General features: G+C 32.7%; 1 protein-coding gene across 1 annotated transcript; it reads right to left on the bottom strand.

Moving 5' to 3' along the window:
- Nucleotides 1–25,698: 25,698 nt before the first annotated feature.
- On the bottom strand, nt 25,699–67,646 carry LOC118181123 (neprilysin-2-like). Its single transcript, XM_035350198.2, has 17 exons — nt 67,569–67,646; nt 62,863–63,074; nt 59,127–59,303; nt 56,907–56,993; nt 55,302–55,426; nt 54,654–54,861; nt 47,059–47,157; nt 42,415–42,552; nt 42,210–42,313; nt 40,846–40,910; nt 36,698–36,749; nt 36,497–36,564; nt 34,192–34,319; nt 32,649–32,714; nt 29,686–29,781; nt 29,054–29,130; nt 25,699–26,238 (listed from the first exon to the last, which is right to left on the bottom strand). The coding sequence occupies exons 1-17, from the start codon at nt 67,576–67,578 to the stop codon at nt 26,139–26,141; spliced, it is 1,812 nt and encodes a 603-aa protein (XP_035206089.2). The 5' UTR covers nt 67,579–67,646; the 3' UTR covers nt 25,699–26,138.
- Between the last annotated feature and the right edge of the window lie 511 nt (nt 67,647–68,157).

The following is a 68,157-nucleotide window of genomic DNA, read 5'->3' as shown; positions in this document are numbered from 1 at the left end:
ATTTAGTTTTAAGTTCGAAACCTAACAGGAAGTTTTATTTCTCTACCACAACGAGTGTTTGTTGGGAAATTACTATGATGTATTTCCTTTGAGGATCCACCATTGACATCGTCGTCAAGAAGCTGATTCGGTAGTTCTGGCATGCTATCTGCATTCATAAGGTAAGCAGGTTTCAGCCTATCAATAGAGATGTTAACATCTTTTCCTTTAATATGCACAGAATAATACTTATCATGTCTTTCTGCTACAGGAAATGGGCCATCATATGCAGGCTCTAGTGGTTTTTTCACCCGATCAACTCGAACGAACACATGAGTACAGGTCCTTAAATCTCTATGTACAAAAACTTTTTGATAAGATTGACATGTATCTGCAGATTTCATTGGCTTTACTAGGGCCATCTGCTGCTGAAGATTGTACACAAATGTGTCAGGTTCAACGTGGACACTGGGTTTTTCAAAAAATTCACCAGGAAGCCTGATATTGGTACCATATACCATTTGAGCAACAGAATAGTTTGTACCATCTCTGATAGCAGCTCTTAAACCCAACAAAATAGTGGGTAGCATATCACTCCATTTTACATTATTGTGAGCTTTTATTGCAGCCTTTAGTGTCCTGTGAAAGCGCTCTATTTTCCCATTACATTGGAGATGATAGGGCGTTGTATGCAGAAGTTTAGCACCACAAATAGCAGCAAGATTTTTAAACATTTGGGAGGTAAACTGGCGACCTTGGTCAGTAACAATACACTGTGGCATTCCAAATCTGCTCACCCAATGGTCATAAAAAGCTTTACTCACCAGTTCTGCAGTGATCTCTTCTAATGGAACTACCTCCATCCAACAGGAAAATCTATCAATTCATGTTAGACAGTAAATTTTACCATTAGATGGTGGCAAAGTCCCAATCAAATCAATATGGATGATGCTAAATCTGGCATCAGGTTCTTGATATGTACCAAAGGTCGATTTGGTGTGTCTTGTTACTTTAACTTTCTGGCACTGCAGACAAGCTCTAGCCCAATCACTTGCTTGTTTCTTCATATTGGGCCATACAATTCTGGCAGTTATCTGTTTTACAGTGGATCTGACACCAGGATGTGCAAAACTATGGATATGATCAAAAATTTTCTTGCGAAAACTTTGAGGTACATATGGGCGAATATTGCTAGCTGAAGTATCACACCATAGGACATTTTTAGATTGTAGTACATATTCCTTGAAAATTAACGAGGTGTTACTTGCAATTAATTCTTTCAACTCAGGGTCATTCTGTTGTGCCTTTTCAATTTCTTCATAATCAATTATAGATATCTCTTCAATTCTGGAGAGAGTATCTGCTACAATATTGTTCTTTCCACTAATGTGCTGTATATTTGTAGTAAACTGGGAGATGTACTGTAACTGACGCAGTTGCCTAGGTGAAGCTTTATCATTCTTCTGCTTGAATGCAAAAATCAGTGGTTTATGATCAGTGAAAATTTGAAAATCTCGTCCTTCCAGCATGTATTTAAATTGCTTCACAGAGAGATATATTCCAAGCAATTCACGATCATATGTACTGTATTTTCTTCGAGCCCCATTCAGCTTCTTTGAATAAAATGCAACTGGTTTCCAGTTACCATCTTCATACTGTTGCAAAACTGAACCAATTGCCCAATCTGAGGCATCAGTGCACAGAGATAATGGACATTCAGACTTTGGATAACTTAAGAGGGCAGTATTAGCCAAGTCAGTCTTGCACTTCTCAAATTGCTTTATGCTTTCTTCAGTGCAAGGTACTTTACTTTTATCTTTTTTCTTTGCTCCCTTAAGCATTTCATGCAGCATGGCCTGGGTCTGCGCTGCATCTTTCAAGTACCTCCTATAAAAATTTACCATGCCTAAAAACGTTCTTAAGCCATGAAGAGTGGATGGCAGTTCATAATCAAGAATAGCTTTAACTTTGTTTGGCAGAGGTTCCGAACCAGAAGGCGTAATGAGATACCCCAAAAATTCAATTTCTTTAACTCCAAATACAGACTTTGACACATTTAAGCATAGGCCATATTTATCAAGCCTTTCGAAAATTAAGCTCAGATGTGTTTTATGCTCATCCTCAGATGACGAGGCGATTAAAACATCATCAAGATAAGGAAAACAGAAATCAAGCCCTCGAAATACCTCGTGTACAAATCTTTGAAAGGTTGAGGGAGCATTTCGGAGACCAAAACTCATAACGTTAAACTCGTACAGTCCAAATGGTGTAATAATGGCTGTTTTTGGTTTATCCTCCTCAGCTATGGGTATTTGATAGTATGCTTTGAATAGGTCTAATTTTGAGAAAATTGTTTTCCCACTCAAGATTAAATGAAAATCCTCAATCCTAGGAATCGGGTATCTGTCCGGAATAGTCTGCTCATTCAGACGTCTATAATCACCACAGGGTCTTAAAGTTCCATCTTTCTTTGTAACCAGATGCAGAGGACTAGCCCACTGTGATTTAGATGGCCTGATTATACCATTGTCTAACATGAACTGAAACTCTTGCTTTGCCAAATTCAGTGTCTTAGCATCAAGCTGCCGAGCACGAGAGTAAACTAGCTGTCCTTTTGTAGCAATATAGTGCTGGACCTTATGTTTCACTTTGGTGTTCAATAAATTGGGCTTCGTAATACCAGGGTACTTTCGCAACAGCTCAGAGAATTTTACAGAATTGCTCACTGTGCTAATCGCAGTATTTTCAGTTACTGACATTACATCACTATGTACAAACATATTTGTCACACCATCAATTAATTTTCTCTGGCGAATGTCAAGCAGTAAGTGAAACTGATTCAGAAAATCGGCACCTAAAATGCCTCTGTTTACTTTTGCTACAACAAATGGCCATTGGAATGGGCGACGTAGTCCGAGGTCCACGGTCAACACCTTACTTCCAAACGTTGGGATTTCAGTTCCGTTAGCTGCGTATAGCTTGTATGAAATGCAGGTACTTTTAGATTTCGTATCAGCTGGAATCAAGCTGATATCTGCTCCACTGTCAATAAGAAATTTGATTCCTGTTTTTCTGTCTTTGATAAAAAGGCGAAATTTGCGGCAATTAATGTTTCCAGTAGCAGCAGGGCTTGCCGCTGATTCTACTGCTAGTTGCAGTTTTCCGGCTGCTTCCAACTGCAGGGAGGTTTGCATTTATCAGGGTAGCATTTTTTTCCAAATTTGAAATGGAAAAAACAGTATTTTCCATCTGGGTCAAAACGCTTGCGGGATCTGCTGCGACTCCTATTTCTTTGATGGCTTCGACTTCGTCGTCTGTCTTTCGTGTCTTGAACGCTCAGAGTCGCAATTTGTTGCTCAAGTGAAGAAATTTTTTTAGCAACATATCATATGGGCCAGCTTCTTGGACCACACTCGCGAGCTCTATCCTTGGATTCATCTCAAGAATTTTGTCGGCCATTGTGGCCAACTTATCAGTACCTTCATCACTAACAATTAAAATGTCTTTTACTTGGTCTGGCAGTTTCTCCATCCATAAGGTTCTCAGAATTTTTTCAGACACATCATCAGCATCTCCAAGGGCACGCATTTTTCGGAGTAGTTGGCTGGGCTTTAGGTCTCCCAATTCTAGTCCAGTTAGCAATCGCTTGATGCGTTTGTTTTCACTTTCTTTAAAAGTGCTCAGAAGTCTTTCTTTAGCGGCTGAATATTTGTTTGGCGTGTCGTCTCGAATGATGTCCCATATGTTTTCTATAAATTTGGGTTCAAGTTGTGCAACCAGGTAATTAAATCTTGTGTCTTCGGAAGTAATTCCACTGATTTTAAACTGTGCCTCTACGGTGAAAAACCACATTTCAGGTTTCTCTACCCAAAATGGCGGTATCTTAACACTCACTTTACTAGCTTCAAGTTTTGAAGTTGATGCAGATTCACTGTCCAATGGCATGTTTGCAATTTTAAGTCAAACTAAAACATTAGCATTCCTAATAAAACACGGGTCACCAGATATTAGTTCAACTCATTGCAAACTTTTATTCATAATCATGAACAGCACTAAAAACTGATACAGAAAAAAATTACAGACGTCCACCTTCAGCACACCCAACACCAACACATGTCGTGAACGAAAAGACACATGGTCAACAAAACTCTTTAGTCAATGTTACAGTTACATATGAAAATTTAAAAACAATAACACAGCAAAACAAAAATGTTCTGAAAAATTCACACACTTAATTTTAAAAAATTAAATGCACATTATCACAGTTATTAGCAATGACAAATAATTATTACACTTTTCTTTCATAATTTAAATTGATTTTTTTTACCAATGTCTGGGCTATCACCAGGCCACTGAAATGCTAAGTTCAAATCCAATGTATTGGACTGGTGCAGCCATCTACTGACAAGATAGTGAAATGCAAAGTGTTCTAACAGGTTTTCAAATCTCACCGAAAATGTCTCGGGTCCCGTGTAGACACAACCAATCAGACGAAAGTTCTGCTTCTGAAGGATCACGTGATCCCAATTTGAGCGATAATCGATCACTGCTTGGCGTTCAAGTCTTTGTAGTAAGTGAGAACGGTAACCTAGCTACGTGCGTTTCCTGGAATTGTGCGGGTTCTGAGAATTGTCCCGCGTAGCCAAAACATAATGGAATTGGGACCTAACAGAAGAGTCGAGCAGCTTTCTCCACGGAGTCTTCAAACGCTAATCCGCCCATCGTGGTGCTGCAGGCAGAAGCCTAAGCCATCCGAAAAACGATGTCATAGAGTTTGGATGTCTATCTTTTCCGTTCAGTGCACCGTTGCAAACGCAACCGTCTACAGTGTAAAGTTAGAGTAAGCGAAGCAATGGATGCCTAGCGGACAAACAACATTCATTGTGATATAATTGTGAATGTGGCAGCGCTTTCCATCAGTGCCATGCGCACAATATGCCTGTTTTCTCGAGAAGTTGTGTGACGAGACGGTTGCAATTGCTCTCGTCAGTCATTTACTCCTGCATCTGCCGATTTACATGTTCATAACTGCTGCTTGACTACGTTTGACAGGATGACCGATAATACGCGATGCCTGTAGGCAAAAATTCTGTCTCGTCCGAACTCATAAACACGCTCGAATGATGCTCGTGTTTTTTACGAGGCATACTGAAGTTGCATACACAAAACAATCTGACGAGAGAAAGATTCATGTTATTCAAAGCAGCAGTCATTTTCGCCTTTTATGTATTTATTTTAAGAAGCTCTGCAATCGCCCATGTTTGCGCTCATTTAAATCTTAATCATATTCCATCGTGTTACACACATCATGCAAGTTTCCTATTTAAATTACTGGCGATCCAAATTACTGGCGATCCTTTAACATTTTGCCGGAATGCTTGGCGTACTTGTAAGGACAGGAGTCTTCGCAAACGTTCAGGGTTGATGGAAAAATACATAATTATCAAGCATTTAGCTATTGAAAATTCATAATATAGGGAAATGAGAAATTCATTGTATCATTACAAGCTCTTAAGAAGTTGACTGTGGGAAAATACTGTTCATGTAAATTTATTAGAAAAATTAAGACTCTGTCGTCCTATATATTCTACCTAGTTTTCTTTTCCTCATCAGCCTAGAGTGAGAAACGAAGGGAAATTATTTGAATTTTCCCAATTAATAGTTCAAAATGCTTTCAGTTTTATAAAACGTGTGTCTTACATTTTTTAAGAACCCATTAATAGTAGTTGGATCCTGATTTGAATATTAGCGAACTGGTTAATGTAATACCTATTCATTCCTCATGTGCAGTAATCACAGCTTATTAATATTTCTCTATTCCAAACTTATTTGAGTTTATTAAGAGCATATGATATGTATTTTTAAGGTAAATTTTAAAAATAGCAATGTAACTTGTTTACTGCAATACTGTGCTTCTCTGAAGCATGTTCATACAGATGATGTTGATAACGAACGCTTATACTTCACAACCTACATTGCTTATACAACTCTCTTTTAAGAGAACAAATATTCCCATCTAGAAGAAATCAAGGAATATTAGGGTATCGCTTTAAGAAATCGGATGATAAAAAAACAAAATCTGATAGTTACCTATTTGGAAGCATTCATTTGTTAGACAGAATTCGTTATTTGAGTACTTGTTGAGGAGAGAGACAAAGAGATCTAAATCCACAGACTTGTCTGTAGAATTTCTTGAACCTTAAAGAAAACATTTTGATATATTATAAATGTCTGGGAACGTAAAGGCCCGCCCATATGTCCCTCCTTCTGTGAAAGTGCACTCACGCATGTACATATAATTGTAACTATATCTTTGTTTTTTTAAGCTTCATATATTAATATATAAAGGTTTTATTATTTTGTTCCAATTGTTCAAGAAATGCGTTAACTGAGATTTTAAGTTTTGCTTACACTTATTTTTGGCCTTTTCATTATTTATTAGAACATATGATATTTATTTCACATTTCCTTTTCCTTGAAATTCATTGTACACTCAAAAGACTAACTAATGTAATCACATATAAAGTTTCCTGACGAATCATATGTATAATTTCAGTATAAACGTATGTATAGTGTGCACTGTTTGTAGATGTTATATGTAAAATATATATATATATATATATATATATGTAATATATAGTATATATATATATATATATATATATGTGTATGTAATATATAGTATATATATGTAATATATGCGCCCTCCATCGGCAAAATACCGAAACTTTCCGGTTCTGAGTGTCCTCCATCAAAACTGCCTGTCACAAGCAGAACAAATATTCCAGACTACATTATTCGGTATTAAACACGCCAGGAGGGGAAATAGGGGGGATAAATTAAAAAAAGGAATAGAATGAGTAGAAAATGACAGCGATTGTACACAAAATTACGTCGAGGAAGGCTCATATATATATATGTATGTAATGTATAATATATATGTATGTAATGTATAATATATATATGTAATATATATATATATATATATATATATATATATATATATATATATATAATATATAGTATATATATGTAATATATATATATATATATATATATAATATATAGTATATATATGTAATATATATATATATATATATATATGTATGTAATATATAGTATATATATGTAATATATATATATATATATATGTAATAATAAAATTCCAAAATAGTCAAGAATACACTTAAAATTCTAACTGTATGTTCTTTTCATTTTTAATGGCGACGTTCTCTTATTTGAAAGCAAGTGGAATTAAATCCACAGCCCCGTAGTCAAGTTGTTTTTCCCGCCTTTTTCTACACGTACAGTTATAGAATGTTCTGGAAATATTTAAAGAGAACTGGATTGGCTGACGAGGCTGATGTCATTTCTTGGAAGCTCCGCCTTTCCAGAGGCTATAAAAAGACTCGCAAAAGAATATCGGGGATTTTTCTTAAATGTTACGATGCAGTAAACTTCATACAAATCGTTATTAGTAATTCTTTTTATTTACTCCGGATATCTGATTTATGATCTCCTCTTCCATCTAATTTATGAGATCTGAAAAGCTTCGTAGTCGATCTATGGTATTCTCTGGACGTAAATTCACTCCAGAAGCATGTAGACTCGATGCCCAAACGAATCAGAGCAGTTATAAAAGCTGGTTCAATAAAATATTGATCCTGGGTTTCTAGTTCATTGGTCAGTGTGGTATATATATATATATATATTTCCAGATTTTCTATCTATTTAGTTACCCATTTATCTCTTTTAATTAGCTTTTAATTTCTATTAGATGTGATGAAAACACGAGGAATGCGGGACTCGTGTGAACATAAAATTGATATAAGCTTCAAAATTACTTCAGAGTTTTTAATTGTCTTGAACTACATAAATTTATAACTTTTACACGTAACTGTTGCGTTTTTGTTTGTGGCTATTATATGAGTTGTTGTTATCATTATCTAAGTAAGTGAGCATACACTGCTTGTGATTTATCATCACATTTTACCTACGTTATGTAGATTAAATCAAAACTTTTTTGAGGTATCTCATGTGTTATTTAGTTAATCTCTACTATCAAATTTTTAATAAAAATTAAAATAAACATATATTCATAACTCTGTGAAATTTTTAATTTAAATTTTACTAATATCTAGCTTTGTGCTAGTTTTTATATGTTCTTTGTCTCGACACGATCAAAAGGTTATGCAAATTGCAAGATAAGCGACATAGTTTTTACCTACTAGATAAATCTTATTAATCGTTGAACTTATTGGATTTTTCCGTAATATTGCTACCTTCTCCTGGATACTCAGAAGTCAAACAACAAAAATCAGCGTTTTACCTACAAATTTTTCTTTTCTTTTTTTTTTTTTTTTTTTTTTGTTGTTGTTTGACTTCTGAGTATTTATTCGGCGTGTTATTGTGTCTTAATTATTTCTCCTGGATACTTTTCGCAGCGCATGGGTAAAATTACTCAAGATTCCACAGAACCCGGTTATGTTGAGTAAAGCTTAATAAGTTGCTAGTTTTCTGTCCAACTGAAAGTGTGTTGTAGATCTGGGTAAGGGTTTACCACATTTCAGACTTAGAGTACGTGCATGTAGTTGTTACTATAAGTTAATGAGAAGTCGCAAAGTCTAGTTGTTTTTATTTTAATAGTAATACTCGCAGATCATAGATAATAACGTTTGTGTGCCGAGCGATAGGTCACTAATAATTGTACATAACTTCTGTAGTTAGATGTTAGATGCTGAGAACAAGCAAAATAGAATTTATTTACTGCGCAGAAGATATAGTACTCATTTCGATTTCGTTGCTGTAGACGTTATTGATGTGTTGAAAACTTCAGTATTTTCTGTTACATTTATTTTTAATATTATTAGAATTATGAGAGAAGTACTTCGTGTTGGATAAGTAATTTTCCTGTTTTAAGTTCCCTACAAATTCACAAGTATGATTTTATTTTTCTTCCATGCATGCAATTAGAGCATAATGGTTATAAGTTTTTATTTTTTATTTTCATTTTTTGAATTTATTTTATTTTAATTTTTGGAGGGAGTGCGGATATCCTGTTAAGATAAAGCAGTGTGCTAAATTCTGTTTGCTTTCAAGGTACCCTTTTTGATCAAGTTTCGAAGATTTATAAATTCCTTACTGTAGAATAATTGCTATGATAGAATATTTATTTCTTCAGTGTGATAACCCTACAAACATTTCAGAGGCTTGTATAGAAACTGATTGAAGTTTACGATGGGTGCTGGCATAAATAACAGAGAGTTTATTGATAATAAGTTTTTATGTATTTTAAGAAATAATTGAGAAAAGAATTAAATATCACCTGCTCCGAAGCATCCGGATGTCATACAGAATTCAGCCACAGAGGAGGGAATTCGTAACGGATACTGGCCAGTATCATCTGGCATGCATGAATCTGATTTGCAATAAGAAAAATAAACGATCAAAAACATTTTAATACATTTAATTAATTTAATTTAATTAAGATAATTAATTGCATCAAGAGATTAAATTATAGATCTTTTTAATTATTATATATAAAATAAATGATCAAAACAAGTAAATACATTAAAATAATTAAATTAAACTAATATAATTAATTTAATTAAATTAAGGGAGTTAATTAAATTAGAAATAATTTTAATTAACTTAAGGGAAAGTTATGCACACTCTACATAAGGAAGTAGGACAATTCTATATCTTCTATTCTACTACGCCAATTGACGAAATTGAATTTTCATGTGTTAAGAGCGCCACTTAGAACATGTTAGATTTAAGCTTAGCATTGTTCAAAAAGAGGTATTTTGGCACAAAAGCGAACTGTTTCTGGAACGGTACTCCAGATTTGTTTCTACATATCTATAGTACAACTCAAATTATGCCAAAATGGCAGGTTTTGTAAAATTAGCTCTGAAAATTTTAGAGAAGTTCCTTTATAGAAGGCAACGGTGGCTACCTTTTAGGTGCTTCCATAATGAAATTACTACCACTTCTGTTGCTTGTAGTAGCGCAGGGCAAATGGTTATTAAATAAAGCGACCGGCCATTAAAAAAAAAAGTTAAGTGAATTCGGCATATATTCAGCAATATCTATTTTTCTATTACACTTACATGATACCTTCCTTCACAATTCGAAATTTAGGTTTAATCTAAATAAAATTCACGTATTTTCTGAGTTATTTTTAAAATTTCCATGTGTTAGTAATTTTTATAATTTTTTTTAAAATATTCTTGAGTTATAGCATAAAGAATTTTTACCATCAGCTTAAATAAATGTATTTTTAGGCAAAAGGTTAGTGCTTTTTATTCAAAATTTGACAATATATACGTGAATTTATATATTTCGCGCTTTTGAAATTTAGCATACATGTGATCAGCGATAATAGCACTAAATGTGGTTACGCACTTTGTTGAAATTATTTGAACTATGCACTTTTATTTCAATCTTCTACAATGAAAGAGAAAGGAAAACAGGTTATCAAATTAAGAATTTCGCCAGGAGAATTATTCTTGAAGCAAACTCAAAAAGAAGTAAGTCAAGGCAAATTTTTAAATTTCTTATTAATTTTCTCACCAAAGTTTGCAAAATTTAATATTTAAGCATAATTTGAGTCGTAGACTCAAACATTTCAAAAGCATCGATATGTCTTAGAAGAAAACGTTTAAACATGTTTCAAAATAACCTTTGTTAGAAAAATCTTTTTATACATAAACGCAAATTAAATTTCCCAGGAACGAAAGATATACAACTACTCCACATTTTTACTTCAAAAGGGTTTTGTCCCAGAGGGACTATTGTTTACGTTTTGCGACACTATAAATATCTGTATCACTTTTCAAACGGTTGCAACCCAATTTTATCGCTCTGTATTACATTTGAAGAAATTAAATAATGAAGAATCTGCATAAATGTACGTATATTCCTCACATTGTGATAAAACAACGGTACTTAGAGCCATCCATTTTTACTTCCTTGTAAGAAGTAAAAAGGAAGTATTGTAATCGCGAAAAGTTTCAGGCAGCATATTTCAACGAAAATATCCATTTTGACCGCTATCGAATGCAATTTAACGATGTTTTTGCGTGATATCTGTACGTAAGGACAGAATAAAAGACTCGTTTTCTCAAAAAAAAAAAAAAAAAAAAAAAAATTACAAAACTGCTTTAAAATCAATTCTGAAAATAATTTTTCGTGGCGTCTGTACGAACGTATGTACGTACGTGTCTCGCATAACTGAAAAACGAGTAGCCTCAGAACTTTGTAATTTTGTATATAGGACTACTATAACATGTGGATGTGCACCTCATAACATGTAGATGTGCACCTCGTTGGTTGCAATCGGCCGCACCCAACGTATATAAATATATTTATATATATATCCACTCTGTTACCCGGCTCAGTGATCTCAGTTTCTTTACTCTTATATGTTTGTAAATTGTACATTTTTTGCTTTAAAAATGATTGAATTATGTTGTTTTTATCTTCCGGTTTAAGGTTTTTATGCCTTTAGTAAATCTGTATGCAATATTTTTAGAATTATCAGCAATTTTAAAGTTGTTTAAGTGCCGCTAAGACTTTTTTGATGGCGGCCATTGATTGTTTACATTTGAAACAGCAGACTAGTGGATTTGTTGCCAATCTAGAGAAACCTAGCTTCGCAACAACAAAGATAACGCCTTCATTTATTATTGCCAATTAAATCATGCTTAATCTTTCTGGAATTTTTTCGAGGAAATAAGTGTTTAAGATTTACTTCGTAATTTTTAATATAGATATTTTGAGTTTTTATGTATTTTTGCTTTCTCGCGAAGTGAGAACTGAATTAATTGAATGAGAAATACTCAATCGTCTGTGAAAAACTGTTTCTTTTTTGTTTTATTTGCTTAATTTCTTTTATACATCATTCTAGCTTTATTATAGTATTTGAATAGAACATGGCAACGATCATATAATTCTATTCTTTAGATGATATAAATTTTGTGCGTTATGAGTTAAAATATGAACGAAATACAATACTGTTAAGTGAATCTAGCGCCAGAGTGTCGCTATGGTAAGCAATTACTAGAGTGAATTTTAAAGAATGTATTCTATTGTGGTTTATGTGCTGTCGGCGAAGTAGATTTAATTCAATCTGTATAACGAACTTTTGATTAACAAACTCAAGGATTTCAAAGAGAGAAATGGCAACGTTCTACAGAAAAAATTATTTTTATCTCCAGTGCGTGAGACTGCGTATCGGAAATTTTAAAGATGTGCTCAATTTAAAATTATTTTGCGATATTGCTCTTGAACTGAATTTTATCGTTAAATTGCGAAGAGCATGATATTTAATAAATAAAGATAACACACAAAATGTTAAAAAAATGCCCCTTTAGACATTTAAAATCTGAAACCTTTTATATTTTTGGGGGGAGGGAAAAATTGTAATTGAGTGAGTGTCAACAGTAACATACATATTCATGAAAATTAAACTGTTTTAACTTATTCTTTGTCATAAGCAGATTTAACTATTCAGTGATGTTTATGCTTTTAATTATTTATATTAGATGTCATACCATGCATTTTTATTGATAGGTGTTTGTTTCAATAAATATTGTGTTTGAAGCGGGTTGATTTGGATTATTTAATTAGATGGAGGTCGGTAGAATATCCACTTAAGCTCCATTCTGATTGTGATCGCGGGTAAATTTACCTAAGTAAATTTGAGACTTAAATCAACTAAACGAACAGGACTTAAAAGTCGTCTCGTGAGGGATATTTACTCCCCTTTCAAATGATAGAAGCTCCGCTGCAAAGGTCATATAAATATAGGTACCATGTTGAGAACTCCAGATATTACCATATGAAATGTATGAAGCCTTCCTTAGCATATTGAGCCGTATCAAAATTATGAGAGAAAGGCAGAACCAATTGTCAGTGTCGGATACCAAATTGTGTAAATGCTGATAAATTTTATGTATTGAAACAAATTGTATCCATGCAGACATTTGTACTGAAAACACAAAATGTAACATACAAATACGTCAGAGAATAGGGTTTGATGACTGAAAACTATGTTAAATGCAGTGATTGAAATAAATGAGAAAAATGCTACTTGGTTTTCATAATAAATTCATATTCTTCATGTAATACGAAAAACAGTATGAAATGCAGTAATATAAAGCACAAGAAGACACATAATATACAGTTAACATTTACTATTATAGTAATATAATTGCAGAATAATAATATTTAGATGACTTATGAGAACATATAAAACAATTTAAATTGGTTAGTTAGTAATACTGCAAATTGTCTTCAAAATGTTCCCGCACATTTTCTTTTTGCTCTTCAAAGAGAGTTTATAATATTGTTTAGTAGACAGTACGGCATGGTACTGATATTGGCAAGAGTGTTCGTGTATTTAATCTGTGATTAGGCGCAATTGCAAAGATTAAAATTAAAATACATTTTCCAACTGTAATCATCGTGTTATGTCTCTTTGATTAAATGCATGTTCTTTCCATTCTGTGATTTTCAATTTACATACAATAATTTTACATACAATATTTTTTCCATTTTAATTAAATATTTTTACCTATACTATAAATAGCATTTATGCAAAATATATTAAAATAAATTAACGTTACGTTTAAAACTCATCCTGTATTGAAAAAGCACAATGGTAAAAGTTTTTAAAGCCTAATCCATTTGGGTGCTACATATAAAATCAAAAATTCCCCTTACTGTAATTAAACGTCGCCAGACAGATTATATTCTTTAGAATTTCGAAGCTCTGCAGTCCGTAAACTTCGTTCATCCTATCTCTAAGACCTTTTGCTATTATAACTATTCAAAAAAGTCTTTTCTTTTATTAAAGGTTTAAAAAATGTAGAATATATTGCACCAGAAACGTAAGGCAACTTGTTTTGCAGTATAGAAGCAGAGTGAAAGTATTTCTTCTTGTATCAGATGCCAGTAAGATTGGATAACACGAAAGAAATTGGCGCTTTAAGCCCTAATATGTTTCTATTGCATTGCTTGAATGACACGTCCGCATTTATCAAATCAAAAAAGGATTGTATTTGATTGGCATTTTTCGTACAATACTTGTATGGTTACAGTAGCACATGTGGAGAAAACGAATTTTGTTTAATCCCAGGTTGTACACTAGATGTATAGTTTAGATCAATACCATACTGGTATTCATGGAAACTGTCACCTGTGCCAAAGCCAAAACAAAAAAGAACTGCACAGTAAAAGGCTAATGGCATCTGCATCTTAGTCGTATGAATTCGATTGTGTTGTATAAGTGAATTGTCCGCTCAGTGAGAGATGGCATCTGATTGACACTTTTTGACTGTGCCATCAACGCATTACAGATGTTAGAATTAAAACATTATTTAATTCATTTTATTTAGATCTGGAGTAAAGGTTCAAAATTCTAATGAAACCAATCAAATTAAATTTACAGTGACTCAGTGCCACTAGATTTCAATATAAAACATTGGTCTGGACAAACCCAGCTGCAGCTAGAAGTGCAGAAAAGAGCATTTTCATGATTAAAATTCGCATTATACCCTAAATATGTTCCCGTACCAATACTGACATACTGACTACATTTTAATTTTAGTAACGAAATTTATATAAGGGTTCAGGTTTTTGTTTTACTTTTAATTGCTTCTCAATAATATCCTAAATTTAAATCCTGAAAATAGATTTAAAAAAATCAATTGATCCTATTGATTATAGAAATGATTGAACCTTTTGATTGAAGAATAATGATGTACACATTTTTTCAATGTTAACCACTAACACGTTTTAAAAAGTAATTGGTCGTTAAAATAACACCAAATAACACAAATCATGAAATATGTCGAAGTCTACAAATCTGCAGTAATCATGCATTGAAATAAGATAAAGGTTAATATTTAGTTCCAATATTCCGTATTACTTCAGTTTAAAAGTTGAAATAAACATCCACTTGCATTTGTTACAAAGTTGTTTATGTATTTGTTTTGATGACTTTGCAATAAAAGCACTTATTTAAAGTAAATTTAAAAATATACTTTATATAAATTGCGTTTTGTCTGAAAGTTATAGGTAAATGTAGCGTAGTTTTTGTAAATATGCAATCTACATATATACAGCGCTTCCCAAAAATCCGATACTTTTTTGCATGACAACATAAAATAAGCAAACATAAAATAAATTTTTCCCAAGTATAGAAAGAGTAATATTGTAAGTTTAATGTACATAAATATGTAAGATAAAAACATGAAAGCAAAGTTCTAGTTTCAATTGGTAGTAGCCTTTTTATCTTTCATTTTTGTTTGGGTATATACCCTTTCTGTCCTAAAAATAGTAACTACTTATAATATATCAATATAAACTGCGTTATTTTAAATTAATAAGTTTCATTCTGTCTTACATAACGCTTCAATTCAGGTATGTCTCTCCCACGTTTTCTCCTAACTTCTTTTCCCTTCCCTCTTTGCATCATCTGAAGAATTATCTAATCGATGTCACATGTTCTATTCAAATGCTATAATAAATCTAAAACGATGTATAAAAAATTAAACAAATAAAACATACATAATTAACTTAAATAAACATACATAACTTACGCCATACATAGTTCAACAAAAAATCACAAAATTTTTAAAAGCTGCATAGCAGCTTATGATTAGAATTCTCGACACAGTGTTAAACATTGTCCTACATTTTTACTTTTTTCAGTCATTTCTCAGTTTATCATAACAATATTCAGTTTCCTTAATAAAACTGTGGAAAAATTATGTGTTTTTATTATTAGTCCAAAGGGGCTTTGTATCTGAAAGGACTATTGTTTTCGTTTTGCGATTTTGCGTTGAATCACAATAAATGTCCGTTTCACTTTTTAAACTTTTGCTACCAAATGTTAGGGTCTTGTTAGGGTCTTACTTGAAGAAAATTAAATAATGAAAATTCTGCATAAATGTATGCATATTTCTCGCATTCTGATAAAACAACGGTACATAGAGCCATCGAATTTTGAACGACGTAAACCTACTGCAAATATGGACATGTGGAAGCCCAAATTTGATATTTGGAATTTGTTTTATTATCGATTTCCTATTCTGTAAAACTTTAACGAATTTTTGATTACCAAACTCAAGGATGTCAAAGCGAGAAATGGGAACACTCTACGGGGAAAGAAAACTTTTTTTATCTCCAGGGCGCGGAACTAATGAATGGGGAATTCTAAAGATATGCTCATTTAAAATTATTTCGTGACATTGCTATTAAACTGAATTTTACGATTTAAGTGCAAAGAACATGATATTTAATAAATGAAGGTAACACACAAAAGGTTAAAATCACGCCCCTTTGTATGTAATTTAAAATCTGAAAACTTTCAGATTGTTTTTAACTGTTTATGTCTTAAGTTTGTTTATTAAAGACAGTGTTTTCCTCTCTTACGCCACAAAAAATTCAACTCATAAAACATTTAAAGACAAAATGGTTTTAGAATTCCCAATAGAATATTAGAGATCACCATAAGCAATTTTATATTCGCTGTATTATTTCTAAAAAATCTAGCACTTAGACGTCTAAAATAGTTATCATAAAAAAAAGAGTGTAATGATTTTAGTCAAATCAGCTAGTGTAACCTCGCAGATATATTGAATGTTTCTAATTAGGCATCTTATAATTTTAATACATGGTTATTCATATCAATCATATTAAAAAGTAGGAAAACATATTCTTAAGAACTGTGTTTATTGCTTTTAAATCGCTTAGTTTATTGCTCAGTAACCTTCCAGAATAAATTTGAAAGTATCTTAGGCTTTACCAAGTGGAAACACGCTGGCATGTGAAAGATAAAGTATTTTATTCCCGGCCGCAGCAGCACATTGCTTTCATAGAGTCGATTTCGTTCATTAAACCTGAACGATAAATATCCTACGGTTTCCGAATAACAATACTCTCTCGCGTTGGTTATAAATTTTTTTTTTTTTTTTTTTTTTTTTTTTTTTTTCGAATTGCTTGCTTTCAAATCGTCGTGTTTGCTATTCAAAAATTCATTAAACTTTTAAAGTAGGAAATAAATAACAAAACAAATTCCAAATTCGTAAGTCGTGCTTCCAGTTGCACATGCTTGGGAATAGGACTACATTATTCAAAATGAGATGACTTTAGGTATCGTTGTTTTTTCACAGTGCGAGAAATATGCATACATTTATGTAGATTCTTAATTATTTATTTTCTTAAAAATAACACAAGGCAATAATATTTGGTGGCAACAATTTGAAACGTAATATGCTGTTTATAGTGAACCAACGCAACATCCTATTTAGAGACTAATAGCCTTTTCTGGGATAAAAAGGGAGAAAGAAAATGAAAAAAAAAAAATCTGAAAGGTTTTAAATTTTAATGTCGCATCAGAGGGTTTTGTAACAGCTTTAAATATTATTATTAAAATCTTGTAATTTAAATAGATGAACATTAAGGTATATGTTTGAAACGTAGGCTCAAGAGCCACGTGTGGCCCTCGAACGAAGAATGTATTTATTTTATATATTAATTGTATTATTTTGATATATTAATGGAGTTTGCTTCAAATTACGAACGAAGTATCACAGTTTCTCAAGGTTTTCTTAAGCTCTCGCTGAGCCTTGCAGGTTATTAAATATCTGCTATAATATCCTTTTAATGAATTCTTTGTCTTTTTAACTTTATTATTATTCATGGTTTTCTTCGTGCCTACAACAGACACAGTTCAACACCAAAATCACAAAATTTATAAAAGCAGCTTAACAGCATATGTTTAGAATTATCGATCCAGTGTTAAATGTTGGCATATATTTAACTAATTTTTCCATCATTTGACATTTCATGATATTAACGTTCAGTTCTCTTAGTAAGATGTTTTAGAAAATTTTTTGTCTTATTACACGAACAGCCAAATTTTCATAGAAACAGCCAAATTACAAAATATTTAAAAACAGAGTATCTTTAAAATTACTTCTAGAGTATTTGTGATCACCATACAAATTTTTATATGCCCTATAATATTTCTCTAAAAACTAGCTGCTTTCACGGTCAGCCGCTTTAAATAATTATTATAATGAATAAAGGAGTATATTATGATTTTAATAAACACAGCTAGTGTAGTGTGATAAAAATATTTTGATATATCTGGTTAGATATCTCATGGATAATGTGTACTTTAAAATTAATCATATTAAAAAGTAGAAAAAATATGCTTAAGAAATGGGTTTATTAGTTTTAAATCACTTAATTTGTTACTCAGTAACCTTTCAGCTTTATGTAAAATTCAAATCAATACCGAGAAATCAGTTGCGGTAATGTTCTCCAAGAAGAGGAAACTAAACAATAATATCGAGATCTTAGGAACTCCTCTAGCCTGGGCTAAGCAAGATAGAAGCGATATTCACAATTTAGCTGAAATGGACTCCGCACTTTTAATCTATTATTATCAAAGTTTCAAGCTGATTGTTTCCCTTGATTGTAAAACTAAAGTCTAACCGTTAGTTGCACGAACTAGCATTCTGTCTGTTGATAACAAGTTACGCATTTATAAATGTGGCCTTCCGACAGATACTTCAACTTCTATTCAATAGATGGCGCCACGTGTAAAATCCAGTTCTTAATCGGAGCAGCAAAGCGACATCTTTACTCACTCAGACTTCTCGTCTCACAACGGTACGCGAAGGTAGCATGAACTGTGTTCCGAGCTCTGTGTTGATCTCTGCAATGTAATTTAAATTGTAATTTAGTACTTAATATATTTTTTTGTTATAGGAGATTGTCTACTCTTATTTTCATTAATTATATCATGCATTAAGCACACACGACCACCAAAAGTGGTGACCTTTTGACTGAGCACGCTACTGACAATGGATTTTCAACGACCCTAAGCCACGTGTATCCAAGGCATTCTGAAGAACTGACTAAAAATAACAACGAATATGGACATTAAACGTATGCTACAACGTACCCCTTCAATTATTTCTAGAAGTATTGATATATATTGCTTGTGTTTTTTTTTTTTTTTTTTTTTCAAAGTCGTGCATATCATCGCAAGGAGCTTCAGAAAATCATCAATGTGATCTGTTCCGTTCCGCTGACTTCGCCAGTCGTGCAATAAATTCTTCGATCATTCAACTTTTGTGACAAATCTGCTACAATAGTGATTTTCGCTAAATGTGCTACATGAGTGATTTTTCTGCAACGTGCTACGGCAAAATTCTTCCGTCAGTGTTCGAAAGTAGTGAATTTCTTTCCCATGTGCTACAGAAGTGTTTTCCTTCGATAATGTGCCTTCGCAGTGAGAAGTGGTGATTTTGTGTGTGCGCAATACAAAGTGAAAGCATCATTTCTCTCAAATTGCGGTTTCTTTTCTTATGCATTTCGATCAAATATTATTTGTGTGTGTAATTGCTGACCCTGTATTATTTGTGTGTGTATCATTACGCAAATTTTTTATGCATGGTTAAAATATTTATTGTTATGGCAAAATATCAATAGTGCATCATCTTGCTACAATATTTGTGCTGTTAATTGTTTATTAATTAAAGTGAAAACTATCTATCAGTATGCCCGACGATATTCCACCAGAGCCACAAATCACACGCGTTGCGGTGAAGCCACCGCCTTTCTGGAAAAATAATCCTTCATTGTGGTTCGCTCAGCTCGAAGCACAATTTTCTATCGCTCGCATTAGTGAGGATTCTACAAAATTCAACCATGTAGTTGCAGCAATTGAGTCTGATATTCTGAATTCAGTGCATGACTTAATTCTCAAACCACCTGATTGCGATAAATACTCCAAACTGAAACAGCGGCTCATTGAAATCTATTCAGAAAGTGAATCTTCAAAAATACGTACTTTACTACAAGGACTTGAACTTGGAGATCAGCGACCTTCATACTTGCTGTCACGAATGCGTGATCTGGCAGGAAGGCATTTTAGTGACGACTTGTTGAAGTCACTATGGCTTTCGCGTCTCCCTAATAACATACAAATAATTCTTGCTGCTTCCAAGGAAGATCTAACCCGTTTAGCAGGAATGGCTGACAAAATTAATGAACTTGTTACTCCACCTTATGTCAGTGCTGCTAATGCTGCACCTTCCAGTTCATCCCTCGAACAACAAGTGGCTGAATTGACCAAAAAAGTATCTGAACTCTCTACAAGTCTTCATGCTTCACGGAGATACAATCGATCAAATCAGGGCCCACGTAATAAATTTCGTGCCCGAAACAGGAGTCAATCTCGTCATAATACTCGAACGCAGTACAAAGAACCCACAAGTGGCATATGTTTTTATCATATGCATTTTGGCTCTCAAGCTCGCAAGTGTGCCCCTCCATGCTCTTTTGTACAAGCGGGAAACTAAATGGGCGGTCTTCTGCTGGCCAACAGAATGTCCGCCACATCGACAGAATAGTACTGGCTGATCGTTCAACTCAGTTATGTTTTCTAGTAGATACTGGAGCTGACATATCAGTGCTCCCGAGAACTAAAACAAATGCTCACCAACTTAATAAACTTGTACTGTATGCAGCCAATGGTACCCAAATTGCAACCTACGGCACCAAACTATTGACACTTGATTTAAACTTGCGCCGGACTTTCAACTGGCCTTTTATTATTGCGGATGTAACTCAAGCAATTATTGGTGTCGACTTCTTGACACATTTCCACCTTCTAGTGGATGTCAAGAATAATTGCTTAATTGATGCTACAACTCAGCTGACATCACAGGGCCAAGCTTCTCACGTATCAAACGTACCTACCAACATAAGTGTTTTATCGGGCAGCACACGGTTTCATCGGTTATTAGCAGAATTCCCTGACATTTTAAACCCATCCAAATCAGGGCAGCATACTCATCAGCCAGAAGTGTATCATCACATTGAAACACATGGCCCACCTGTATTTTCCAAGCCTCGTCGTCTTTCTCCAGAGATGCTAAAAGCTGCTCGCAAAGAATTTGAATTCATGCTAGCACAGAGAACCATTCGCCCATCTAAAAGTCCATGGGCCAGTCCACTTCACATGGTTAAAAAGTCTAATGGTGACTGGCGGCCTTGTGGAGATTATCGTCGACTTAATGCCGTCACAGTCCCTGACAGATATCCAGTCCCACATATCCAAGACTGTACCCATCTTTTTCATGGAACAAACATATTTTCTACCCTCGATCTTGCCAGAGCATATCATCAGATCCCAGTGCATGCTGAAGATGTGCCTAAGACCGCAGTGACTACACCATTTGGTCTCTTTGAGTACTTATATATGCCATTTGGCCTTCGCAATGCTGGCCAAACATTTCAGCGTTTCATACACCAAGTACTGTCTGGTCTCGATTTCTGCATCCCATATTTTGATGATATCCTGGTTGCATCTACAGATGCGGAAGAACATTTTAAACATCTGCGTCAGATTTTCACTCGCCTTAAAGATCATGGATTAAAACTAAATCCATCCAAATGTGTACTTGGTCAACCCTCAGTTTCCTTTCTTGGATGTCTTATTACCCAGAATGGAGTTAAACCTTTACCGGAAAGAGTCAAAGCAATTAACGACCTACCCCAGCCCAAAACCATCTCTGAACTGAAGCGTTTTCTAGCAGTGTTAAATTTCTACCGACGCTTTCTGCCAAATGCCGCAAAATCACAAGCCTGCCTACATGAGTTCCTGAAGAATAGCAAAAGAAATGATCAACGAGCTGTCCCTTGGACTGAATCTGCATCTGCAGCATTCGCGCAATGCAAACACGATCTGGCAAGTGCAGCCACACTTTCTTATCACTCACCTAGTGATCAGCTCTCTATAATGGTAGATGCATCTGACACGGCCATAGGAGCAGTGCTTCAAGCCCATACCACTAAAGGACTTTCCCCAATGGCATTCTTTTCCAGAAAACTTACTACTGCAGAAAGGAAATACAGCACATATGACAGAGAGCTACTTGCTGTGTACTGTGCTGTTAAATACTTCCGGCACAACTTGGAAGGACACGACTTCATCATTTTCACCGATCATCGACCATTAACCTTCGCTTTTAGGAAAAACTCTGACTCATGTTCTCCTCGTCAGCTTCGACATCTGGATTTCATCGCCCAGTTTAGTACAGATATCAGATATGTCTCTGGTACTGATAATTGTGTCGCTGATGCCTTGTCTCGGGTAAACAATATCAACCTCACTACCCCAGATTTCTCTGAAATTTCAAAAGCTCAATTGCATGATGAGGAACTCAAGAACCTAATCTCAAATCCACAAACCTCCCTTCAGTTACAACCGCTGCACATTGATCCAACGCTTAAAATTTACTGTGACATAGAGAACAATAGAATACGTCCCTATATTCCTGTCAATTTAGACGTGAAGTGTTTAATGCCTTGCACAATTTGGCACATCCTGGAATCCGTGCCACCAAAAAGCTGATCGCAGACAGATTTGTCTGGCCAGCGATGAATCAAGACATCACAGAATGGACTCGTTCATGTATTAGATGTCAACGGTGTAAAGTATCCCGTCACACTCACAGCCCCATTCAACAATTTAACCTTCCAGCAAGACGCTTTGATCATGTGCACTTAGATTTGGTTGGCCCATTGCCTCCTTCAAATGGTTACACTTACCTCCTCACTTGTATTGATCGGTACACAAGATGGCCTGAAGCCATTCCTATTGAAAATATATCCGCTGAAACTGTAGCTCGAGCATTCATCTCCCAGTGGCTTTCAAGATTTGGCATGCCTACCACCATCACTACTGACCAAGGCCGACAATTTCAATGTCACTTGTTCACATCCCTCACCTCTCTTCTTGGCATTCGCCATATTCGCACAACACCATACCATCCATCTGGAAATGGCATGGTGGAACGCTTTCACCGATCTCTCAAACAAGGTCTGAAGTGCCACAGTAGCACACACTGGACAGAAGCCTTACCCCTAGTCTTGCTTGGTCTTCGCGCAGTATTCAAAGAAGACATTGGTAGCACTTGTGCTGAAATGTTATATGGTGCAACCCTCTGTCTGCCAGGTGAATTCTTTCACCCAGAATCTACTCCAGTTATCGACCCTCCAACATTCCTTCAACGTTTACGTGAGACCATGAGCAATATCTCGCCAACCCCAGCATCTTCGCATAACCAGCCAAGCTGTTTTGTACATCCTGCGCTTGAGACATCTTCGCACGTATTCGTGCGCAACGATGCAATCAAGCCAACTTTAACACCTTCATATGATGGTCCATTCAAAGTTGTCAAACGAACACCGAAACATTTCACCATCATCTGCAATGGCAAACAATCAGTGATTGGAATCGATCGTCTCAAACCAGCATTTCTAATGCAAGATCCAACAACTTCCTCATCAACATCACTCCCGGAAGAAAGCTTACATCCCGTTAAAGAGCAACCTAAAACTACCAGATCTGGAAGAAAGGTTAAATTTAACCCAAAGTACTTATAACGTACCGATGGTACTTGTGGGGGAGTACTGTGGCGTTCCGACAGATACTTCAACTTCTATTCAATAGATGGCGCCACGTGTAAAATCCAGTTCTTAATCGGAGCAGCAAAGCGACATCTTTACTCACTCAGACTTCTCGTCACACAACGGTACGCGAAGGTAGCATGAACTGTGTTCCGAGCTCTGTGTTGATCTCTGCAATGTAATTTAAATTGTAATTTAGTACTTAATATATTTTTTTGTTATAGGAGATTGTCTACTCTTATTTTCTTTAATTATATCATGCATTAAGCACACACGACCACCAAATAAATATCATGCCAAGTTATATCTGTCCTGTCTGGGTATATTTATACAGAATTAATCGAAAAAGACTTGAATTGTGTTCAATGACAGATTGTAAGTTCTCCGCCGTATCTAAGAATTAACAGTATTCATTAAGAGTTAAATATTATCCCGTACCTTTTATTATTGGAAAGTTGAAGATGGAAAGGATGTCAGCAATTTCGCTTAACAGTCTCCAAATGGTATGTTGACCTCACACCTATGTTTTGTGCAACAGATTTTGTTCTTGACTCGAGTCTATTAATCAGAGTGTTTAAAACGCTTTCTTTAAATCTTGGATCGAGTATAATTCGTCTTCGACCACCATTTGCTCTAGTGACATGGAAAGAACCCGTTTCACATGACGATATAACCGCTGAAATATTCTGTGATCCGGCATTCGCCTATCTGCGCATGATACATTCCTAGGAAACTGCGCATGATACATTCCTAGCGCAGCTGTGGCGTTACCGTTTGCACGACTGTATGTGTAATGCATGTCGGCTTTTTCTGCATAAGTAGTCTTCCAACATGTCCGCCCAGACAGTATTAGTGGTTAGGGCAGTCGACTGCGATACCGAAAGGCCTGGGCTCGAATACCGGCTGTAATGGCTGTAACTGTCCGTCCCTTCATAAAAGGCAAATTTGACCCACCTATTTAGTGCTTCCATAATAAAGTGACCACCACTTCTGGTTTTAGCAGCGGCCAAGCCAAAGTCGGCTCAGAGCCCGCCATTAGTTAAAAAAAGAAAAAGGTCTCCCAGCACAAACCACAGCACAATTGCGAATGGCATCTTTCCCTACTGAGATGCACACCTACTGCCCTCTACCAGAAAGGTCATTTTTATGCAAATGTGTTTCGGAACTTGAAGCAAGTTCGCTTTAAATGAGGAAAGTTTTTGTGTGCGCTGTTCTTCACGTGAAGGAATTCATACGATATGTTATACGATCGTAATCTCATTTTAAAGTTTTCTTATTGTAAATGAATTTGAAGTTCTATTTATGACTAACTAAATGAATTGCGACCTGGGGAGTATCCTATGTGAATATTATTCGCATCCTTGTTCTATACTTCCCATCCAAGTTTGTACCATGAACTTGGATATATATATATATATATATATATATATATAAAGAAATTTCCCTTGAAAAGCCAAAATGAGCTTCGAATTGGGCAAATTAACCCTTTTCCGCTTCTTAATTTTAAAATTTATGCTTTTTACCTTGTTCAATTGATTAGTATTTTTCTGTGTTTATAATTAACTTTTTATTGAGCATATAGCCAATTATTTTACCATGTTCAATTGATTTTTACTATGTTAAAATTCCTAATTAGTTTAGCAAATAGTTTTTTATTAATTAAATTTTTTTTTCTCCTTTTCACACTTTTCATACATACTAAATATGTTAACTCAAATTGTAAATATTCAAATATTTTTTCTCCTCTTTCACACTTTTCATAGTAACTAAATATGCCTGTGTTGGAGTTTTCTCGGAGCCTCAGTTTTTGGTAACTTTTTGGCGACCTTTCTAAAATTTATCTTCTAATTTCCTTAATTTTGCAGCACAATGCACAAAATTTTGACCTAAGTCGGTCTTTTTTCGTTTGTTCTTACAACCTTACTTACAATATATGTATGTATTTATATATACATATATCTGCAATATTCAATACCGATTTTATTACTGCTTTCCCCAATCCAATGACTCTTAAATGTAGTTACCATGAGACATTTACTGCAAAAGTATGACATTTCTTTAGACAGATTTTCTTGCATTTTTATCCAAGTTAAATGAATATTCGGAGAATTTTCTATCATTGAGAGTAATGGCATATTTGTCTTGTATTGTATTTACAAATGCAATTTATACAATATTGACAGAACTCATACAAAATGACAGTAAAAAAAGAAGAAAGCAATAATAATTTTTAATCAAGAATTTGCTTACAGCTACTAACATTTAATAGAAGAATATACTTAGGTACATGTGATGATCATTTAGGTTACAGAATATTAAGGTTTTGCTAAATACACTTTGAACGTTTCAGATTTTTTAGTTTTACGAAAATGCTTGAATAGAAATAGAATGTGAAAGCAACTTACTATTATTTGAAAACTTTGTGTTATGTGATGATTAGGGTCCTTCTGATACTTAAATACCCATAAAATGGCATAACAAGAATAAGCAAAAAGTCGTTCAAAATTGTATTCGCATGAAAGATACTAACATACGCAAAATCAAGCAAAAATTTTATGTATAGATTCTGTCATTATTAGACCATTAGTACTAGTTCCACAATAATATTCATATAGAAACAGCAGTTTTTCTTGATATTAAGTTTTTGATTGGCTTGTCTACCAAACTTGGCATCGGTTTTCTCGCACCATCGAGGAGGTTGCATTGCACTGAAAGTCTTTGGCAAATTCTGGCAGATTAGACATGGGTCCTATCACTCTGAAACAGAAGATATACTTTTAATTCCTATGTGTATATTAAGACAAAGATAACTAAAACTAATTAGTAATATAAAAAAGAGTATTAAACAGAAACTTGTGTATTGCAAGACAAATGCAGTGCAACAGTTTTGAAATTTTACAGTACTTTCATCAGAGGTAAACTTTCATCAGATAAACACTATTTTATACTTGTGTGGACACTAAGATCCTTCTAACATTTCTGGCCATGAGATAGACATGGAAGACATCTAATAGCATCAGTTGATGGAAATGTGAACAAGAAAATAAAACCTATAATAAATTTCTTTAAGGGAAATCTTTAGAAATTTAGAAATGCATTTGAAAATTTCACATTTAGAGAAAAGTTTTGATGAGTATAGGAATCTGGACTATAAATTAAAACAGAAAAATATAAGTACTAAAACCTTTTACAAACTTTAATATGCCATGAAACATAGGGGTTTTAATAATTTTAGCTTTAGAGTGCGTAAAACGTGTTTTTCTTAAAGAACTAAAGAGTATGAGCAAAAATTGGGCTAAAAGGGGATTTTGGAATTCTCCTTTCTGAAAGTAACTTTTAAGCTGTTTAATAAAAACTTCAAAGTTAGGTTTTTTAACAATATTCTACATTAAGTCTTAATAGCAAGGAATTCTATTGATAAACAGAAATTATGGGTAGAAAGGTTGTTCGAATTTTATTAGTCGGACTTAAAACTAAAAGGAAGTTAAATTTATGCAAAGCAAGTGCAATTTTGAAACTAATGGAAAGAAAACATGTTAATTAGAGCTGAATTCTTAACATACATGAAGAGTTTACGTAACTATGCCAATTAACTGATTTTTTTAGTGGATTCGCCAGTGTAAAGAGATGTGCAGCAAAAGCAAGTATTGCTCGCATTTGTAAAATAACTCACCGAATTGTGATCAAAATACAGGCTTGCTTTGAATTATGTGCTGGGGTGTCTTGTAAGTTAATATCGTAAATTAATTCCGTTTTTTAAGTCTTTTTCTGATAATAAACGTCTTTTTTACTAACATATCAAACCATTCTTAGTATTCAGTCTGCACTTAGTCAGCGCTTTAATGAATTAATAAAAGTACGCAAATTGATTTGTGAAGAGGACATTTTTAAACCATTACTCAATAATATGAGATAGGAAGACTTTAGCCATTACAAACGTTATTAAATATTTGAATGTCCGATTAAATGCTGATTCGAAGAGAGAAATATATATCATATATCGGGTGACGCTAAGCGAAATAATAAAATTAATTTAGGGCAGTGAGAATAGTCGAATAGCAGAGTGAGAAAGCAGGTAAACTGTGGGAGATTTGGGATACACAAGAAGATTCATTTGTCATGAAAAGAACGTTTATGAACATAAAGAAATTAAAAGACTCAATTTTAAAGCGGGAATGAACGGCAGACTTCACCTGATTTATAAAAAATAAACTTCATTTAACTCTTTTTATTGCCTTTAAAAGGACAAATATATCGTCAACATACCAAAATTTCGGTGGGAATTTTCAAATAACGTCACTCATTATTGTAAATTTATCACCACAAAACAATTAATATGCAAAAGATATCAGTGAGAATAGAAGTGAGAAGCATTAAGCATCCTAAATTAAATACTTTTCGGACTGGGGTCACTTATACACATTTATAATATTTGGTTTATGAAATATGTACATTAAATATTTTATGTATGTACACTCAGGAAAAAAAAGAGAGAGATAGGGACAGTTCTATATCTCCCATTCTACTGGGCGATGGACAAAATGCAAATTGCGTTTTTTATGTCTCGAAAGCATGATTTATTATATATATTAGATTTATATATAGCATTGTTCTAACATAAGTATTTTGACACAAAATCAGACTTTTCCTGAAATAACATACCAAAGTTTTGCAGAGATCGAATTATGCCTAAATATTAAATTTTGTAAAATTTGGTGCGGGAAAACTTCAACAATTTACATTGGCGCAATTTTTTTCAGGTTGCGCCAAGAATAGTTCACTTGGCGAACTTCTTAGTATATGGCAACATATTTTCCTTCCATTATGCCGGAGCGGCAAAAAAAGGCACCTCGTTCCTACCTTTTTACATTGTGCATGAGCGGTAAAAAATTCACATCATTTCTACTTTCAAGTAATTTTAACAGTCTAAACCACATTTGATGTTTCATCGCTTTCAAAAAATATGCCAAATTTCAAAACGCGCCAATATATAAATTCACGTATATCTTCGTATTGTTTGAATAAAAAAATGTAATTTTTTGCAGGTATGCTTAGTACGTCTACTTTAAGATGATGGTAAAACTTTTAGAGTTTATAAGTCAAAATATTCTTTGAAAAATTTATAAAGATTATTTTTAAATACAAATCATAAAAAACGGGTGAATTTTGTTTGGAATGAATCTGAATTTCGAAATGTGAAAGGAAGAATCAAATAAGTTTAATCAAAAAAGATATTAATAAACATATACTCAATTAATAAACTTAATTAACATTGAGGAGCTAACATTTTGAAAATATTTTTTTTTTAAATTACTCGTGCGATTTTAACAAAACTTGGTAGTTTGATGTAAGTTGCTATATATAAATCTAATACATATCCTAAGTTACGCTTTCGAGACATGAAGAAGGCAAATTGAATTTCGTCAATCGGCTCAGTAGAACGAGAAATATAGAACTGTCCCCCCCTTTTTTTTTCCGAAGAGTACATATCTAAACAAAATAACAGCACATGTACCATATTTCGAAGAAATTCCTAACATTTGAAATAAAAGTTTTTTTTTATTTCTCTCACCTGAACTTGGATGGGCTGTATGTACCAGAGGTAACGATTTTTTTCAGAGTTTCTGGGCTTAATTTCTCACACCACATCTGAAAAAAAATTTTAATATCATATTCACATATGAATTGCATTTATGCTATTAGACATATAGAAATATGAAGAATTATTTTATATCGAAGTCACCATCTAGTTATTATCAAATGCAGTAGAAATCAGTGAGGAATTTGATTAAGATGAAAACTAAACTACATACATTTAAAGTTTACTTAGCTGAACTGTTTCAATATTATTTCTGTCACAACATTGCTACAGTTTTTAAATTCATATTTAATTAGTTATTACGCTTTGGTTTGTTTAAATGCATTCTGCTTGAATAAACTGACTGTTCTAATTAAAATTTTGAATGGATTGCCGGTTATTCATTATTTTTAAGCCTGAAAGAAAAGTATATGTTATATGTATAGCATATAGCGTTTTGTAACACATCATAATAACGCGCTTTTAATCATGATAGTCTTCTTGTTCTGCTTTTATGATTCATGTAATTGCCACAAAATATAACATTTTAAGAATTCCAATATTTAGATAAAATAATACTGTTTATTAAATGAACTTTAGATGCTACCACGGAAAGCAAAACTTACATTTGCCGCATATATCCAAAACAATTGGTTCGGTGTGTAGGTCAATCCTGGAAGTTTGAGCTCGATTTTACGATCTTTCACCAACGACTGATATGCCTGTGAAAAAGAATATAAATACTGTAGATCTTTGATTACTGGAAAAAAGTGCAAGTAATTTTTGCATAACCGAATTGATAGCATGACCCTTTTTTAAAACCAAAAATAATTATCTCAAGAATTTATTAAAATTATTATCTGATTTATTTTAACGAAACAAATTATATATTATTAACTTACTATATTATTAACTTATTATATTATTTATACGTTATTAATTTATTATATTATTTATGTATTATCAAATTCAGGAAACAAAACCTGTTCCAGTGTTTTATATTTTCTCATTGCCTGATTGGAAAGGCTTTGTAGATTAACTGAAGCATATTAAAATTTAATCACATAGATTGCAGGTTTTTCTTTTAGCGTTAACTATTGATTTATATAAATTATAACTCAAAATTTAATAAACTTGATGTTTTAACAATCGTGGCAATTTATTAGTCGTTCATGAATGTGTTGCATTTAAAGGGCAGTTGTAAGTATAATGTACTCACAAAAGGAGATGTATTTTCTAGTTAACAGTTATTTAAGCCAATTATGTTTCTTCTTTGCTAGTAGTAAACTAAAAGCAGAATAATCCCTGACCAAAATACTGAATTAAAGCAAAGTAAATACAGAAATAATGAAAGAGACAGGAGGTAAAGTTATGGAAAAGGAATAACAGAATCCATAGACATCCAAGAAAGCAACTGCTAGATACCAGAGAAAAAATTCTGAAGATAATGAGAAATCTCGTTTGCATCTCCTACATTTGTCTTCCAGACATTTGTCGGATCCTGTCGGCCTACGTTTTGTTTCTTGAATAAACGATAGTTTTGAAGGTCAAAGCTGCATAGTAAATTTGTCTTTAAAATCAAAAATAGAAAATGAACTTTAAGAACTGATGATCATTTGAATGCATTACTAAATTTAGGTGAAACCATAAAACTGACGTCCTTAATAAAGCATAATAAAGCACCATACTTTGTTCAACTTGAAGGTGTTATTTTTTATGCTTGAAAGAAGCTATCGCAGTTAAATGAATAGTTCTGAAAATAAATTAGTATAGTATTACTGTTTAAGTTGTATGGAAGATTGATTCGTGTTTCATACGAGAAATTTATCAAACTCTTATTTTATAGCAACGAATTATGAGAATGAATTCCCTGGGGTAGTTTTCTAATTTCTTTCATTGTGGATGAAAATGCTGCATAAAGGTTTAAATACGGAATTTTTAATGGTAATTGAATAATAAAATTAAATTTGATTAACTTTTCCTTCATTGGTGAGGAATAACTATGGATTCAATTTGTGTAAGTTTTCCACAAAAAATTGCATTATTTTCATCTGCAGTGCACTGAACAAATTCTGGAGTAAACTCTTAATTATAATACACGTTATAATGTGCAAACCTTTTCAGATAGTTTAATAATTCAGTTAAAAGCTAATTTTTTTACCTATTCAGCAAACTGATCTAAATGAGCACTCTTCATGATGATGCATGAGGGAATTTATTCGTCGCTAAATCATTAAAACTTTTGATCTTTAATAGTAGTTGCGTGGATATCTGAAACTATTTTTAGCCCAAAGAGCGTTAGACCAGAAGGCCTGTTAATTTCGTTTTGTCATTTTGCGTTGAAAACTTTAAAGTTTCGTTTCACTTTTCAAATTGTTGCCACCAAATATTAGAGCCCTGCGTTATAATTATGGAAATTAAATAGTGAAGAATCTGCATAAATATATGTATGTTTCTCGCATTGTGATAAAACAACGGTACCTAGAGAAATCAAATTTTGCATAATGTACGTTTCCACCTGATATCCCTGTTGAACTGAATTTGATGGTTTAAGTGCAAGAAAACACGATATTTAATAAATAAAGGTAACACACAAAATATTAAAAAAAACGCCCCTCGGGCGTAATGTAAAATTTGAAAGCTTTCAGATCATTTATTTATCTATTTATTAGTCCAAAGGGGCAATTTGCGCTGAAGGACTATTAATTTCGTTTTGGCATTTTACGTTGGAAATTATAAAAGGCAAATCACTTTTCAAAATGTTGCCATCAAATATTATCGCCCTATATTATATTTAAAGAAATGAAATAATGGAGAACCTGCATGAATGTATATATGTTTCTCACATTGCGATTAAACAACGGTACCTAGAGTCATCAAAATTTAAATAACGTAATCTTTCATAGAAAATGGGCATGTGGAAGCCCTAATTTGAATTTGAAATTTGTTTTATTATCGATTTCATATTTTCTAACACTTCATCGAATTATTGATTACAAAACTAAGTGATTTCAATGTGAACAATGGCAACGTTGATCGAAAAAAAAACATTTTTATCTCCAGCGCGCGAGACTCTGTATCGCAAACCCTAAAGATATGCTCAATTTAAAACTATTTTGCGATATTGCTGTTGAACTCAATTTTATGGTTTGAGTATGTAGAACATGATATTTAATAAATAAAGATAACACATAAAACATTAAAAAATCGCCCCTTTGGACGTAATTTAAAATCTGAAATCTTTCAGATTTTTTTTTATAAATAATCTTCTCATAATTTTTTTTCTTATGTATATCGTCATGGGTCTTGTTGTTAGCTTGTTAGAAAATGTATTATAAACTTAGTGAATACCTCTATGCTAAATTAAATATATTTACAAATATAGCAAGCTAATTTCTATTGTATATACTCATCTTACATTGCAAATCGGTTAGGTATAGTTTTAACAGGTGCTTGTATTTATCTGAAAAATTGGGGCTTCCTCTTCTACCCTTTTAACAATTATATACATTTTAGTGGATTTTATTTCGTCTTGCTGTACATTCAATATTTCCGTTTATGATTTCTAAATTTCAAATAATATTCTTACCAAATAAGCTGCTTTCAAAGCGGTGTTGTCAGCTATGTTTTCCTCTTGTGTGTTGACACCGTTTACCTATGAATGGCATAATTTTATGAATAAAATTTAATAGACTTAACATTTGAAAATGTAACCACAATACATGTTCAGCAAAATTCCATTACGTGTGAGCGTAGTGATTCTTCTTTAACATATAAACTGACAAAAGCAAGGATGCGTAGTATTTCTGTCGCATTTCGTCTGCCAACATATACATTAGTGCCTTAAAAACTAAATATATTTTGGGCACACAAACCAAATTCCGATAGTTTTCGTCGCCCATAGTTGACGTACATTGTACATAGCCATACATAGTACACATTTACAGTCCTGAGTTTCAAATTAACATCAGCTTTATTAACCAGTACAGTTTTAGAAATGTAATATAACACGACAAGATATACGTATATATACCGTAATCTGCAAACTTAGAGGATAACTCAGACAATTTTTTTATTTGACGGGATATGAATAGGAACCTATTGTATTAAATAAAGTTTGGTTAGGGCATAATAAGCTATTTACATGCCACAGAGTTGTCCATTAAAATTGCATGGGGAAAATTCAGTTATAAAAAATAAAATCATGGTATACTTAATACTTTCAAAGAACTAAAAAGTAATGGTTTTACTTATCCCTAATCAGGAAACAAACTTCATGATATCTATCTGTGAAATTAATGAGATATTTTAAGTAAATCCTATAAGATTCAAAATCATTGCACTTAATTAGTCTATACAGTTCTGAGTTTCAAAGCTGCGGACCAAGTGAATGGAAACACATGCCACTTAATCTTAGTAGAATTCGTTTGCTGAATGTATGTTCGGGAATGTAATCGAATCATATGTTCACTTTTAAAATCTTTATTTGTGTTGCTCTAACTGTGTAGAAGCTTAAATCATTGTCTTTCAGACCCTACGAGACTAACAAGTGAGGTGTAAAAAAGGCTTCGGTGTACTTCTTAAAAGTTTATTTCGAAACATGGATCCTTATCTACGTGTCTTTGTGTGGTTACAGAAACTTTATTGCAAATACGCAGATCAGAGACGTTTTCTTCTTTCAACCAAAAAAAAAAAAAAAAAAAAAAAAAAAAAAAACCACCATTAAGGAAGCTGATTCTCTTTCACGGACATTCTGTAAAAAATTGCATATTTCATGTTTCTCTGGGAAAGAATTTGTAGTTAAACTGAACACTGGCTTACTGTTCAGTAAAATGGGTTTGATTATTTAGGCTTCTCTGACAATGTAACGGATACTAATTTAATTATTCGTTTTAGAAGAGGAAGGTAGAGGGATAGAATAAGGTAGCCGGATTGCATACAAGACCAATTTCTTGTACATTTCGATAGTCAATAATTTGATTTATTTTGTAATACTGAGTGCTGCGAAGTCAGAATTTAGTTAGTTACATTGTAGACACAAAATACTCTTATCTTACATTACTCATATACAAAATGTGTGTGTGTGTGAGCATTTACTTAAAAACAGAATGACAATCTCAAATACGTCTTACCTGCATTCCGTTTTCAGCAGTAAAATTACTATACTGCTCTATGAAACACTGGGCTCTCCTGTTATATGCATTTTCATCCTTTGGGTCCCACCAGTTTCTTCTTATGCCATCTTTATCAAATAACCGACCTATGATTTTGTCATCAATATTAATGAATACGGAAAGTAGAATTATATATTCCATTTTATTTGATACAGAATCTTAAACACACATGGAACCTCGATTGAATTATTTTTCATTTTACATTTTCTATCTTATAGTTAGTGCATTTAACATATATGCATATATTTCACTTGCTATAGCCATGTATGTGTTAAATCCATAATTTAATCTACTAGAAGTATTTGATTTTGTTAACGGTAGCATATTATATTGGTACATATTGTCAACTTTGGTTTATATTTTGACCATCTTTAAAAGAGATTATTTAATCTAATATACCTGACATTAAAATAATTATAGAAACGAAGATATTTTGAAAGCATCCCTACGGGTAATGATTAAAGCACTCATGTTCCACTATAAGCACATTTTGCTAAACGTTCCCCGCCACACCTGAAAGAAAACGATAGACTGGTTCAACAGCTCCTTTTGTGGCTTCATGTTTTCCCGAACTTAAAAATGTTTATTCTAGCTACCTATACATCTTAATATCAGAATCTACTGAGAATAAATCATGATGAGAATTGTAATCTGTCTAAAGTTTGGGAAGTAAATCTCTAATTTGGATTTAGCAATAGCATTTGTAGATGTACTGACATTGCAATGTACTGCTAAAGCAAAATAAGTCTAAATTCATAGAATTCAAACATAAGTCAAACTATTTTGTCGAGATATTCGTTTTCAGTTAACAAATGTTTATCATTGCAATCAGTTTATCATAAAACATATATAGGAAAGCGTAATTTTAAATCGTGAAATTAATAAAAACTACAGAAGAAAGTTTCAGTGGAAATAAACATGAATAATACAGACATTTCCCTTTAGATAGATTATCATGGCAGAGTTTGATTAAACTTTTAAAGCTATACTTCACTTACCCTCATCTCAAATTTACACACGTACGACATTTTTGAAATATTCTAAGCGCTATTTTTTTTAACTCAAAATCAAAAACTTAAAAGTTTAAACTGTTTTTATTTCTATCTGCCTCTAATCCTGGTAGTTTCAACCCAAAAGACTATTTATAATTTCCAGTGCCTGTAATTTCCTTTTGTTCTGAATTAAAATAAAATAAGGCAGAACTTAATATGAGATGTATATTAGTGTTCAAGAAAATAAAGTAACCATGCGTTTCAAAGGATCATGGGCCCTTTCCTTTTCAGATTCCCGTTCTACAAACAAAGAAAAAAAGTATTTTTCTCCATGAAGCGTATATTTTTCTCTTTATAATGATGAACCTTGTACGTAAATGCTAAAAACTTTTATTCGCTGAAAAAAGCAACAGAGGTGAATAAATTAGGCAAAATATCATATTATGTAATTTAGGCAATAATTTGGTAATGGAATAATATTTTCTAAGGATAACGTTTTTAAGTGTTGAGGATCAAATAACGTTTCTTAAATAATTTTAAACGAATATTGAAAAATTAGTTTTAAGCAGCTGTAGAAATTTCACTTATTTCTAATTTGTTCTGAATGCTCATATGCATCTTGACTCAAAACCCATTTGTCATTGCCCTATCTGAAAGGGTATATTAATACAGAAGCTATCTGTAAACGCACGCTCACGTATTCTTTCAATATTCGGAGGAGTCATGTGACACAAAAGTGAAGTAGATACGGTTTAATTACTTTCGATGCTTATATGAAGATCACGGAAATGAGTAGATTACAGCACCCTCTCCTTACAATCACTTAGAAAACATTAAACTGTTGAAAATACTGTTCAACCTACTGTGCTTTTCAAAAATTACAAGTATTTAATGTTGCACATTATTTCGAACTTAATTACTTGTAAGAATCAAAGTATGGCTATTACCAAACAGATTAAATTAGCTCAACGCTCAAAACAATGAGTTGCCATATGAGGAGAATGTTTTCAGTGGCTTATTGGGTATTTTACAATATTTTTAAAAAAATGCAGGATTATTTTGTTATGAAGATTTTTTTCGACACCATGCTACGGCATTTGTCAACCATTACTGCATGTAAAGTAGATTGATACTCGGATCGGTTATCGCGTTAGGTTAGCGACGCAGCGTGAGTTAGTGTGTTTACGCAGCGTGTTATGTGTTAAGCGGAGTGCGTTATGTGTTGCGATGTTAAATACTTAATGATACTTTAATGTAAATAAATTCTTTACCTCTATTATCAAAAACTCGAGTTATTTCATGACCAATGGACTGACCAAGAGAACCAAAATTCAAGTAGCTAGAACAAATATATGAAATAATTTAGAATTCTTTTAGCATTTAATGCATATTGTAATTGAAATGAAAGCCAAAAAGGAATTGAAAACATTTCAACCTTGTTAAAAAGTTAATAAGTCATATTAATAACTTACTGTGGTCCATCTTCAAAAAATATGGGGAGCTGTAAAATTCCTGAAGGAATGTCTGTAAAGGAAGATTATTGATAATGGACTCAAGTAATACCCAGAACAGATATGATTTATTCAAAGGCATGCAATATTTTTTGAAATAAAAACTAAGCCAATGATTTCAAAAGCAGTCACGGCCAGATTTTACAAAAACAACGTACTGACATTGCCTTACAGGGCAAAAAAGATCTCGGAATTAAAAGCACGTAAAAAAGTGTTATGGATCAAAAGAAGCAGGATATATTCCGAAAAAATATCAAAGAACCATATACTTTGGAAATTAGGAAAAACATTCGCCTAATAATCTCTGTAAAATAGTCATATGTTAATGCCATTTCAAAATGTACTTTTGCTTTGTAAAATAATAAAATATCGTATTGCTACGGATACTGCTCTCGCATGTTTAGATGAATTTCATTGTAATTACAGAAATATTTTACCTAAAGATTTTATGTTTTAACTGTTTTGTTTGATAACCCTTATTCTGCACTATTTTTCTACACCGTAATTTCAGAGATAAAAAAGTCTTTTATAGTATCGCATAAGGTATTTTATCCCATTCCTCTTGAAAAACTTTCCAAAGTCCAAGGAGAGCTACAGGTTGACGTTTGGACAACCCGCTTTTAAAAAAGCCAAAAGCGCAAACCTCTGTGTTTGATATGACAGCATATTTATTAGAGATATGAGTGAACCGTTTTTTGTTCCATTTTTTACGGAAAAACTAAGTGGGTTTTGCCTTGTGGCTGTTTGCTTCATCTTGGTGCAATTCTATTGACTGATGGCACTGTGGCTAAAGAGAAGGTATTTCGATTTCAAAACTGGATAAACTATATATTTTTCATAATATGTTGATTTGATCTTAACATTTTTCTCTACTCGCTTTATTTTTAATTTGCCGTTACGCGAAAAAACAGCAGCAATCATAAATCCCTTAGAAAAACTTCCTTTAGATTCCTTGAACCAAGTTTCAATATTTTTTCCTCCTCTTTGAGAATAATAAATGGATCTCCTTGTGTTGCAGTCATTTAAGTGCATGCAAGATTCGTCTATTGTGACAACATTTGTCCACTTTTGTTGGCATAAATGTTTTCCATAATGAGTTCTGCAACGCCTTCGGCGTTTGACAATATGTCGTGGAGAGAGATGTTGAACATTATTTTTTTCACCTTTTTATCATTCAAATTAGCATTAATCGCTTTGTTTACAGTTGACACTGAGCATTTAATAAGTTGGGAACTTTCCTTGGATTTCATGGATTTTTCTCTTAACATTAAAGTTCTTACTTTTAACACATTCGAAACATTCCGTTTTTCCTTGGATACTTATTTGGAACAATGTTTCCACTTGAAGCTAAATTGTGACATCTTTCTCTTTTGTTGTTGACGACATTACCCATCTTAGCTTAATAGAGTCTGCGTGTATTTTTTGGGAGCACTCAGTCTTAAAAACCTATGTTGAAGACTAAGTAGCGAATTCTCGTTTCGTGCACAAAAATCAGCACCACTTGCGGCTAAGTAACGGAAAATAAGAATGTAAAAATTCAATAGTAATTTAAGATAATCTAATGACTGGCTCCTTAGCTTAACTAACGCTAAATCGACTGCACACAGGAAAGCCGAGCCGAGAAATGTCAGTACTAACTTTGAAAGGTGTCAAATACCGAGCTGTCAGCTTACATACTGCTTCTGAAACGCGTTAAGAATTTATATCTACGTCATACAAAATTTACATTCCGGCAGGAAACTAAAATCAGGAGACATGGGAAAGTCAAACTAAAAATAACCGGCTAGAATAAAGTAAAACCTTACAGCTTTAGATATCGAAACACCATGGCTTTCACAAAGTTTTTTTAATGAACAGGTACAAATAATTTCCGAGAGAAAGAACACAAGCATAGTCTTTCATCCATTATCTCTTTAAAAGTGAAAAACAAAACTGTCAAATAGCAGACTATACTTTCAAAAATATAGGTCCGGTCAAAAAAAGCAGAAGACTTTTTATTTACAGCAAATCAAAATCGTCTAAAAATATGCTAACAGATTTCATATAAGTTAAGGATGTGAAACTTGCAAACAAATGATATATTTTTAATAAATATTTTTCATTGCGTCAAGCTCTGTAACCTTTCCTAAGCTTTTTTCCACCTCTTTATTTGTAGCTTAAGTTCAATACATATAATAAGTTCGCCTATTGAAATTTTAATATAATTTAACGCTTACACTAAAGGTTTGCATCTCAAGCATTTGGAGAAGGCTTAGATTCATATAACTGGTGCAATGGAGAGATGAATTACAATGCTATCAATTTTCCCCCTTTCATTTACCATGAACTTATTCCATGAAAAATATAAATAATGTAACATTGATCCATTAAAAGGAACTTTAATTAATTTAAATTTTATGACTGCTATAAAAGTATATTTTTATTACAAACTTGTGTTGTATTTTTTGCTATTAAACCGCAACGAAATTATTAAACTGGAAATTTTTAAACGAATTGCAAAACATATACACATTGCAGAAAAAAAATGGGAGAGTTCTATATCTCCCGTTCCACTGGACCGATTGTCGAAATTTAATTTGCGTTTTCCATGTCTTGAAAGCGCAATTTGCTATGTATATCAGATTTATATATATTAATATTCTAACATAGGTATTTTGATATAAAATCGGACTTTTCTGAAATAACATACCAATTGTTTTCCATGTTTCGATTCTACGACTCAAATTATGTCTAGATATTTATTTGAAATTTTTGGTGAGAAGATTATGGAGAAATTTATAAATTTATCTTTGCCCATTTTTTTCAGTCTGCACCAAGAATAATTCACTTGGAGAACTTCTCAATTTATAGCAAAATATTTTCCTTTCCTTTTCTCATTGTACACGAGAGTAAAAAAGACCATCCTTCATACTTTCAAATAATTTTAACAAAGTGCGTACACACTATTTGGCGTTATTATTGCTTATAAAAAATATGACAAATTTCAAAAGGCGCGAATATGTAAGTTTACGTACATGTTAAAACGTTTTGAATAAAAAAAAACCCTAATTGTTTGCAGGTATGCTTAGAAATGCATTTATTTTAAGATGATGGTAAAACTTTTAGAGGTTATGATTCAAAATGGTTTTCGAAAAATTTTTAAAAATTATTTTAAAACACAAATTTTGAGAAGTAAATCATAAAAAAAGGGCGATTTTTATTTGGAATAAAAGCTAAATTTCGAAATTTCAAAGGAAAAATCAAATAATTTTAATAGAAAAAAGAGATATTGATAAATATATAACAAATTCAGTTAACACGGAGGAGCTAAAATTTTGATAGCTCATTTTTAAAAACTATTCATGCGATTTTTACAAACACTTGGCACTTTAGTATAAATTGAGTCGTAAAATCGAAATATGAAAAAACAATGGTATGTTATTTAAAAATAAAATGCAGTTTTTATGTCAAAACACATATATTACAAGTAGAACAATGCTGTATGTAAATCTAATGTATATCTGAAGTCGCGCTTTGGAGAATTGGAAAACGCAAGTTAATTTTCGATAATCGGCCCAGTAGAACGGGTGATGTAGAACTATGCAGTTTTCCTTTGTGCAAGGTGTACATAATTATGTGACTGCTGGAATCGATATACTCAAAGATGATTTTTTCCATGCATATGATTATAACCAAAAAAAGTGAGATATTTCTTAATATTTTCAAATGATGTTAGGTGACTCCAAGTAACTAAGAGCATTTCTCAAATATTGTATTCAGTTATAGTATCAATATAGTATCTCAAATAGGTAAGTGTATTAAGTGCACTCCAAAATAACTAAGTTGAAAAAAATATAACTGTATGATCTTGTTTCAGTGTTAGGTAATTCAAAGTCGCATTTCTGTAATTTTCATTTCCACATATATGACTAGCTTCCTGATGTATTATCCCTCTTAACATAACTCTTAATAAAACATAGTAATGTTATTATACTTATTATAGTATAATGTTATTATACTATAATCAATAATGAAATGCTATAAGTAATAAAATATAATAATAAAATTATTACTTGTAAGATTAATAAGTTTATAACAACAGTAAGCTAAAGACAAGGAAATTTAATTACCAATACTGTTAAGTACTTCATTGTAAAGAACTTGTACGTCTGTTGCCCTTGAATGATCGTTCCACCTAAAAAATATATGTATCAATGTGAAATAATTTTTTTACTCTTTAATTACATACTTTTATAAAATTCACGTTTAATTTATTTATAAAAAAAAGCTTTTATATCTCCCGTTGTACTGGGCTGATTGACGAAATTCAACTTTCATTTTTCATGTCTCGAAAGCGTGACATAGGATGTGTATTTTATTTATATCTAGCATTATTCTAGGATAGGCATTTTGACATAAAATCGGACATTTTCTGAAATGACACACCAACATTTCTGCATATTTCGATTGTACGACTCAAATTATGCCTAGATATTACCTCAGTGCATTTTCTCAGTTTGCACCAAGAATAATTCGCTTGTCGAACTTCTTCATTTATAGCAACCTATCTTTGTTTCATTTTCACATTGTGTATGAGCATAATTCCTACTTTCAAATAATTTTATCAAAGTGGTGAAACACATTTGAGGATATTATTTCTTTCAACAAATATGGCAAATTTTCAAACGCGCCAACATATAAATTCAAGTATATCTTCAGAAATTTTGAATAACAAACACTAATTTTTTTCAGGTGTGCTTGGAAATACATTTACTTTAAGGTGATGATAAAAATTTTATAGATTATAATTCAAATTGTTTTTCGAAGCAATTTTTAAAAATTATTTTAAAATAAAAATTTTGAATATAAATCATAAAAAATGGGTGAATTTTATTTGGAATGAACCTAAATTTTGAAATGTGAAAGGAAGAATCAAATAAGTGTAATAAAAAAGAGATATTAATAAATATACTCGAAATTCAATTAACATTCAGAAGCTAAAATTTTGAGAACTAATTTGTTAAAAACTACTCGTAAGATTTAACAAAACTTGGCAGTTTGGCATAATTTGAGTCAATCGAAATATAAAAATAAATTGGCATGTCATTTCAGAAAAAGTCCGAATTTGTGTCAAAATACTTATATTATAACTATATTATATATAAATCTAATACATATCCTAAGTCAAGTTTTGGATACATGAAAAAGGCAAGTTGAATACATGAAAAAGGCAAGTTGAAAAAGGCAAGTTGAGTCAATCGGTAGTACGAGAGAACGAGTAGAACGAGAGATATAGAACTGTTCCATTTGTTTTCTTTTCCCCCGCGCAGCGTACGTTATATAATGTATTCAAGGGTCATTAGGACGCTGTGTTCAATATTAGATTTTAGTTTTAGATTTTGAAGCGCTTCATTGTTATAATAATAATTTTGTAGCAAGGTTTAAGCAAACTTTTCAGCGAAAAAATGTAATCAGAGTATTAAATATTACGTACTTTCCTTTAACATTTGGTTTCCTATGGAGAGAGAAAGAGTAGTCAGTTGACCACTTGATTATATTTCGTCTAACTTCAAAGTAGCGTGTAATGTCGTATCGCAACTGCAAATAAAGTAAATTGCTTACTAAACATCTCTAAAAATTCATTCATTTTGTAGATAATAATTTTTGAGAAATGCTATAGTTAATATTAACACACTTACATCTTTATACAAATCAGAGATATAAGAATCATTCAGAAGTTCCTTCGGGTATCCTATATACCAGAGGTAAGCCGTTTCGCCATGAGAATCAACATTTAAATTAGGCAGGGATAAAGGAGGCTGCGTAAGTTGATATACCTATAAATGCGATTTTTGTGAAATTATTATAGTTTTTGTATAGTTTTATCACTTTGCCGCATTATATAAAAATAATGAAAAGAAAAGTTATGTCATTTATCAAAATAAAAATTTACAATATAAAATATTTCGGTATTCACATTATAGCATTAATCTTTAATAATTTTTATAAACAACTGTTTATAAAATTATTTTAGTTTATAAAAGTTTATAAATAATTTTTATAAACTTCGAAGTATTTTTCAATAAATTTATTACATTGTAAAGAAAAACAATAGAAAAGTAATAATATTAAGTTACAGAAACCAATATAGCAACAGTAGTAAAATAATGATAAAATCCGATGGGAAATTTAAATCAGTTGGATATTTGCATTTGTTTCTTTCCTGAAAGTAACTGAATATTTCGATCAAGCTTCGTAACGCGCAGCCTTAGCGTACCCATCGGAAGATCTTCGTAACACTGAAAATCTTTAGTCGCAGCACGAGCAAAATATAAAACTTGGCGCCGAGTCAGTTTTATTAATGTCTAAATAAAGCAACGATTTTAAATGCTTTCATCTAAATAGAGAAACTAAAAAACAAACGTCTTCATTTTGTAAAATATTGTACAAAGTTCATCTGCTACATTTTCATCTAATTTGCGCTGCCGATCTGCTATAGTTCTTGAAAGAGGAAGTTGTTTGTGTTTATCAACGTTTTCTGGATTTAACTTAGCTACTGCTTCAACAATATATTATTTAATTATTTATACGTCACTAAATGATCAACCTCTTTTTTCCAAGTATATGTGCGATTTTGTAAGTAACAGAAACTGCAGTGATATTTTTCTTTACAAAAGCATTAAAAGACACCTGTTGGAACTTTTCATTTTTTAAACTGCAGGTTATCCAGATTCACCTTTTTAACTGAAATATGTGTATTCTTTATGAGTCAAATAGTGTTTATTTGCATTCTCTTTTATTCAAAGTAGTCAAAACTGTATTGCACAATAAACACTTACCTTCCACAAAATTAAAGAAATAATCTAACTCACACTCAATATTAAATATTGTATTTTCTTCATTTAATTTTCTTCGCTTACAATTTGACATGATGGAGAAAAAACAAATATCAAATAGTATCTTTAAGAAAGCGTATACTTACTAAAAATGCAATAAAATAGTGCATTAGTAAAACTTTAGAATAAGTACAACAATATTTTCACAATGGCCGACAGCAATATGAGACGGGACTGCTACCATCACACCCAACTACAAATCACCAACTTCCTGAAACATACAGGGAAATGCTGAGAGGTGTTGCAAAGGGAGAAAAGCAGGTACTGTCTGTCTCTCAGAACAGTCACACCGTCACTGTGTCTGGTGGGTGGCTGTTGCTACAGCAAATGTGTTAGTGTATTTCAAGTAGGGGTGATCCATGGCCAAAAATAAGGGAAAAAAAAGAATTTCTATTGTTGGACGTTGACAAACTGAAACGTGCAACATAATAACTATAATTTCAGACTATGAAGGACTCCAACAAGCTGAACAACACCTAACCTAGTGGGACAGCTGTTATGTCGATGGAGAAAAGAAAGAAAGATTATGAAGGGCCACTAGAACTGCAACACTGCAGCATTCTAATTCATGTTATGCGAGATCGATGGCTGCACGTTATTTAACTCTATTAATTTTCAAATTGTCGTTATCAGTACAATTATATATTAATAAATACAAGAGCTAGAGGCAGCACAAGTAACTCATGGATGCCGCACGTTCCCCACCTCTGCTATATGCGATATCAAAATCATCAACATAAAGCATTTAAATAAATTCCCAGAAAGCACAAAATTTCGAAACGCACTTCCACATTTGCTAATGCATTAATCAGATGCACTGAAGCTCTAATGTGGAAATTTCAGACAAAATCAGCGAATTGCCATTATATAAGATAAGTCTTATTTTGCAGCTACATCATTTATGGAAATTAAAATAACTGTATAATTATGATGAGATCTGAAATAGTAGTAGCACTGATTATAATGCATAGTAACAAAAAAACTGCCAGTTATTCGTTAAATTCATATACGAACAGAGTCTGCGAAGAAATTTTATTTTGATTTTTAGCAGACTATATAATTATTTGGGAATATATTTGAAAGTATATTGTTACTAAATGTACCGGCGCGGTGAGATAGCTTCCCGCAAAGCAGGTTTAGGGTTGCCATAAAACAAAAGGGAAAGCAAGGTTGCCACATTTGGCGAGAAATCATCCATTTCGCTACAAAATTGGCGATATACTGTTACGAAATGTACAGGAGCGATGAGATAGCTTCCCCGCAAAGGAGGTTTAGGGTTGCCATTAAATGGCAAGGGAAAGGAGGGTTGCCACATCTGACGAGAAATCGCCCATTGGGCGGCAAAATTGGCGGTATGCCATCGACGGATGGAGAACCTTCTGGAACGAATTCTTACCGGTTTAGCCCAGAATGTTCTCGAACTCAAACCGAAAGCTATATAAACCCTGCTGGTTCACAGTCAGTTAGTGTGTGTGCCTCGTCTAGCGAGCTGATAGTCTGTCATTGAGCGAGTGTCTCAAAGTCTAGCGCCGAATTGGTCGTCGAGTGCATCGAGAGAGTCTTTTAGTGTATCGCGAGTTAGTGCATCGTCGAGTTTTGTCTTAGACTGTGCTGAGTCGAGAGCTATACTCTTGTGTATCGTTGAGCGCATTGCGAGTTGTAGCGTGGAGAGTCTAGAGAGTACGTGGAGTTCCGAGAACGACCAAGCAGAGTCGGGAGCTGTACTCTGGTGCTTTGCAGAAAGCTGTCTCTTACCGTTATTGCCTGACAATGTGAAGGCTGTGTCACTGATTGTTCCAGCGTGTTTAAAGTAGATCATCGACGACTGTAAAAAGTGTTATTGGAGCTATCCTGATTGATATTGGCTAAATAAAGTGTGTTTCGATACTTCATCAAGTGTCGTCTTTACTCACTCCAAATCTGCACGAACCCGTGAAGAAAATAACACAACAACTGGTGTCAGAAAAGATAAACGCAACAATTCGCAATGCACTCGACGATACAAAAGAGTATAGACAGTCTCGACGACTCAGCACAGTCTAAGACAAAACTCGACGATGCACTAACTCGTGATACACTAAAAGACTCCCTCGATGCACTCGACGACCAACTCGGCGCTAGACTTCGAGACACTCGCTCAATGACTGACTATCAACTCGCTAGACGAGGCACACACACTCACTGACTGCGGACCAGCAGGATTTATATAGCTTTCGGCTTGTGTTCGAGAACGTTCTGGGCTAAACCGGTAAGAATTCGTTTCCAGAAGGTTCTCCATCCGTCCATGGTATATCGCCAACTGTCGCCAAATGGCCTATTTCTCGCCAAATGTGGCAACCGTGCTTTCCCTTGCCATTTTATGGCAACCCTAAATCTGTTTTGCGGGGAAGCTATCTCACCGCGCCGGTACATTTCGTAACAATATGATAACATCCAGCAAGTTAATATGTCAATTTTTCTCTGGCTTCATCTTTCTTAACGCCAATTAATGAATATGCTGATATAACTTATGTAAAAATTGTCTTTTGCAGTATTCTGTCTCCACAATGAGAATTTGCTTCATCTTCGAGAAGAAACTCAGCTTTTAATATTATGCAAATTCATAAAAATATCTTACAACGTGTTTCCCTTTTCTAGCAGCGTTATTTGTTACATATCAGGTACATACTTTTAGTTTACAGGTTCAGTCCTGTAAACTAATTTTCTAAACTTATGACGACGCATACATTCAAATATTTGATACTTAAAAGAATATGTATGAACAATATTTACTTTGGAAGAATGTTTCAGACGATTATTGATTTTACGATATATATTGTAAATTATCAATATGTAAAATTGGTCGTTTTAGTTCAGAGACTAAGAAAAACATTAATTTATAAACCTTTACATTTTTAGAGTAGTCTATTTTAAATACGAATTTCTAAATTATAAACTTAATTTTGCGTACAATTACATATGGGAGGAATTTCATTACGATTGTAGATACATTTTATTATAAACCAATTATATAACTAATTAAAGAAGAAAATGCATGTGTTTGAATTTTTCTAGAAAAATGCAAGCAACTGGTGTCAGATATTAATGTTATCATTGATGTTCTAATAAATTTTCTCACTCTTAGAATGATAACTATGTTTCTCAGAAACTGGCAGCAATTTAATTTTAGTTTAGTTTATATGAAACAAATTATAATTTTAATTTAAAGCCGTAAAAAAAGGGTCCTGACGCAGAGCTGTGTTGATGCATTGCAAATACCGAAAACTTATCAAAAAGATATTCAACACTTAAACAGCACTGACTTAAATTTCATTACGGAAGTAAATCAAGCTATCATCAATTCTGTGATATAGTGTGCATGCAGATACGTTTGCACAATGAAAACTATCTTACTAAAAACTCGTTGTTTTCAAATAATATTTAGAAATTGAGAAAACACAACAAAACCTTTTCTATGGCCGTTTCTTTAGTTTCGCTGCTTATCCATTCCGTGTTTCTTAGCATATGTATAAATTCACTCTGAATATAATCGACATACTCTTGAACCTGAAAGCATGATGAAGAAGATTATCAAATAATCATTATTAAGGTCATTAAAGTGTATTATTAACACTGCTAACGGAAATTGTAGAGGTCTTAAGTAAAATATGATATTGATATATATATATATATATATATATATATATCATATTTTACTTAAGTTTAACACTGAGTGAATGGCTATCTCTCTAAATTGCCGAGATATCGCCAAGCTTGAGATGGTTTTGGCGACTACTTTTTGTGGCCGAATTTAGCAAGAAATCGGTATTTGGGTCCGGTCATTGTATAACTGTACTGCGTATTGCAATTAAATAACCCCCTGGAAGTCTACGCTGGAAAGCTGATGAAGCTACTGGCTAGGGTCTGTACTAGGCAGTCTCGGCCACGGGGATATATAATCAGTCTTCATAGGGTTAGATCCTCCGTTCATTTCGGAGGATAGTTTAGGCTCAGCAAGAACCGTATGATACTGTCTTGCCTGACCCATGGCTGTGGGGGTCACAACATTATTAGACACTGTGTCTGTTCTGGAACGTCTGGTCCCATTCGTTCCTCTGCTGAGGAACTGACAGAGTGGACGGGACGCCTTTACGAATTCGTATGATGCAAAAGTGGTACCGTGGAACAAAGATGATGATGATCTTCTTGATAAGCGTACTTCCCCAAGCTTTATAAAGCCCGAAGGAAACCGCAGCTGCTTTCCCCACTTCAATGGTCTCCGAAGTCTGGACGCTAATTCTTTAAAGCTATGTAAACCAGGACAGGAATTCCTCTTAATTGTTCTTCAATTAAATATCTGAAATTGATGCTATACGTAGCTAGTAACTAACGTGATGTGTAGCTAGAAAGCATAACCCTAATATACCTTCCAGTAGTTTCGAGAAATGGAATTCCTTAGAGGTTACTGGGCGGTCGGGTGAAAATTATACAAGACTTGGTGAGAGCATCTGCTGTTAATTTTCAGTTCGGATCTGAATTCAAATTATTGAGATATCCGTGAGAATTTCCCCTTACAGCTGCGTTTTCCATTGCATTGTGTTTAGCATTCTTAATAGTTCACCAGTAGTTCTTAGTAGTTCAGCTTCTTAGTTCAATATTCATTTGAAGTATAACTACCGATTTTATTCTGTGATAGAGCTTGAACGATTACTTTTGTGGAATGTTCCAGAACTGTGAAGTGTTTGTTTTGGTAAAATAATTTTACAAGCTATCATCAATACTGTGTGCGTTCAATCTATTACGATCACGTACGCACGCAGCAATGATAACTACATATGAATGTAAAATATTGTATTAGATGAAATAATTTTAAAATCTTAATATTAAGATTAGGAATATCTAAACATGTTTAGTGTATCAGAAAGAAATAGTGTTCTACAGGTTTTGAAATGTCTCTTTTTGTCTATATATTTTAACCTCCTTTGCAGTCTTCGTCTCTATACGGTGTTAATAACTGATACTTTTTTTTGTTATTTGTTTGTGTGTTTACTTGATGGTAATTGTTTGTATCAGATACCGGTAGTTATTGCTTTGCAGTTTTATATTTTTTAATATTTCGCGTTTTGAGTAAATTTTAATTCGTGTTTCAATTATTATATTTTTTCTTGATTAGCTTAATTCTATAGGACTCTAGTAGATGTGCCATGAGCGAATTTGGAATTGTATGAAAAAGTTAAAAAGAATGAGATCTTGATTGTTAAAATCTGAAAACGTTTAACAGTAGACATTTGTCAGCAAGTTGGTGACATTCAGCTCCTTAAATACATTAGCTATTCTGCCTATATAAATAACGGATAAACTTAAATCATATGTGAGTGATTTGAGTCCTTAATAAATGCTCACGGGAGGACGGGGAGTAACAAAAAGGAAATGTAATTTTTCTAATATGAAAGCGTACAAAATAAAATAAAAGAATTAAGAAAGAATAGATAAAATAAAAATTTTAAAACCTTTTTTGAATCTCCTTTTATTTATAGGCTCAAATTTTCAAACTAATTAAAATTTTCCAACTAAGATACATTGTGGGAGATTCAGATTTCCAAATTAAAAAAAAGGAATTAAAAATTTCCGCAAGTTTTTTTAAAATAAAGAACGACGACACGATGATTTAACAAAATGACGAGAATAAATTATATCTAAAATAATTTTTAAGAAGAGAAGAAATTTAAATACGTAAATAGTTAAAATAATGAAAACTAGATTTTTGAACAAATATTTACATAAAAAAATGCCATGAGAACTTCGAATGATAGAAACGCTACTAGAGTAAGTTTCGCTTCCAGAAAATATGACGAAAACCTTTTCTTTGTGAGGAAGTGATCTGATAATGCTTCTGTCTCTTTTTCACAGAGAACTTGTTTGTTATTGAAGTGATCCCAATACTTCATATCAATTGGGGGTAACGTTTTACAGAAATGATCCTGGATTGTTTACTGCGCTTTTTTTTAAAGTATTATGAAACATTCAAGGCCTTTCATTCAGCTGTCGTACCCATTGGAATATTCAACGGAACGTCTGAAGGTTTTTGCAAAAACGGAGAGAAGGGTTAGTCGAACATTTTTGAAAACGTAGGTGACATTTATGCGCTTAAAATATGTTTTGAGAGTTTTTAATGAGAGTTGTGGACAACATATTTTTAAAAAGGTAAACCTACTGGACGAAGACAAAATATAAATAAAAACTGATGAAGGTAGAATTAGAGAATGTATAAAAATTGAATAATTATAAAAAACTAAGAATAAAAATAAGCCTTAAAATTAGTTAATTAAAAGTAAGATTAAAAATTATATTTTTGCAAAAACCTTTAGTCAACTACTTCAAACCAATTTCTTGAATAACAGCAGCTTGTTCTGACGAATTGATTATCAGCAGGTTGTCACGTTATTTCATTTAACAATGTTCTTAATTACAAAGGTATTTGAAAGTGTTTGGCACTTCAAAACCTCATTCTAATTTAAAGCATCTTTTCAGCATCCCATAGTACACTTTAATAAATTTTTATATCTAGAAAACAATGTCATATTTAGTTTAAATATCACGCTGAATAACAATCAAAAACAAAGTCTAACATTAAGAATCAGTGTAAATTTTAAAAAATTCAGCTAAGTGCAAATTGTGATTTGCACTTAGCAGCTTTTAGTTAGTTCAAAAACTATCAAAACTAGTATTGCAAAAAATGAATTTTTAAAAAAAAATTTTTAATTAATTTTATTAATAAACTAAATATGACATTCAAAAACATGTCATATTTGGTTTATTAAAGTACTATTTAATCAAAGTTTTCTATAATGGAATAATCACTTAATGTTTGACACTCACTTAATGTTTCAACTTAATGTTTGACATTTCATATTAAGTGACTCAAACATTAAGTGACTGGACACATCCAAAGATACATTACAGTCGTCGAAAATCTACGACAAATACGCTGAAGTAACCAGAAACACAACCTTCAAGGTATCAGGTTATAATGATGAAGAAAGCTTCCAAGCCAAAGCACTTAAGTACAGCTCCCAACTCGGTCGATCGCTCTAAGCTAATATCTGAACTGAAGTCACTGCTACTACATTACTACTCAAGATGCTCTTCAGTCTTCGAGTACAGGCATGGTATATATAATTTTAACCTACCTTCGAGAGTATACTCGAGAAAACTAAGAATACGTTCTTGAATGTTCTCGCACCGACGTTCTTGAATATCGCCGTTTTTTCCACCGAATGGGCGATTTCCAGGCAACCTGGCAAAGCTGTCTTTTCCTGCCACTTTCTTATAACTTTACCTCCCCCCACCCTTTGTGGAGAAGCTATCTCACCGCAGCTAGGGATTTCGCAACATCATTATAACAGATGCTGAACCTGGTTCAAAAGATTCCATAAATAATGACATATTAACATGTCCTTCTTTAACTTTTAGAAAACCGAAGCCTTCGCTAATATGCATGCTTAAAATACAGAAACGCCTGTCCACCTACCCTCGGTTTCCTCACTTTCCATTAACCCATAATGAGTTGTGAAAATTTCAACTGACATTCTTTCTATTTCCTGACAAAGAATTTTGTACTAGTTTCTTAGAACAGCTTGCCTGCAATAAACTGATACAATCCATTTGGAGAAACTGCACCTGCTACTGCATACCTTAGGGAAAATGAAGAATACAATATCTGAATCTCAGCCGTTTCGGCCGATTACGGTCGTTTGACTGAAAGGTCGTCTCGGCCGTTTTGGCTTTCCGCCGCTTAAAACTTTTATATTTTCGAAATTGTTTATAAATTTATAGAAATGCCAATGCTCCTGAGATTCAAAACTGATAATTACAGAGACCGAACTGCATAAAAGAGAGCATCCATTCCAAACGAAATGTTTCCTTGCGACATCTTGGTCATGTACAGGACCTCTGCAATTGTATAAATTCGTATTTCCATGTCATAATTTCCATCATGCATTAAATTTATAGGCCGAGGAGTATATAAACCTTCTTCACTGCATTGTAAAATCTTTTTTATCCTTTTCAGTCTATACTTCTGTTTTTGGGGTTTTCAATGAGATTTTTAACGCTTCCAGTTCATTTCTTATATCTTTAGCATCTATAGTATCTTAAACTTTTAAGCAGTTACCTTCTATGTGTTCCAAAATAAACTCTTTATTTGTGAGAGTTTGTTCATTTTTCGGATTTCAACAGCTGGTTAAAATGTTATTTCTCACATTATTTTTTTTCTATTGTTCGTCAGTTTGAATTTTGTTTCTCTCAGATTCTTTCATTAAAAGTATAATGCTCTGTCATTTAATTAAGATTAAAAAAATTTCATTTCCCCAATGAGGGTATAATAAAAGTTTGCTAAGAAACCATATTTAAAGATTTTTCTCTGCTGCAAAATGAAATAATATCTTTGGAGTATTTGTCCTTTCGTAATTAGAATTAATTTTTATACTATTTCAATCTAAAGAGTCTTCGTGATGTAAGAAATTTAATTAAATCATACGGCAGAGATTTCCAAACTCTTTATCACGTACATTGGTCACCAAAGGATAGAATGAAAAATGAAATTAATTTAAATGAATTAATGAATGAATGAAAATGAATTAATGACATTAATGACAAATTATTAATAGAAGTTTATAAAAAAGCATTAGTTAAATAAAGTGGCTAATCCAGTCAAGTAATATCTTCTGTTTGCAAGTATTCTTACATCATATATACTCGATGAAGCCCAATATTGTCATAGAAAAGCAACAATTCTGTGCTAACAGAACCCCTAAATTGTCTATGGTTGAGTTTCAGTACCTGATCCACATGTGGTGGGGGGCGGTTACAGAACCTCCTTGAAAGATATACAGCCGTTTCTCATGATTCCTCCCCAAACCATTAAACCATGGTTGCGGAAATTGGATATTTCACGGGCAAGGGAAGGCAAATTGCGTGTTCCCTTCCTCTCTCTAGATCAATATGTATAGACTATATATGGACTCGTCAGTAAAAATTACAGGGGTCCAATCTTCTTGACCGCGTCGAACATGACGACAGCACCAGTTTAAATACTAGTACTTGGAGAAAGTGGAACACAAAAGTTTGGCTTTGTTGCATACAGTACAATCTTGTTAAACCTTCATGCAACAGTACAGCCACTGATTCGAGATCCTGTGGCATCCTGAAAGCCTAAAACCAAATCTCTTGTAATCGTTTTGCGGTTACTCTGAGCCAACAGTGGCAGAAAACGGTCTTTTCTGATGCACGTATTGCTCTGGGTCGCACTTCCAGTCTGTCTTTCAACAGATCCAGTGCTTAAAAAGCGATTCTAAATTCTTGATGTGGCACTTTAAGGAACATTTGAATTTTGGGCGACCTACATTTATCTTTGATCTCCCACGATTCTAACAATTATTCCCTAATTTTGTTCTTCACTACTGAATACTGATCACTCTCAGAAACCACATTCACTTAAACAACTCTAGATATCGGAATTCTAAAGTGCATCCACTGCGCACCACATTGTCATTAATCGAATTTACATATTTCCGGAACTAACGTATGCGTGGAGATTCAATTTTTTGTTGAATTATATTTAATTAATATAAATAATTACAGTATTGTGCTGTGGTTGCAACATTAACTTAGTGAGCATATTCTTCTCATTATCCTTTAAGTGTGATGACCACTGTGTATCACTCACACTCTGAGTTTGGAAAACGGATCTATTCTACTCTTCTAGAGATGGAAACCTCTATGAATGTATCTGGAAACATGCTATCTCATCCCAGCCCGAAGTGAAAAATACTTGATTAAGTTTGACGTTTAGAAAAATTATACTTCCGAAAGTGGAGCCGTCTCTGAGGAAATGGACTTCGGTTATTACGATGATGTCATCAGCTCCATAACCCAAAGACGATGTATGAATAAGAGGAATTTTTTGCTAAAAAAACACAATTAGATGATGCCCCCGGACGACTGGCCGGCTCAGCATGACCAGGCATCGCAAAATCGTGATAAATTAACCAACATTTGGTTGTGGGAACAGATTTATCATCTTTTTCTAAATTAAGAATAATAACGTTCAAATTCATATACAGAAATTTGCTGAAAAAAAAGTAATTTTAACTGCGGAACTTCTCATGCATGCTGACATTCATAATGACATAGAACCCTTTCCATAGGAGATGCAACATTTCCTGAGTAATCTCATCTCTTTGGCGCAAAACCGACCTGCTTCCGCTAATGACGATTAAGCGAAGAGAATCGAACAAACAGTAGTATCGGAAGAATAGGCTCAATCGAACCTCTAACTCCTTAACCGTAAACGTTCAATAGTACATTTGAGATTTCATAAAACTTACGTTCTACACCAAATTAATAATAACATTTTAGAATTAAAAATATCCAAACACTTGGGAATTGATGGAAATTAAACTCAGTTATCGAAGTGGAAGGTAAAAATGGTTTTCTTCCCAAAAATGAGAATCAAACTTTACTGGCATATTTCCAACAAGAGGTGCCCGTGAGTGAACACTAAAGGAACTACAGCTCTTTTTTGATGATTCACCCTTCGCTCGCTCAGAAAAGTGAATCCGTTCTTTGAATAAATTCGCGAGCGAGTGGAGCATCTCTATTCTAGAACGAATTATTTGTGGAATTTGTTTTAAAATGGTGTAAAAATTTTTATTTTATTTTTAAAAGTATAAAACCTTTAATTCTTTAATTATCAAAATGGACCATATATCTTAAACTTCTTCAAAATATTTCGAAAGCGTATTATTCGCGCATATTTTGATTGATACTATTTATATTTATATATATATAGAACGTGGATGCTCTTTGTAAGGCCGCTACTGTCACAAAGATTTAAATGTATTTTAATTTCTCCAACAAATAAATAAATTAGTCATTAACAGACTCTAATTTCACGATTTAGACAAACCACATTAGTGAACGAACATATTTGTGAAACTGTAACGAACATATTTGTGAAACTGTAAGTAGAATGAATTAGTCTGAAACATTGCGTTACTTACTGCTTCCTTGTTTTCCTCTGTGATATAGTTTCGAACATAATAAGAGCTGAGGGCTACACCCAACTTATCTTGTATGAAAGAGAGACATTCTTCCCAACGTTCTTTTGTTGGGGCATTTCTTGGTTTATATTTCATGGACCTAAACTTTTTCGATAATGACGGTAAGATTCCATCAACAGCTCTCCACACCATATAGTCTGCTAACACACTGAAAAAAAATGAAATGAAAAAGTAACAGCTATTATGCAATAACAAAGATAACACCTCTCCAGATATCTGTCAGTAAAGTCATCTGTCTCTTTAAGTCTCTTCACCTAAATGACTTTGTAAGTCTTTGCCATAACATACCCAGCATGTCTACAATATTTCATGGTTAAATTACATTACTTAAGTGATATCAAACTCTTTGCAGCTGCTCTACTTAAAAGGTTCTAAAGAGGTTACTTTTTATTTTAAATGAATAAAATGTATGGAATTTTCTTCTTATCAAAGCAACAGACTTAATTTAGGTCTTAGAAATTTAACCGATACTTACGTGATACTATTAATGATATCATGTTTTAATGATATCATGTTACGTGATACTATTAATGATATCATGTTTTAACAACTATATTTATAGCATTAAACTTGCATGAATTTTCTTACTTCTTTCTTGTTTTGTAAATCAAACTGGCAACATTCATGACAAAATCTATATCCTCAACCATCACAATGTCATTTTCAGAGATTTCGTCCGTCAGCAGTCCATTGAAATATTTATGCCAGTCAATCTATCAGAAAGAAAACTGAATTTCACATTTATGATTGCACATAATGAGATTTTCCATAAAACTGAAGTATCAAAATAAGATTTCAAAATCGTAAATTTCGACACAAATGCTTAATTGAAGTAATAAAGAATTTGCCAATAATTTTCTATAAAGCTTGGTAGAAATATTTTAATATGCATGTGTAAATTTTAGTTTTCTTTTCGAAAATTAGAAGAAAATGAAAAACGAGTATCTATATATTCACTTAAGGGCTAATGTTTACTATAACCTCTTGAAATTCGTTTATAATAGATTAATATTTGGTCGATAAAATTCCTTTAATTTAAAATATTAAAAATATATTTTACTCTTTCCATATCTTATATATCATCAAATGTTTGAAAGGGCAAGGAATTCTGCAACATTCGACAAAGATGATAATCCAGAAAAGTAAGGTTAGAAAATATGGTGGATAATACCAAGTGTACTAACCAAAGTCGAGAAAATGTTTCAGATTGATCAGAGCGGTATGAAGTCTGACGTTGTAATGTGAAGGATAATGACTTCGCCAACAGACAAATGCTGGTTGCTTGTAACTCAGTTATTGAATACATGTACTCGACTCATGCCAGTACATATCATCATTAACTATTTGCTTATGTAGGCGTACGCTCTAGTGGATTATTACCTTCATATCTCACCGTCCAAGTAACAAACCCTTATTGCAATATAGGGTTTCCTGAGGTGGATGGGAAAAGCTCTGCATCGCGTTACTTTGATGCAAACATAACAGTTGAGTGTCCTTTTCTCATGATCCGTTTTAAGTGGTTTATTGTCATAAATGGTTCAGAAAGCAAACAAACTTAGGTCCTAGTCTTGGTTTGTCGTCAATTTTGAGAGACTTTACGCAGAATCCACCAATTCGGTTTCTGATGAGCTCAGGTACATGTAAAGACATCGTTTCTGCAATTTCTTCAACAGTTGCATATCGGGACATTTTTCATGTCTTCTCAGCAACAGCTGATGTATGTGTGATGCGTGGTTTATTTTCATTCCTTCTTAATGCTCCTGAATCTCCTGAAGGAAGGCCGAGATGTGCTGTTGTTAATAAAACTCTTCGTTAAGAGTTTTAAACTCTTAAAGAAAATACCGCCATGCTAGGGCTTCAATCTCAAACTTCTTTCTCAAACTTGTACAATAAATAATATGTGATATGCTCCTTAACATTTGCTATATTAAAACGTTTGACTATTTTTACAGAACGCTTAACTCTTAAGAGGATATTACCTTTATATTCTAACTGATTATATGCTTTATGGAGTGAAATTTTCAGTCACCACCTCAATCATATACAACGGCAAATCCACTCTTAAGTGTAGCTCCAAATATGTGTAGGAAATCATTTTTGCACTCACGTAATATCCCTCTTACCTCCCTGTTATATATCGAGATTGTTACCATTATGATGTTTTACACTAAAAAGGATTTTTATAAACTTTACCTCTGGTATCAGACTCTTAAGCTCGTCAATAGTATATTTCATGCTGATATTTTTCGTGCTTTCTTCTTCCGTGTTTTGTAATGAGAGCTGCAGTGATTAAAAAACACCCAATCAGTTAAAAAGTTAAATAAAATATCAATTAAAGGAAACACCTAGCTAAACGTTCCGGTTAATATTATACATTAAATTATATTTCAAAAATCAAAATCGTAGGAAACAAATCTTTGAGAAGAAACTTAGGTAAATTACGTTACTTATAAAAGATCGAGTATATAAGGTATTTTCTCCCTCGTTTCTGAATACCTTCGTGGTGTAACGGTAGCACACTCGGCGCGTATTCGAGGGCATTGCTCATGTCTCATCCTAATGAAATAATGACCTAAAAACTCCTAATTACTTTATACCTTAAGATAAAATAACACACTAATCAAATATTAATTTAGAAATCAAACAACAAAAATCAGCGTTATATATGCAAATTTAACGCTATGAAAATTTGCAAATATATCTCTGATTTTTGTTGTTTGATTTCTAAATTAAGACTCTATACCTTTTAAGTTTCATCTAATGACATAATATTTTGTGTTTATCCTTTCCTGTTCTTTCTGTTTTCCCAAAAAGTTTGTGCAGATTGAGAGATTAACATAATTGACGATTCTGAAACTGATACATAAAGATCGTGCACTGACAATGCATAAGACCTTTTTATTGCGTACAGCGATTTCTTGAAGCCGCTCTACTGAAAAGAAATGGCGAGTAATTTCATTTAGCTGCTAAAATCTCGTACTAACGAGGATAACGACGATAGTAAGTTTGACCCGAAGCTTTGCGGACGTAGTTTTACTACTATTTTTTGTAAATTTTACTACTATTTTTGTAAACTACTAATTTTTTGTAAATTACTAGTATTTTTGTAAATTTTATTTATATCTTTCTTTTGCTAATATTTTTGTAAATACCGTATTTTACTTAGAAACCTCCTAAATAATGGTGGACATTTTTGCTAATTTTTAACGTTTAGTCTTAGTTATAGGAATAATAATAGTTAATCGTTAACTGACTTCTGCTTCTTTATGTGTTAGCTAAACTTCACCAGTACTAGTTAGATAGCTCATAGATAAATGCGTATGTGTTTATTCAGGGGAAAGGAAAATGATTTAAAATGAATCTCATATTACTTTCGTTTGTTTCATTACTAATTTCTTGTTTATATCATTTTCTGCTTAACTGTGCATATTTTTGCCTTTAAGTGTTCAATTGAGACTCACATCACTGTACGTAACAGTTCATGTGAAGAATTCTGTATCTGTAGATAATTGAAATACTTGCAATTGGATTCGTGTTCAAATCCATGCTAAAGAGTTCGTTGCATGAAGGCTTTGTATTGTTTTTCCATGTGTAACGTGAATAGAAGGCATTTTTCCTAATAAAGTTCTTCATAAAGGCTTTTAAAAGCGTCAGATTTAAATTTACATTCACATTTTTAATTATGGTTACATATATATACTTAGAATTAACTTTAAACAAATGTATACTTAGGGGAAATCTGTTCCGATCAAATATTTTCATAATAAAAAGTACGATCTTTCCAAGTTCTGATTTTAAAAGATTGATAAGTATGAAAACTGTTGATATAATCAGATGATGAAGAGTCTGATAAATTCGAAACTAAGGATTTACAGCCTCAATTAATGCATATTTTAAGAAAACAAACCTTTTATGTCATTTGCACATTTTTGATGAATGAGTGAATAAAACGAGTGCTGGAGGAATTTTGAACCATTGTCACAGACCATTTAAATATTTCTATATCTGTCAAGAAATAAATTCTATTTTAGAGCCTCTCAGCAGTTAAGTGTTGAAAACGGGGATTTAGAATCTATAACATTTGGCGGCTTTCCAAACCATATATATTATACATGTTAAATAACCCCTATCTACATTCAGAATCTTCAGTTACTATTTTGAACTCTTAAGTAAAATTTGCAAGTTTTCTATGCATTTTATTATAACAAATTTAAGTCCATTGAAGTTAGCATGGAGCATATAAATAACAGATAATCAGGTGGAGCAATGAAGTAATATCAAGATATTTATATGCGAGGAAGTTGAAGAAAAAAAAAACATTAAAATAATAAGATGACATGAAGCAAAATGTATGCTTCCTTAAAAAGAAGTCTACTAAAAGTAAAACAAAAAATCTTCAGCAAGAAATCTTACATTGGCCAGCAAGACTTCAAATCTGAACGCTTTATGGATTCGCTTTATAGCTTCTGAATCAGATCCACCTAGTTCCTTAATTACTGTCTCCATCGAAGTCAAATATGCTTTAGCAGCTCTGTCTCTTTTTCCCAGTCGCAAATGTTTAGCATGTATTCCTAATGGTGGCTTTCCCAACTTGAGGGGGGGAAAATGAAAAATTATATAAAATACATTTGGAAACACATCAAAGTTTCAGAATTCCATACTGCGTTTTATGTGATAAGTGTGATTCAATCTTTTTATGTATTTATAAGGGATCATTTTATTTACTTCTTAAAGGAATTATATATCGTGTTTTGAATAATGGTTTATCATAATTCCCGACCTAGTTAACCTGTTGTATAGAAATATCTCAATTTTCATAAAACCGACAAACATAGTACGCTTAATTCTACGTTTACTTCAAAACTTTCCGAAATTGTGAAAAATACTCTTATTTGAATGTGCTGGATGTCATAGCATTTGATAATATCTAGAGGTCAGGTTTATACCGGAGATGTGAGAAACAATTTTTCAGTGTGAGAAATGGAAGCACACACAATGTGTCAGTGGGATTTTATAGATGGGAATGATTATTTATTATCATGTGCATGGTGATTATGGGTCTCTCTTTGGGGAGGAAATCATATACACAATAAATTTAAAAAATAACATATTTCAGCTGTTGCGTTAAGATCACTCCTTTCATTTGACGATATCGTCTTGACTCTCAAGTCATATTTAATGAGCTTCATTAGAATGTCCATATCGTTAGAAATGAATCAGAAGAATTTTTACTGAAATTCCATTACACTCAAGGTAAGTAATCATTGTAATGTAACGTTTCCAATATTAATTTTTTCACAATTTTTTCATCGACGTCATTTTGAGAAGCTTGAAATCTAGGTAGCATAGTTTCAGTAGATATACAAAAGACAACAGGATTTTTACTTCATACATCAGCATGTGTCATTCACCTACCAGCTGCATGTACTGTGATGCAACTGAAATCTTCTAATAACAGAGCTCATCCAGCAACGCGTGTTGTTCAATCTTGTTCAGCCATAGCTTTTTGAAAAGTGGCATAATCTGTAATGATTTTAAAATAAATACCTAATAATAAATCTGAACCTTCTTTAATACTTCTATAACAAACAACAAAGGCTTCAAACTCAGAACTTGAGTGTTTCTCTCAGCGTCTCTAGTTTTCTTGTTCAGGAAGTAAAGAGAATGAAATTTATTATTACCAAACAATTTTCGTAATAATATTGCATCATAATCATCTGTACTAACATCAGTGTAAACTTCTTTCTCATACTGCAGATAGTTAATGCAGATTTCTGTGATAGTAATGTTTTACCATTGTTCTTAACCAAATATAAATTTACTAGCTTTTTCCGAAAGGTCGCTTAGAGGTTTCACAAAAAGTGAATAACCAGGTGTGAATTTACTAAAGTAATCTACATACCCCGATATTCGATTCCCGGGAAAGGTGGTTGTATATTTTTCATATTTCCTGCTTCCAAAAATATCCTAATGTCTCTACGGTGGCGACCGAACTAAAAGGGTGTTGGATGAAGATTCTCCTCACCCAGGATTTGGCGATTGGGTCCCCTAAAAATCCCAGTCGCCCTTTAAAAGGTGGAGTATATAAGGTATTTCTCCCGTATTTCTAGCGAGTCATCTTGGTGTAGTGGTTCTGCATGCTGAACCGGTCAGAGGCCCGTGGTTTGATTCCCGGCGAAGGCGGTTGAATATTTTTCATCTTTTCTGCTTCCAAAAAAATCCTAATATCCTGTTTATATAAAATTTCTAAATTGTAGAAGGTGAACTTTTGAAATAAATGGCAGCTTAGGTTCGGTCCCTCTTGGAATAAACGGTAGTAGGTAGCCCCACATCATGGACAATCAACCGATATGCCTAAATGGTGGTATGGTTGTCTATGTTGTGGTTCTTTGCCCTACTAATCTGCTATGAGCGAGAGCATGAAAAACTATTGCACAAATCCTGTAGTACGACGTTAAGATTTCAATCCTTTGTGTTTTTAATATTTTTCACAGCTAATTTTGAATGAAAGTTTACCGTCACAGACTAAAAATTTTATTTCCCTTTGGTTTCATTATTTTCGGTATATATATATATATATATATATGTATTCAGCAGCTAATTTTACAGATTTCGTTTCTAGTGTATTATCAATTATAATATTTTCTCAAATCTAGTTATATTCCAAGATAAATGAAGATTGCCATTTTATAGAAAAACTCATTAAGCGAACTGAAGATACAAATCTACTATATTTTGTGATGCAGCTCCGTTTCGGAGGCTTCACAAAATTTTAAAATATCCTCATAAGTAAAGACATTGGCCATCATATTCTTGATAAAGAATTGTTGAAAAAAAGTGTTTTCGGCGATGAAAACCTTTAACATCTTCCTTCAGATTATCTACAGAATATTAGCAGCGTATTTTACTTTATGTATTTCGATACAAATGGATTCATATATAGTTTTATTTTAGCTCAAAGGGCTTTAGCTCAGAAGGGCTCAGAAGGGTCATTTTTCGTTCAATGACTTAAATATGATGTATCCCGTTTCAAATTATTGCCACCAAATATTATCGTTCTGTATTATATTTAAAGAAATTAAATAATGAAACATTTGCGTTAATGTATGTATGTTTCTCATTTTGTGAAAAAAACCACGGTACCTATAGTCATCAAATTTCGAATAATATTTTCCTCCACCCGAACAAGAGCACATGGAAGAAACCCGAATTTTGAAGTTTGTATTTATTTTATTGTGTATTTAATTTTTTTTTTTATTTTTTTGTAAAACTTTTTTAACTGTTAAACGATTTTGTGATTAAGAGTCTTGGCAATTTCAATGCGAGCCGTGGTAACACTGTAAGAAGTAAAACATTTTTTTCTCCGCGGGTAACTGTCTATCGGAAATTCTAATGATATTCTGTTTTTAAATATTTCAAGTTCAAAGTAGTGTTAGCACAAATGCTCTCTAAACTTGTCTGTAAATGAAACAAACGCTCGTTTGGGTGTAAAATAAACTCTGAAAGCTTTCAGGGTTATTTATTTATTTATTTAATTTTTTTGTGAAACATTGACATTTCATGATTGGAAGGTATTTCTTTTAAACAATTACAGCATGTTTATTAGTTTAACAGTACGTCCTTCAGAAATTTAGAAATGTAGAAAATCTTATATTCAAAATTCCAAACGGTGGAGTTTTTTTTTATATTATTTTGCGAGGTAAATTAAATCAACTTGGCAACATCTGTACTTACTAAATAAAGAAAAGATTTAATTATTCAAAACGTCGCTGTGCATTTTTAATAGCTCATTTGAGAACGAAGCCTACAACATATATTTTCCTTAAGTAGCAATACATTTTGCTTTGCCGAAAGATTAAAAACCAATAAAAATCGGGGAACATTGCTTTTAAAGTGTTAATACATAAATATTTGCATTATACTTTCCAGAGATATTAAGTAATTGCCGTCACTTCAGTAAGCTTTAATTTTGCTTTTATTACTGTCTGCAGTCTCTTCAATAGTGTTAACACAACTTTATTGAGTAATACGGATTGAAAATTGTTATGATAACCATTTTTGACCTTCTGTTGAAATTAAAATTACTTATGTAGACTAAGATTGACAATGCAACTAACAAATGCTGTCTCTCTAAATCATATGTAATTACCTTTATTATGTGAGCCGTACTGTTGTCAGGGTCCACAGTAACAGACAACTCGAAAAGGATATCGTAAATTAGGCCCACTCGACGGAGGTTAATAACAGTATCAATCCAGTCAAATTTTGCCGGCGTCCACTCTCTTCCTTTTATCGCAGGCCAACCCAGAAGATATCTCAATACCAATGCAATTGTATTCACATCCTCTTTCTCGAGGCTACCTGCCGGCAGAAAACTCTAAGTGAGAACAGAAAAAAAAAAAAAATTACTAGTTGCATGTGCTTATTCTTTATTTAAGAATACATCCTTTTCTTCTTTCTTCCCTCTTTTCTGCAGTATCTAAATATTTATCCATTTTATACTGAGCTAATTAGTCATGAAGCGATCAAGTGTTTGTGATTGTAAATCCAAATGAATAGTATCTGCGCGAAGTCCAGTAGCAGATACTTTTGTTCTCGAAGTATTTGGAATATTGTTCCATCAGCAGAAAACTGAAATAACGGACCTTTTTCTGTTAAGGGGGCTCATACACCTTAAACCCCTTATGATCTTCGAATATGTGACTGTTGCAAGAATTGGGATAACTTATTTATTTTAAAATCAATTACTTCCAACTTTTTATGACTCACTACATAATATAGCTGCTTTCTGAAATCGAAATCAGAAAGTTTGGGTTGCCACAAAGATTTTTATAATTTAATCCGCTTTGTGACAAAAAGTTTCGTCATGTTTCCACCTTGCGCGCACAGTTTAAAATTATCTGTTGCATTATTTAATTCCATAGTTTATATATAGCTTCTATAACATTTGGAAACTACTGTAAACCAAAAAAACTTAGAATTTCATGTTAAATTTTTATTTTATTTGGAGTTGAGTTTATAAAATGCATTTTATTAAAAATATCTGTAATATTTTCGTGCATAAAATTTTTTAATATTAAAATATTCATCATATGTTTGGTTCAGTTAGAAAATAGTGCCCATATAAAGAATTCCATCCAATTTCAAGTATGTACCATTAGCCATTTTTAAAATATCATGCGCGCAAGGTGGAAAAATGACGAAATATTTTGTCACAAAGCTGTTTAAATTACAAAAATATATGTGGCAACACAAACTTTCTGGTTACTAGTTTTCAAAGCAGCTATATTATATAGTCAGCTGTAAAAAGTTGGAGATTTTTACTTTTAAAATAAAGAAAATATCGCAATTCTTGCAACAGTCACATAATTCGAAGCTCATAAGGGGTTTAAGGTGTATGAGTCCCCTTAAACGAAATGCTACTTTGCTGCAAACCTAAACGTCCGCTAGAAATCTAACTAGATGGCAGCAATCCTGGCAAAAATAATGCTTTGTGACCGAAAAATGAACTAGTTATAAAAGAAGGGTACCATATAGCAGAATATATATAATGTTTAACATGCGCAATGTCAGAACTGTGCAAGATGCCAAAATTGTTCACCCTGAATTTTTTAACGAAACAGATCGCTGTGTACAGGGGAAAAATGTGTTGTTTTACGCTAAGCTAGGGCATTATTATATTATTGCACAACTATTAGTTTCAAAGCAGTTAATGACTCGATATAAACATATTATCACATATGCTGCTTTAATGCACATTTGGCGACTAAAGCCGCATTAAACTCTCAATATAATAAATCTCTGGTTAAAAATTGTCACGTAAATGAAATGAACTGGGATATTTTTCAGGAATGGATTTTCACTTTCTGCTTAGTGATAGAATTTTTCGTTGGATTTGAAGTTGACAAAATATTAATAGAATTTTGAAAAGATAGAAAGAATTGTATTCCCTTGCTATGATTTTAATAATTTTAGATGCCTAGATCACGTTATCTAAATCACATGGCTTTGCACAATTCTTACTCAAAGCAAAGACCTTTATTAAGGTGAATGAAGAGTATTTTCTCTAAATCTCAAGTCGAAAGTGAGTTTCTCTTATTTTGGTTAAACATTAATGGTGCAAAATTTTACCAACCTGGAATAAAGCCGCAGAACATCATGGCCCTAGATAACGGTTTTACATAACACCCGGTATTTGCTTTGTTATCCGTTCTGCTTTAAAGATCTACACTGTTTTGAAGAGTACATGATGAGTCTACTAAACCTGTTTAAAAGTAAATGATACGTCTGCTGAGTTTTGAAGAGTAAATGAACCTAAACTACTAAAAACGGTTAGCTGGAGTGACGCCATCTAATCGTTTCAGCAAGAATTGATAACATCTAACTGTTTAAAAAGGGTGGAAAGGCAGGCGATTATTTTTTTGTACAAAAAATAATGTATTATTTTTTTGTACAAAAAATAATACAAATTCCTTGATTAAAATCTATGTCTTCCATTCAAAGCGAGAGCACAAGAGCGGAGAGGTGATGATAAGTTGAGTGAGGTGAGCTCAATGTTCTTATATAAGCGCCTCAATATTCGCCATATAAGGTATTTCTCCTACCTTCTTAGCGCGCCTTTGTGTTGTGGTGATCTGCACACTGGGCGTGTATTCCAGAGGTCTGGCGTTCAATTCCCAGAGTTGCTCATTTTTCATTACTCCTGCTTCGAAATAATCTAATGTCTCTACAACTCCATGGAGGTGGTTTTCCTAAGCTGTATGTAGTTAGTGAACTTTCTGTTGTTTTGTAGGTCAAGTAAACTATTAATTTGTATGAATTACACAAAAACAAACAGAAACACGTCTTGACAGATGATTTTAATGTATCCAGCTAATGTAATTTCACAGGTCCAGCTAATAAAAAAGAATAATTGGAAACAATCTACGTTTATTGCTTTTAAATCTTTTAGTTTAAAAATTAATAACAATAAATTTAAATCAAAACTTAAATAGCTTACGCTTTTTTAAATGGCAAATCACTGACGCCTGGAATATAAAGGTATTTTAATTTAAGTAATGGCAACACATATCTTTCTAATTTCGAAGTTTACTTAATAAATTCCAAAGACACCTGGAAGTTTACTTCTTTTATATCGCCGAGATTTTGATTCAGTTTGGCGTATAAATATCTTAAGTTTTAGACATTCAATATGTACCGTAAATATTAAGGGATTTTGTTAGGCACGATGCAAATGTCGAAACAATTAAGAATGTGTGTACAAGCATCAGTATTATTACTACAGAAAATTTTAATTAATTGTCATTAAATTTAAATGTATTAATTCGTTTAGTTATCATTCGGATAATAAAACAATATCGTTTTTCCTTAGTCCCATTTCTATAATTATAACAGTAATCATACCACTGCAGTAAATGTACTGCTTATATTATATATGATTTAGTATAATTTTATTAAAACGCATATAATTAATTATTATTAACAGATTCTAAATTTTGTCAAACTGAAATTTTTCAAGAGGAATAAAATTTCTAATTAAATTTTTCTTGGATGATTATTAAAATTAGTATTGCGAATACTTAAGTATAATTTAATACATTGCTACCTTTGTGAGTATTTTACGTAACTTATACACAAGAACGTTTAAAGATACTGAGATTTTGTAGAAAAAAATGTGGAGCGCCGAACCAGCGAAAGACTTTTAAAGTTTCTAGTTCATAATTTTTCTGATAAATATTAAAAAATATATATATACTTTAATAACATTTACTAAAGTAATTACAAATTACTTGAAACTGTAAGTGAGATATATGCAGTTTTCTCTATGTGAAACTGACTTATAATAAACTCTGAACCGATAATTATAGAAAAACCAAAATTTGCTTATGATTGCTTGTGAATGAATGTAACTATATACATACATACCCAGCCGATTGAAAATTTTAAAAAAGCCTTAAGTACAGCTTGTAAAAATTAGAATGTTTTCTTTTAGGGATTGGAATTCCAATATCACGCGATAACTCAGTAACATCATGCTAAACAACCAGAGGATTTATAACGAAACTATTCAAATATTTGGGAAAGGAATTTGCCGGTGAATAAGTTCAACGTTACGAAAAATCTTGCGACAAAAATTAATATTACTCTGCTATAGCCGTAGTATGATATTCCAAATTCGTACGCATTCTCAAATGCTACACATAATATCAGCAAATGGACCCTTGTTCAATATGAGGCTGTTTTTATCAAGTTTATTAAGATTTTTGGCTGTAATAATCTTATTGCACAGCCTCTTTTATATAACATAATGTGCATAACTCACAATAGGTCAAGATCTTGACAAATCCATTTAACTACGTAAGCAATTTTTAACCATATAACTACTCAGAATCTACTGATAATTTCTAATATTATCTTGTTGTACATGAAAACTACATGGTAACGAAATACGCGGAAGAAAAGTACTGAAGATATATTACAATGATTCTGCTGTTATCAGTCAATGAGTTTAAATTCGGCTCACTTTATCATTGTGTTTAGCAATTATCATAGGATGCACATAATGGTTAGGAGATATACATAATGGTATAGATATTTTGAGGAGATTTAGAGATTTGGCTTCATGAAAATAAGAAGCTAGACAAATCTTTATTCTGGTTGTAAAAGACGTATTTATGAAATATTAATAAAATCCCTGGAAAACAAGCTCTCGCATATATGTGATATTGTTTGCTTTTTTCTGATATTAAAGTTGATGTTCAGCTAAGCAAACATAAAAGCATTTCTGTTAATTTAAAATTATTCCCCCCCCCATAACTAAGACGGGAAAAAATTAAAATTCGAAATGAGGCTTACTTTCATTCATGCATGCAGAATATACTCCTTTTAATACACGGATGAAATTAGGTTCTTTTTTTGTCAGTTCCTTTTCTAAGAGATCTAGAAATAAAAAGAACAAATATTTAAGAAAGAAAATCTTATTTGTATTCTCTTTTCTTAAAACAAGTAATTTATCTTGAAATGATTGGCTTCAGTTACCAGCTTGTAATACAGCAATTTATTTAAGTAACTTTTCAAACTTCTTATTTTGGAAAAAAAAAGGATTACACCTTATTTAAACGCATGCAAAACAATTATTAAATTCAGAGAAAGGTGGCATTTTTACAAACCTTTTAAATTCAAGAAAAGAGTTTGTTAACCAACGTTTAACAAAAATGAATCCTCTTAAAGGATCGTATTAAATTTTGGCCATTGTTTAAAGAAAGAATTTAGTTCATACTTTAGTAATTTAATCGCTAAACAATACTTCAGTATACACAATAATGTAAGTCCTGCAATTCAAGTTCATTTGGCATTGGGGTTCAAAGTACATGTATAATTTAGTTTTATGTAGATATGTTGTAATTTAATGCTACACAATTTCGACACAAAATTAATTAGTCGA

The sequence above is a fragment of the Stegodyphus dumicola genome, chromosome 3, assembly GCF_044657685.1.
Source record: "Stegodyphus dumicola isolate Sdum_Otavi_A_Nest chromosome 3, ASM4465768v1".
Lineage (NCBI taxonomy): Eukaryota > Metazoa > Arthropoda > Arachnida > Araneae > Eresidae > Stegodyphus > Stegodyphus dumicola.
The sequence above is the reverse complement of the archived record's forward strand: the minus strand, read 5'-3'. Positions and strand labels throughout refer to the sequence as shown.

Bases quoted from the DNA above. Each gene is read 5' to 3' on its own strand.
- LOC118181123 (XM_035350198.2), bottom strand. The intron at 34,320-36,496 runs GTAAAGAATTTA...ACAAAATCATAG, and splicing joins TCGAGTTTTTGATAATAGAG to GTCGGTTATTTGATAAAGAT. The intron at 32,715-34,191 runs GTAAGACGTATT...TGCCATTCATAG, and splicing joins CTGCTGAAAACGGAATGCAG to GTAAACGGTGTCAACACACA.